The 72,089-nt window shown below is 33.8% G+C and overlaps 1 protein-coding gene across 1 annotated transcript; it reads right to left on the bottom strand.

Annotated features, from left to right (window-relative positions):
* Positions 1 to 38,264: 38,264 nt before the first annotated feature.
* On the bottom strand, positions 38,265 to 68,169 carry LOC129227711 (uncharacterized). The gene is made up of 2 exons (XM_054862312.1): positions 68,035 to 68,169; positions 38,265 to 40,585 (listed from the first exon to the last, which is right to left on the bottom strand). The coding sequence occupies exon 2, from the start codon at positions 40,415 to 40,417 to the stop codon at positions 38,474 to 38,476; it is 1,944 nt and encodes a 647-aa protein (XP_054718287.1). The 5' UTR covers positions 40,418 to 40,585; positions 68,035 to 68,169; the 3' UTR covers positions 38,265 to 38,473.
* Positions 68,170 to 72,089: the final 3,920 nt, after the last annotated feature.

The raw sequence follows: 72,089 nt of genomic DNA, 5'->3' as shown, positions 1-72,089 counted from the left end.
ATGATGATTTATGCACCATGATCAGATCGTTATTCTTATATATATTTTTTAATACATTTGCTTCGCCTTTTCTTTTATAACGTTTCTATTCAGGGCAACAGCTCTCTTCCTGGTCTCTTTATCCTTCACCCTCTGCGAGTTTCAACATTGTATGAAATTAAATTCCGAGCAGTTACAGATGTCTTTTTTCTTGGTTTCAAACTGTATACGTACGGAACATGGAAGTTTCTCATATACTTACTGTCCTGTTGCATTCAGCGCATTTTTTAGTTGCTCAAACAAGAAAATCTTAAGCTTTCCTATATTTGCGAGAAACCATCTTTTCTTTCCATCTTCAAAATTTTAGATGAAAATGCGTGAAAAGGTACCATTACATTTTATGAACTTTCATATTTAGAATTAAAAAAAAAGAAAAATGTTGAGTGGTTGTGTGATATAATAACAAAGCGCTGTGCAGACTAGCATGCTATGGGAAATTCCGCTGTCAAGGATGCTAAAGGGATGTCACTCCATTCACGAAATCAATATTTAGTAGCCAATAACGAAGCTAATTTTCGTGTTGTGCGTGAGGAATTTGCTCTAAAATTCGTTACTGGCGAAAAACTCGCGCTATAGCCATTTCGCATAAGTTGAACCGCGTTGTAACGAGAGTCGACTGTATTGTTTACATTCTCAGCTGAAGAGTTCCGTCAAAAATTTATTTAGGGTTTTTGTTTTGGTATTGTGCGAGCAAAGAACCATTGGCGAGATTTCGCATGTCAGTTAAACCACTTTTATTTTTTATCATGAGTGGAATAAAATGGTTGAAAGATTACAGAATTCGATAAGTTAAAAGAAATAATGGCAGATCAATTAAAAAGAAAACTGCCACCATATATCCGTGAGAATTGGGTTGATGATTTGCATAGCATGACAGAATTAAATCATAATTCAGAAATTAGAAACATACGAAACAGAAAAATTTAAAATTAACCGATTCGGCAATTTGAGAAGAATAACTCAGCTACAAATGCAAAACAATGAGCGCTAGCCAAGCAAGATAAAGAAGTAATATCTTCTTCTTTTGATAATAATTCGTAGTGTCATATAGTTAAAATATCTAGCATTAATTGTTATTCTTGTCAGTCTTATGTCCACAATGAAAATGTAGTTCCATCAAGAATTGATAAATATCTAATTCAACATCGTGGAAATGGCTGCTTAGAGCTATTAACTACGTAATTTGCATCAATTTCTGACGTTTAGCAATGCTTCTTGAATTCTCATTTATTTCTACGTGAGCCAGAATATCCACAAGACTTTAAAAATTAATTTAAAAGGAGAGCAATTCCACAAAAATGTCAATCTGAGCACCAAAATTTCAATATTAACAAAACTATAAGTATTGTATATCATTTAAAAGCTTGAAATTTATATTTTTAAAGTGTATCAAGTTAAATTTTAATATATATTTTTTCGTATTGAAAATAAGCTGTAACAGATGTCTATGTCCTTTCCGGATTTTCTGGGGGAAATTCGGTCTGTAGTAATCAACCTTTTTCCTAAAAAAAATTCTAACTAAAAGGAAAAAATGTTAGTGTATTTTGTTATACTCATAATATAGTTTTTATACTGGAAGTTTATACCAAAAAATATCTTAGTAGTGTTTCGTTCAGAAACAATCTTATAATCAGTTTATAAATGTCAGTCAGTTACCGTAAAATATCAACTTTTTCACCTCAACATGAAAATTATTGGTGGAAATATTCCAAAATTCTGCCTACATCATGAATATTTGAATGCTGAATAAGTAGAATTGAAAGTTTACAACCGGAACACCGAAAATTCCTCGGTAACTGACTGATATTCTGCTTAACTTTAAAATGGTTGCAATGTATAAATGTATTTATTTTAATACTTCTGAAAACAGAATTATTTTATTTTTAGCCTTTTTAGTGATATCAAACAACTCAACATTTTTAATTTTTAAGAACGATAACATATTTTATTGATTTTGTTCGTTATTCATTCTTACATAATTTAGTAATGCTTGGACCTAAATTTTGAAAATAATTGCGAAATATTCGAATAATACATCAATTCAAAAAAGAAGAAGAAAGCATTTTAGTCAGTACAGCCAAAAGACAAATTTACAATATTGCAACTTTCCCAGGGGGGGGGGAGAAGAAAATCAGAAATATGGGAAGTGACTGCTAGTAAAGAATGTTTCTATGGAGTTTCTTGTGATCTACAATATTTTGTAGTAAGAGTGATAGATGATAATAGGGGAAAGGCTAAGGTGAAATTCTTGAAAAAAAAAATTATTTGTTCAAACGCATGAGTGGCCTAGATGATTTAGAGGAAATAAAAATAGTTTACTTTTTAGAGATCAATAATGTTACAAGGATGTGATCCGTTTTAAAATACCGAAGGGAAAAAGAGATATTTTCAAATCCTGTAGCAATTTAAAAAAAAGAAAGAAAAAAAAAAAACAATGAGGGAAAAGAGGTTATTGATAGAAATTAATAAAATCTTCCTTTAACTGCTTTTCTCTTGCGTAGCGTTTTATTTACAAATTTTAAGCCTGTTAGACATTCGGTCAAACATATTTATCGATGATACCAAAAAATAAATAAATAAATAAATAAATAAAAAAAAAAAAGTGCTGCAGAGTTGCAAGTGCCTACAGTTTCTGTTATTTTATATATTACAGCCAGGGTACACTGAGAGTGTAGACTACTTGAACAAAATACTAGGTAGCACAAAATAGTTATTTTGATGTTAAAAATCAATCTTTGTATACGTTTTGTATCGCCCTTGCTTTTAAAGATCATAATTAGCATGTTAAAACTATATTTTGCAGTAATTTTCTATATGGTATAATTATTTTGGGGGTCCTCATAGGCTGAGGGACCCCTGGTCTAGCCCTAATGTCAAAGAAAGCTCTGCTTTTGTGTACACTTATTTGTTTGTTTAACTCCATAATTCTGAATTTTTTATATTAGGATATATAGAAAATTTAGAATTGTAAGTCGGTTAGCTCACCAGGTGTTCTAATTACTGTAATTTTGATGTTTAGTAATATTTTTGAAATCAAATGTCATATGCTAAAAGGTTATTCATCATTTCTTGACCCCAATTTAAATTTATGAATAATTCCTTTTGCTTTCAGAGGAGAATCCTTTATTCAATCTCTACTACTTTTCCCGCAGGTTGCATTTGTGTCAGTCAGTCACCATGATTTTAACATTTTTTTAAATGATCTAAAATGCATTTCTAAAATTTAACTATACCATCAAATTCAACTTGAAAAAAATCAATGAACTAGGAGAAAAAAAAATTTAATGGATATTTTGTGTTGCATGTTTGCAATGATCAATCAGTTGCCAATATGTCAGTCAGTTACCAACATGTCGTAAATAATGCAAATATTTATTTTAGCAATACAGTGGCCGCTGCTTATATGAATCACGTTCGTTCTAAAGAGTTTTGATTCCATAAAGCGGCTGATTCAATAAAGCGGCTAATTCAATAAAGCTGGAACTTGTTCTGTTTTTGACTCTTTGATTCATTAAGGCGGTTGATTCAATTAACCGCTGATTCAATTAACCGGCGTTCCCTGCATTAAATTTAACAAATATATTTTCATTGCTTAGCTTTTATGTAAACTTATTTATCAGTTTTGCCGCTTAATTTTGAACATTTGCCTAAGTATATTTAGAAAATTTCAGAAATGTCAGTCAGTTACCATGATGTCAGTCAGTTACCAAGCCGTTCTAATTACTGTAATTCTTTATTGTAGCTATATTTTCCAACTCAAATGCCATAGGCCGAAAGTTTATTCATTCTTCTTTGATCCTGATCTGAATTTAGTAAAAATTTCTTTTACTTTTAGAAAAATCTCTTATTGAATCATTCAGTATTACTTTTCACACAGGTTGCATTCATGTCCGTTACCATGCTTTTAAAAAAATTTCTAAAATCATCCTATGTATTTTGGAAATTCAACTATATCATGAAATTCAGCTTAAAAAATACAATAAGCGAGGTGAAAATATATTTTTTAAAATTAATATTTTATGGTTTATGTTTCAAAATACTTATCGTTTTGCTTTGTGAATGTCAGTCAGTTAGTTACCTGTGGAATTGCCAGGAATAAAGCAAAAAAATCATGAATACAAACAAAAATTACTAGGCTTATTAGCATTTTCTACGCTACGGTATGCGTTTGTTTTACCTTTTTCATCCGCCATTAGACGGTGGCTGCAGGGGCCCCTATAGTTTGTTGGAGTTTCGAATACACTTTTTTCCATAAAAAAATTCTTTAAACGCTTTCAAATACAAAAAAAATTAATAAGCTCATTAAAATAAATACATCATATCAAAAAAAGTTTGCTTTTCCCGTTGCCAAAAAAGTTTTTTTTTTTAATTAATTTATCCACTTTCAAAAATAAATAAAATGTCAACTTAAAGAAATAATTTGCATTCGCAACTCCAACGAACTATAGGGGGCACTGGAGTCACTGCCTAATGGCGGACGAAAAAGGTAAAACAAACGCTCGTGGTAACGAAGAAAATGCTAATAAGCCTAGTAAATTTTGTTCGTATGCATGATTTTTTCGCTTTATTCTTTTTAAATTATTTTTTAAAGTCTTGTGGATATTCTGGCCCACGTAGAATGAAATGAGAATTCAAGAAGCATTACTACACGTTAGAAATTAATGCAAATTACGTAGTTCGTAGCTCAAAGCAGCCAGTTCCACGAAGTTGAATTCGATATTTATCAATTCTTGATAAAACTAAATAATAATTGCGGCCTGACAAGAATAACAATTAATGCTAGAAAATTTAATGAAACATTACGAATTATTATCAAAAGAAGATGATACTTCTTTGCCTTGCTTGGCTAGCACTTATTGTTTTGCATTTGTAGCTGAGTTATTTTTCTCAAATTGCCGAATCGGTTAATTTAAAATTTTTCTATTTTGTATGTTTCTAATTTCTGAGTTATGATTTAATCATGTCATGCTATGCAAATCATCAACAAAATTCTCACGGATATATGGGGGTAGTTTTCTTTTCAATTTATCTACCATTATTTCTTTTTACTTATCGAAATCTGTAGTCTTTCTACCATTTTATTCCATTCATGATAAAAATTAAAAATGGTTTAACTAACATGCGAAATCTCGCCAAGGGTACTTTGGTCGCACTGTACTAAAACTATAACCCTAAACAAATTTGGCGAAACCTTTCAGCTGAGAATAAAAGCAATAAAGTAAATTCTTTCTCGGTTAAACATTTTTCATTTTGTTCTACAATAATATATTCAAGAAAATATTTGCGTACTGTCCATTTCAACTACATTCTGCTGTAAAATATAGTTAGTTAAATTAACTTAAGATTTAAAAAAGAACCATATTCTTACAAATTCACACAAAACAATAAAAAAATTTTACCTGGTATAACGTTATCCAAGTTTGTTAGTCCAGAGTTTTCTTGTGTTAACGCTTTCCCCATTTCTCAATCAACTCACTTTTTAGAAGGAAATAAGGAAAACTAACATTATTTTGAGAAGCTCGAGAATACTATTAAGGGACGGAACAATTTCTGCAGCTGAAAGCAATCTAAAACACATAGATTGCGTTAATAAATTCTCAGAACAAACTGCCTGTGTTTACGTCAACAGACACACGTGGAACGCAATGTGGCAATGTTTTAGTTTTTTCGGCAGTTTTGTAAATCACCGCAAGGTAGCATATTCGAGCGCTGGAGTAGTGAATTTAAAAAAAAAAAAAATCGTCTGTGCATATCTTTATGTAGAGACAAAAAGGACTCCGAATTTATCCGCCAAAAACAGAACACATAAATTAAAACTTTAGAGTAAAAATAAAAACAAACCATATTAGGAATAATTATTTCTCTGTAAAAACTATGACTGCGGAATCGGAGTCAATCTCATTTTGGACAAAAGAGTCAAATTCGGGTGCCGAAAGTTTTTAACTCAAAATTAGAATCGGTCATTTTCAACCTTAAAGTCCACAACTTTGTCAATGTTTGTGGAGTAGGAGTCGGACTTATTTTGAGACAAAGGAGTCGGAGTCGGAATCGAATTTTCAAGAGTCGAAGTCAGTCATTTTTCCTCTGTGTATAAATTTTCGCCTAACCTACGAAATCAGAATCGAAGCCAGGGAGTCGGAGTCCGGCTAATTTTTGGGCCCACGAGTCGGAGTCGGAGTCAGGTGCCCCAAAAACTCTCAGAGTCGGATTCTGAAGTTGTTCGTCAAGAGCTATTTCCAACAAGAGTTGTTTGAAGTAAATCCGCCTTTAATTTCGGAATCTGTATTGACTTCCAGTTTTCCCGTTGGCGCTAATGTTAAAGGATTAGAATTGTTTAAAATTGAACGGAAAATTATTCAAATCCGAAAGATATTTTCCATGCATGTTCTTCATCAAAAGCTTCTTATTACAAAGTGTTTTTAAGCAAATTCGCCTCTAAGTTCGGGATTGCCTTGAATTTCACCGTAGGCGCTAACGTTAAATTTTTTTGAACTGTTCAAAATTGAAAGAAAAATTGTTCAAATCAAAAACTAAAATAGTTATTAGGCGGGCGGGGGGGGGGGGAGGTGACAGACAGACAGACAGGCCGAAAGACAGACAGACCGACCGACAGACATTTTTCTCCATCTCAGTACCCTACTTTCCAATTTTTAATTTTTCGATATTTATTTAATTAGTTTATTTCTTTTTAACTTTTTTGGTTTTTCGTGATATATTTAAGATGCATTTAAGCCTTCTTTAATGCTTTTTTCTTACTTCTATGACTTTTACTGGGAAAGTAGGCTAAAAAAGGGTACATTCTGTGTAATAATCGTTTTGTCACTCTTTTTTTTTTTTTTTTTTTTACTGATGTGAAGTTAAATGCATCTTTACTTGCAGAAAATATCCTAGGGTCATGTTTTAGGTTAGCAAATAAAGAATATGTTGAAAATTTCTCTTTCTCTCTTTTTTTGCTGTATTGTACTTCAGCTGTATTGTACAAGCCTGCTTATTTGGTGTCCATCAAATATAAAACACAAAAGAAAAAAAAAAAAAAACACAAACCATCGAATTCCAACGTTTCCTATTGTTAGTATGGGACATGAAACGCGTTTCTCTCTCCCCCCTCCCCCCCCAAATATCTCACAATTTCATTTCTGCCTTTTTTCATTTCTGCCTTTTCCTAATCAAGACAGTATAGCACTTTCATTAAAAATTTCCATGGCTCTTTTCCACGTATTGAAATACATCTTAAAGCGATTGAAACTCAAACAGAATATGAAAAATAGTATAAAAACGAGCTGATGTGTGCATCATGTGACTCTTTTTTACTCCAATTTAATGTCATTTCCCCATTACTGGCAATTCTATTGTGATTCAATAGTTTACTCTCTAAATATCATCAATAGTGGTCAAATTGAAATCAAATTTTTAAAAAAAATCGTCAAATTTGTTGCCAAGTTGGCGACGAAACTTGGCGCCCAAAAGAGCGGCGATACATCGCCAAGTGTCCGCCAAATTATAACACCACTTGAATTTACATCGAAATTAACAATAATTCCCCCCCCCCTCCAAAAGGGACAAAAGACCCCTTTAGAAACACCCGAATACAACCAAAACTGGAGGTGCACAACTAGACCCCAGTAGGAGTATACGTACCAAATTTCAACATTCTAGGACATACCGTTTTTGAGTTATGCGACATACATTCGCACATACCCACATCCGTACATACGCACATACAGACGTACACACAGACGTCACGAGAAAACTCGTTGTAATTAACTCGGGAGTCTTCAAAATGGATATTTCGCGTGTTTATACGTTCTTAGGCGTGGAGTCGAGTTGAAAAAAAAAAAAACACTCAACATTCATTCGGGGGTGAATAAAATGGAAATTAAAGACCATTTTTGAATGAAATTTTTTTCGCGAATACAATACTTCCTTTTTTGTAAAAGGAAGTAAAAAAAGACTCTAGTATAGTTCCAAAGAGTAAAGAAAAATCTTGATTTCTTAAAACATGAGAAAACTGTTTCCTTTTATCTAAAGTAATTCAGAGAATATTAACCCCTTCTAGTACGTAAGGGAGAACATAACGGTAAAGCAAGTGGAGGGGTTCATAATCTACATTACACGATCCGACTGATTAACTAGCTTTTCAGTTGAAAAAAATATTCAGATAAAAAATATAAATAAAAAACTTTAGCAACATTTTTAATTAAAAGTGAGAAAATAGTTTAGTTAATCGAAAGAAAAATATGAGAGAGAGAGAGAGAGAGAGAGAGAGAGAGGAATGTGTAATTTTACTTATAAGTGCTCTAGTTTAACTCTTGATGGCCTTGTTTCTAACACTCGTAATATGTACAAACTTCAAATCAAACAAATGCATCTATTTCTTTAAGCTGTGATTATCTTGTCCGAAAGATTAAATAGGGCAATTTTATTTTGTTTTTATTGCGTCTTGTTATTGCATAAAATTATTTGCAATAGAAGAACATATCATTATTATTATTAATGAAAATTCCATTCTACCTTTACAAATGAATATTTTGATTTTTTTTAATGTGAGCAAAGAGTTATTTACGCATAAATAACATAATTGACGATACCTGTTGTCAAAGCAAGAGCAATTACAATGAAAATTGCTTAAGGGGAAAAGGTAAAACTTCATTTTAGCAATTTAAAAGTACAATGCTTAGTATGCTTTAAAAACTTTATATCTAAAGAATTTCTTTTTAAATTATTATTTTTATAAGTCACTTAGAAATCTGGATTTTTCAACAAATTTGATTTTCTAAAACGTTAGGTACATGGTAAATATTTCAACCATTGTGTTAAAATGTTCAATATTATGCAGCAAATACCTCATGAAAATTTTCAAGGTAGTATGTTGGACACATTCTGCATAGAAAGAACAAAGGAACAAGAATTAAAAAAAAAAAACCTTTAAAGAATTATCTATTTAAGCAGTAAGTAATCGCTCAAAAGCCAGGGCTGAGGTAGCACTATATGCGAAACATTGTCAGCCCGTTTATGATATCCAGAGACTCCAGTTTTGTTGTTGACTATTCTAGGCTGATGAGTCCATAACATGGACGAAACTACAATCTCTGGGAGTCATAACCGGGCTGCCGGTATAGTGCATGTAATTCTTTATTTCTTTGTTCTCAGTACGCGTTAGGGCTTTTTTTTTTTTTTTTGTTCAATAAAGCTGTTATTGAACTACAGGTCACTTTGATGCACATATTTAACAACGTGTTTAGGTATCTCTCTCAACGATCACGCTTATAAATCATAAAATATTTAAGTGAAAATTTTAAATTATATGCAATAAGCATCTTACGAAAAGCACAAAACGTTAACCTTCTATTGGGGAAAACAGTTTTAAAGATTAAGGATGTGTTAGGGGGGGGCCAAAAGGAAACATTTAAATTACACTGCTTTAATACACACGAACCCGGTACCTTCCGGTCACAAATCGCATGCCTTACCGATCCAGGCCACCACGACCCCTTTTTGCGTTACTATTGATATGCAGGGCCACAGAGAGCCAAGGCTGGCCCCTTGTCAGTTAACGTTTCAAATAGGCAACTTTAAATAAACTTCAATAAGGTTAAGCGAAAGAAAGCTCTCCACCAGAGTTTTTACTGAATTAAACTTTTGGAAACGCAATTGTAATCGATTCTCAAAATATTTTATGGATATGCATCGGAAACTTTTTGAACTTGAAATACCAAAAACTCAATTTTTCACTATTTAGATAATATTAGACAGGGCTTTGGGGAGATCTCCTGGAAATGGTGCGAAATTGAAGTTCAAAAATGGCAATTGTAAGACATTTTTGATGACACTACACTAGGGTATAAGAGAAAGGGTTTAATCCATTTCTCTGGAATTTTTTACAAATTAATGTTCTAAAAAAAGGAGTTTTAGACGATCTTGTATGATGTTAGAAGCAGAGGTTTGGGAATTTATATAAAGGCGAGAAATAGAAATCAATCGCCTCTCCCTGAACCTTTTTCTGGATCCGCTCTTGTGAGGCGACGATATTGAGTGCAATTTATTTGAACTTTGTTGTTGAAAAAGGGAAGGAATGGCTGCAACCCAATAATGCCAGAGAAAGTGAGGGGGAAAAAAAACTTCATTTAAAATGAATTAATGAAATTTGTGCAGAAAATTTCTTTTGTAATAAGTGAGCTTAAAAATATTGTTAATATTGTTGTTTAGGCACATTTGGGTTCTTATTAGAGTTAATCGTAGGTTTTTTCTATTATTTTTCAATATCCGCATTTTATTCCCAACTTTTCGTATAAGGACAAGAAAATTTTTCAGCACACAAATGATGAATGTACACTTTTCAAACAGTTGAAAACTTAGTCCTTTCCAAGAAGACATAAATATACAGATCTATGTGATTTTACTGGATAAAAATATCATTATTTAATCGGAGAGTTCTCCGAAAAGTATTGTTTAAAGATCATTCTTTAATAGAATTCTGATTTAATGTGAGATAAATGTACTATTGCGTCATAAAAAGAAATTTGAAACGTTATTCTCTTTTCGGACAACGTTTCTACGTAAAGGAGGATTTTAAACACATACAGAGACAAATGACAATTACAGAAGCAAATAAACTGATGAATCTAAAATGTATGACTAAAATGTCGGGTATTTGAACCAAACGTTCAGTATCTTTTTGTTTTCGGAAATGACTGAAGAAAATAAATTGATGAACCAAATAAATGACTAAAATGTCAAAAATTTGAGCCAAACTTTGAGTATGTTTGTGTTTTCAAAGTTGACTGAAGGTTCAACAAAGAATTTGTTTTTGCAGTCATTTTCTAGGTATCATTTTAGTTTTTAGCAATGTTTATGCTTTTTGTCTTGTTATGAACTATTGAGAAGAAAAAAAAATCTTCGAAATTTTATTGCATGCGTGTGTGCGTTTGGTGGATGTATGTTTGCTTGCTAACTTATTACATACTACACGAGGGGTTCGCCAACTTCTTAGGATTTTGGAAGGGGTTCGCAAGGGGAAAAAAGGTTGGGAACCGCTGCCCTATTCAAACACATCCTAAGGCATCAACAAGAAATTTAAAAAAAATTAATTTGAACTTTGACATCTTGAATTCAAATTATGTTTTTCGCAATCACGAGTGTGCGTGTGTATAGGCGTCGTGTGTGTTTGTGTGTGTGGGTAGTTGTGTGTATGTGTGGGGGTATGTGCATGTGTGGAGGGTATGTGTATGTGTAGGTGTGTATGTGTTTGCGTGTGTAGTTGTATGTATGTGTGTGTGGGTCGTTAAGTGTATGTGTGTATGTGTTTGTGTGTGTAGGTGTAGGTGTACGTGTAAGTGTAGGCAAGTAAGTGACGCAACCTGGAGACGGTTTTCGCTAGAGGAGCAGCATCGTGAGGCGGCCTGCCGACGGTGGTGCTGCAGAGGGAGGCGGGGGGAAACTAAAATCATCGGAATTCAAAACTGTCAAGTGAGAACAATAATCAATCATGATTGCTCAATAAAAATTTTAAATGAGGGAGGAATGCAAATTTGTCCACAAGTTTTCAAAATAATAATAATAATAGTAACAATAATGATGAAGAAAACAACACAGAAAATAGAATTAGTAGAATTATCAGATAAAGAACAATATTTTTTTTGTTTTTGTTTTAGTAGCTTGTATATTAAATTAAAAAGAAGTATTATTATTTACCTAACTCTTAAAAACAACAGTGGCGCCCATTACTTCATCGAGCGAAAATGTTGCTGATATTCAAAGCGATGGAATTGCTGTTGATTGTCTCCTGTAGTGACAAGAGGATTTCGATGTTCTTTGTAAAGGCTTTCTTCTTGTTCACCCTTCAATGCCTCAAATTAAAAGAACAACTAATTGCTGAACATCATAATTTAGAGTGTCCCCCCCTAACAATACCGTTCTTCACGAAACAGCGAACGAGCTAAAAGGAAGAGTAACGGATCTAACTTTATTTATAAAATTTCACTTATTTATAGAAGATGGAACAAGGCATCTTCGGATATAGTAGCTTGATTGTTCTTTGTTGTAGAACAAAGGTTAAATCGTCTCCACTCTTCTGGCGTAGGCGTACGATGGTCTTGCCGAAATTTTTCCATCGACCTTTGTCGAAGACTGAGCGTAGAATGGAATCATTGTTGTGTGAAAATCATTGTTCGATTCGATTTCGTCGCTGTTACGGTGAGTCGAGATGAGCTGAGATGATGCCGCTCTCTTATCAGAAAGGCATGCAGGAGGAAGTCCATAAAAAAGAGAGAGAGGTGATTAAAAATCAGTTTTGAAACAGGTTAAAAATATGAATTCTTCATTTCCATTTTTTTTAAACGTAGAACTAATTAATACTTAAATCAAATTCTTCATAAATTCATTGTTTTTCACTTAATTATGTTCATATTAGGAAATAAATCGATAAAAATGACGCATTAAAACACTGAAATTTGCGGAACTACTTTGATATACCCCCCCAAATCGGATATTTGGCGACTTTTTTTGTTTTTGTTGACACAAAACTTTGTTGCCACAAAAATTGTTGCCACAAAACTTTAAAAAAAACTCAAAAAATGGTATAAAATACATGAAAATACTAAATTTGGCAACAGCAAAAACCTAAAAGCTGAAAAAACCTAAATTGGCAACACCAAAATAAGGAACAGCAACCCTAAAAAGTTCGTAGGGAATGCCAGATTTGGCGCGTAATTTTTGGGAGTGTATATCAAGGTTATACCAAATTTGCTTTTGTTTGTATATTTCACTGGGATTTCTGCTGCTCGTGCGTATGTCCTGAGACCTTTTTACTTCCTTTTACAAAAAAAGGAAGTATTGTATTCGCAAAAAAAAATTTCACTCCAAAATCGGCCTTAATTTCCATTTTGCTCACCCCCGAATGAATGTTGAGTTCTTTTTCGACCCGACCACAGTTGGATATATGCCTAGGAACGTACAGCCACCCGAAATATCCATTTTGACGTTCCCCGAGTTAATTACAAAGAGTTTCTCGTGACGTCCGTATGTACGTATGTATGTGCTTATGTGTGTATGTAGGTATGTATCTCGCATAACTCAAAATGGTATATCCTAGAAAGGTGAAATTTGGTGCGTAGACTCCTAGTGGGGTCTAGTTGTGCACCTCGCCTTTTGGTTGCATTCGGATGTTCCTAAAGGGGTCTTTTACACCTCTTTGGGGAGGAAATCATTGTTAATTTCAATGCTAACTCAAGTGGTGTTATAATTTGTCAAACACTTGGCGATATATCGCCAAGCTTTTGGCTGCTTGATTAGTGTGCAGTTAGATTAATAGCAACAGACGAAAAGCTTTCTGTAAAAACGACGAAAAATAACTAAATTATGCGAAAAATAAGTGAAAAATGTAAAAATTAAAAGTAAGAGCGAAATATTAAAAACATTGTTCATTTTCAAATGTTACGCATCTATAGATAAAATTAATCTTCAAACTGTTTTGTCCCATTTTGCCAAATTATATAGAAAAATAACAGTGTGCCGATTTGTTTTCTATGAAGAGCCAGAAGAAAACAAGAAAACCAAAGACATACATGTAGTTTTACTTACTTCTCTCTGTTCCTTCCCCATGAAGAGATTGTCTTCTTCATGAATTAATCATTCTTATTGTCTCATAAAACATTACAAAACTTACATTTCGAGGTGGAACAAAACTAAGTCCGATGACAATATATCTTCATTTGCAAACAATATGACAATAAAATGAAAGATGAATGCAAGCAAGAATGAAAAGCTGAAATGACGGTTATCATTGTTCAATGAATGTGAAAAGAAAAATTGTAATGTGGAGAATTAATATCGTTAATTATGCTTTTGATGGACAGGCGTAAATTCTATACGTAACCGTTAAAAGTTTGGAATCCGTTTGAAAATGAAATAGATAGGATAGGCTTTTCATGAAATTACTAATTCGTTATTTCTTAAAGTAACAGAATTATGCGCGTTTTAAAAACAATGCAAGGTGAGTGGAAATGGTGGAGCAGATTTTAAAAAATCGTATTTTTGAAACTACTACTATACATATTACCATAAATTTGCGATTCTCAACCTGTGGTCCAGTGGGCTGGCCCGGTCCGCAAGAAAATTTGACTGGTCCTCACATATTTTTGCGCAACCACTTAAAAAAAAAAAAAAAAAAAAAAAATCCGCACTAAAATTAAATGAATAAATAAACATAATAAAATCCCATACAACATTTTTGCACGAATTTTGTGATTAATTTTCGTAATTTTCTGTGATATGTCACTGATGTTATTAATTATAACATTAAGTAATACTTACACCTTTATATTTGAATAAATGTTTTGTGGTTGCATTTTAATGCCAAGTAAAGTTTTATTTATTTATTTATTTATCTTATTTTACTTATTTATTTATTTATTTATTTATTTATTTATTTTTGCCGGTTTGCAAGTCAAAAAAGGTTGAGAAACGCTGCCATAAACCATAATAAATGTAAAGAAAAATATACGAAGTTCTTTTTTTTTAATTACGCAAATTTTCGATGTGTATGCCCTTTTTTGTAATAGACAAACATCGAATCTGCAAAACAGTTCGATCCACAAGCCATGTGTTTTCTTTTACTAAGGTTATGTCAAGGATTTTGAACTCCCGATATCGAAAACACTACAAAAACTTCAAGAACGCATTTTTGCAACATTTAGAACGATTTACAGTGTGATACTCCAAAATGTGGGGAGCAAATTGGATTTAGATGTTGCTGTGTAACAAATGACTCTAGCATTGAACACCTATAATTGAACATTTGGCACAATGTGCTCTCACATAGCACATTTATGCAACTGAACTTTATTAGAAAAAGACTTGGTACACTTCTGAAATTCATGTTATCACTTATTGTAATTTGTGCAGTAGTTTCGAGAATATGATTTTTTGAAGTCGGGACTATCATTCGTGCTCAACCTGTATCTAAACAGTGTCTGACAAAGCCTTCGTTTCAGCCAGGTCTGAGCAGGCTGAAACGAAGGAAAGTAAACGAAACAAAGCTTTCAACGGGAAAAACAGCACCACATAAATGTAGCAGTCGAGTTTATGTGGAGTAAAATAAGTACTGGAGAAATAATCTAAGATTAATGCACAAGTTATTAAGTTTTAAAAATATTAGAACTAATTTCAAAAAAAAAAAAAAAGAAGAAAGAAAAACAAAATAGTGTAAGGCAAATTTTCATAATCTTTCGTTGCGAATATTATGAAACTGTAGAGCATCCGACCCAAAAGCTATTTCGCAACTATCAGTTCCAAAGCTCCCTTGCGGTGGTTTTAGAAATTAGACATATAAAGTAAAAATTTTCATTTTTGCTCGTACAAGGCAGATGCCTCATTGGGCAGAAAAGTCCGCACTGAAAGATTTTATCTCTATCTCTCACCATTAGATAGGCACTGCAGCCCTCCTACAGTTTATTTAGAGCGCGAATATCATGATCATTCTACGTATACAGATAAATTATTTTAAATAAAAGCTGACTACCACTTTTTAGTCTATGATAGATATTAATGAAAATTAGTTATAAAAAAAAAAAAAAGATTCATGAGAAAGAAGCTGTTTTCCAAAAATCAGCACTAAATTCGAACTAAAAAAGAAAAAAAATTTGAATTCTGAAATTTTGAATTTAAATTATGTGTTTCGTCATCACGAGTTGCGACAGGACCCTACTTCTTGGTTACTATTCTAGACACTTGTTTCTAGAAACGGCTCTTGTCTCTCCTCTTGAGCGGTTACGTGTGTACAGTTGTGTATGTGCATGTGTAGGGTTGTGTGTGTGCGTAGACCTGTGTGTATGCACTATGGCGTGTGTGTATGTGTGTAAAGGTGCGTGCGCGTGTCTGTGTGTGTGAGTGTGTATGTGCGTGCGTGTTTGTTGGACATAGACACCACCGACCAGGAGAAGCGGCTACCGGGAGGAGTCGCGCCTGCAGAGGACGATGGGGTTGAAAAAGGAACCATAACGCCAAGGACGGTCAAGTGAAAGCAATTAGCAATCGTGATTACTCAAAAAAAAAAAAAAAAAGATCTGTGACCTACTTCCCCCAATTAATTCTAATTTGAATTCCGAAACTTTGAATTCAAATTATGTTTTTCGCAATCACAAGTTGCGACAAGACCCTTCTGATTAGAGTTATTGTTTCTAGAAATGGCTCCCCCCCCCAAGCATGTCCCTCCTCCTGGGTGGTTACGTTTGTATAGTTGTGTGTGTAGGCTTACATGTGTGCACGTAGGCGTGTGTATGTGTGTAAAGGCGTGCGCACGTAGGGGAGTGTATATGACCTTTGTACTCTTAAAAATGTACTCAAGTTGATGAAAGCAAGCACAACTTTTAAACACTACCTCACTTAAAATGAAGCAATTAAAACACAACATAGAACTAAAAAAAAATGCAATGGACATAAGTGAAAAGTTAAGAATTAATAACTAATCAAAACTTAGTGTAAACGGAAATGATTATGTAAAAGAGAAACTTGAATTATACCGCCATTATTTTCTCATTGTAAGATTTAGTTATAGCTCAAGCTTGGATTATTTTTACAGAAAAAAATATTTTTAAAAGCATAATTAAAAATTAAATCATTTTAATGAAGATACTACCGGGTTTTACACAATGTTGTTTCTGGATTAACAAGCGCTAAATTAAAATTTTTGCTTCATGTAAATCGAAAGCACTCACATCTCTTTTTTGCGGACAAATACATTAAATAGAATGCTCGGTGTTAGCTATTCTTTCGATTTGTAATAAAAGAAATATTCTTTAATTATTTTTGAAACGAAAAGAAAAAGAGGTTTTTTGAACATGGAATCCGTTATGAGTTCCGGTATGTGTGCAAGTTTTCAGAGAAAGTCTCTCTAACATTTAGCTTATGCTTGGCTCCAATTTCACCATTTTAACTTACCGGTTAAAGAGCTTCTGAGATACTGTTTGCCTGAAGGAAAGAAATGATTCTGAATATGTATGTGGTAATACTTTAAGAACTCACATAGACTTTTTAATTCAAGAGAAGGCAAAAACGTGCTCACAAAAAGAGCTAAAAATGAAGTTTTTTTCCAAGCATATTTTTTTTTTTACAGTCCTTAATATTTTGTAAAATTTGAAGGGAAAAGAAAAAAAAAGAATGAAAGATAAAAATGAGCTTCAAAAACCCCGATTGAACTCGAGTTTGCCAGACAGTCGAAATTGCAAAGAGCTTCAAATTTTGGTTTCAAATTTCGAGTTAAAAGCCTGAAAACCTAATAAAAGTAATCCTAATCCTAATGGTATCATTATTACAATTTTCATTCATTTTTTTGCATAATTCCTAAGTTTTAAGTCAAGTAATGTTTCTTGGTAGTTTTACTTCTGTATTATTTTGAAACATATCCATTTTTCGGTAGTATTTTTAGTAAACAATTTAACAGCAACATTACAAGTATAAGCCTTTTTTTTCAACCTGATATAGAACAAGATCTTCTTCATTTTTATTTACCAACAGCCAATTTAAAATACCTACAATTACCACTAAATATAAGATTCAGTGCCAAGCTCCATTATGTTGTTCACAGCAACTGCAACTACTCGGTCGGGGTTCCGTAAAATGCCCTCTCATTTGGCTCCATCAAATTTCACTCTCTATAGTTATTCGAAAATGACCTTGAGAGTTCAGGCAAAGGTCATGCGAATGCATCATTCTTGTATGTGTTTGTCATTCATTATACGGGGGCGCAGTCGGGGTAAGGGATTTTTTCTGTGTACTTGACCTACTTTCTTCAGTCCTTACCACACATAGAGCGTCCGGGAGCATTGATAAAAGATAGTAATTGCCGTGTTCAAATATTTTCGCTGGTGCAAATTCCTCTGAACTTTCTCTCAAAAGGAATAATGATGTTTCGCAGGTTTTAAGAGTGAGAAAAAAATATTTGTAACGGATGTAACTCGAAATGCATGGAACACGCATCGCTTCCAAAAATCTTTTACGATAGGAAACTATGCATAGAGTTATAAGAGTGTGGAAATATTTTTCAGACTTTCATATCTTTTACGAGCAAAAGAAGAGAGAGAAGAGGAATAATTCAACAGTATAGCATCTTAATTTGTGGGCTGCGCTGAGTCGCTCTTAGATACAGCAGTCAAATACCGACCGATGCTACTCGACCGAGTACCGAGAACCGAGTAAAAATCGAGTTTAAAACTGTGGTCCATTCAAAAAATTTAAGCCAAAAGTTATGTAACAGTGAATCTATTTTTAATATATAGCGTCGATAATGTTATGAATCGAGATGAAATTAAAATCGTTTATCATTTTATAATATTGAAGAAATTTCTTTCTAATATTGGAAAAATTTTCCAGTTATGTGATTTTTTTTTTTTTTTTGTAAAATAAACATATAAATATATTTTATAAGAAGTTCCGACTAGAACTAATCGAGCCTATTTTTCCGTATAGCCATACTACTTTCTAACTATCTGATCAATATTCTCAAAAATAGCTAAAATCGCAAATTGTTTCAAACATATATTTTTCAATATCTTAAGCTGATTTCTAGGAATAAAATATTCCTCACTCATCTATAAAAAATAAATAAATAAATAAATAAAAAAATTTGAATTTTGACATCTTGAATTCAAATTATGTTTTTCGCAATCTCGAGTGTGTGTGTGTGTATGTAGGCGTGTGTGAGGGGTATGTGTGTTTGTGTGTAGGGGGTATGCGTATGTGTGTGTAGGGGTGTGTGCTCGTGTCTTTGTGAAGGCATAAGTGTGTGGGTAGTTGTGTGTATTGCGTGTTTGTTTATGTGTATGTGTAGGAGATTGTGTGTATGCGTGTGTGTATGCGTGTTTGTTTATGTGTATGTGTAGGAGATTGTGTATGCGTGTGTGTATGTATGTGTTTGTGTATGTGTGTGTAGGTGTATGTGTGTGTATGTGTGTGTATGCGTGGTGTGTGTGGTTTTAGTTGTGTATGTATGCGTGTGTGCGTGTAGGATATGGACGCAACCTGGAGACGGCTTTCGCTAGAAGAGCAGCATCGTGTGGAGCCGGTCGACGGTGGTGCTGCAGAGGGTGCTGGTGGGAAAATAAAATGATAGCACATCAAAACAGTCAAATAAAAGCAATAAGCAATCGTGATTTCTCAAAAATAAAAAAAAAACCGAACAAATGAAATAGCAGCACCTTTTAAACAAAGCAGCTAATACACTTTTTTCCATTAAAAAAAATTCTTTAACAGTTTTCAAACACGAAAAAATAATAATTAAATATTAATAAGTTCATTAAAATAAATACATCATATCAACAAAAAAAAAAATGTTTCTTTTTCCCCTGTTGCCAAAAATAATTTTTTAAAAGAATTAATGCACTTACCAGAATAAATAAAAACAATTCGCAACTCCAGCGCTCGAACACGCTACCTTGCGGTGATTTACAAAACTGCCGGAAAAACCAAAACTTTGCCACGTTGCGTTCCATGTGTGTCTGTTGACGTAAACACAGGCAGTTTGTTCTGAGTATTTATTAACGCAATCGATGTATCTTAGTTCGATTTCTGTAGCTTTCAGGTACAGGAATTGTATCGTCCCTTAGTAGTATTCTCGAACTTCTCAGCATGGCCCGTGTCCAGATTTTTCATAAAGGGAGGGGTTTTAAAGCTACCAAATTTTTACTCGAGGGGGGGGGGGTGTTCACGTCTCCCAATCCCTCACAAACTTTAGTTTCACGTAAAATTACTTAATCTCAGTATGGCATTTCTATTCCTGCAAGGACTGCTGTGCCCCCCTCCCTACTCCCCCCCCCCCAAAGGATAATTCTGGCAGCACAAGTGACCGCAATATACCTTCATTTTACTGCTTCTTTTTAATCAAACATTTTCTCTTTCGAAAAAAAACATGCTTCTTTTTAATAACTGGTTACTCTGTGGTATATTGCAATTAGTATTACAAAATGTCCACAGATTCTTTTATAATTCAGCATGGCGGCATCATAATGTATATAAGTTTTTATATTCTGAAAGAATGCTAAATAAACGTTAAACGAAACAAGAAATAACTTATTGCAGCTGCAAGTTACATTACCAAACACAATCATAAGGCATCTTCATAGCTGCAACATAAGCTAAATCCTTCATAACCTCTTGGAGTTATATTAACTTTGGCAAGCAATTATGGCTTTATACTGACAAATCATTGAACGCTTCTTCCACCACAGTTTTTCCGAAATATTGCTCCAATTGGTAAAGCTCTAACGGTCGTATATTGCAGATCTTTTTTTCTTTATTTTTCCTTTTTTTAAAGAAACGCTGCACACAAAACTTTTACTTTAAAAACTAGTCAAATTTACATTTTCTTACTTTTGCTTATTATTTTAACCCTAATGGGAGGAGTTTAACCCCTAAAACCCTCCCCTTGGACACGGCCCCTGCTTCTCAGAATAATGTTAGTTTGCCTTATTTCCTTCTAAAATGTGAGTTGATTGAGAAATGGTTAAAGCGAAAACTCTGGATTAACAAACTTGGATAACGTTATACACGGTAAAAATTTTTATTGTTTTGAATGAACTTGTAAGAATATGGGTTTTTTTTTAAATTTTAAATTAATTTAACTAACCATATTTTACAGCAGCATTCAGTTGGAATGGACAGTATGCAAAATATTTTCTTGAATATATTATTGTAGAACAAAATGAAAAATGTCCGTGAAAGAATTTACTTTATTCCTTTTATTCTCAGCTGAAAGGTTTCGCCAAATTTATTTAGGGTGCGAGCAAAGTAACCTTGGTGAGATTTCGCATTTTTAGTTAAACCATTTTTAATTTTTATCATGAGTGGAATAAAATGGTAGTAAGATTACAGAATTCGATAAGTGAAAAGAAATAATGGTCATTCAACTGAAAAGAAAACTACTACCATATTTCCGTGATAATTTTGTTGATGATTTGCATAACATGACATAATTAAATCGTAACTCAGAAATTAGAAACATCGAAACAGAAAAATTTTAAATTAACCGATTCGGGAATTTGAGAGAAATAACTCAGCTACAAATGCAAAACAATAAGCGCTAGCCAAGCAAGGCAAAGAAGTAACATCTTCTTTTGATAATAATTTGTAATGTCATATTAAATTTTCTAGCATTAATTGTTATTCTTGTCAGGCCACAATTATTATTTAGTTTTATCAAGAATTGATAAATATCGAATTCAACATCGTGGAAATGGCTGCTTAGAACTACGAACTACGTTTTTTGCATTAATGTTTGACGTTTAGTAATGCTTCTTAAATTCTCATTTCTTTCTACGTGGGCCAGAATATCCACAAGACTTTGAAAATTAATTTAAAAAGAATAAAGCGAAAAAATCATGCATACGAACACAATTTACTAGACTTATTAGCATTTTTTTCGTTACCACGTGCGTTTGTTTTAGTTTTTTTGTCCGCCATTGGACAGTGACTGCAGTGCCCCCTATAGTTCGTTGGAGTTGCGAATAAAATGTCAACTTAAAGAAATAATTTTCATTGTCAATAATAATAATAATAATAATAATAATAATAATAATCGTCTGCGCATATCTTTATGTAGAAACATAAATGACTTCGAGTTTATTCGCCGAAAACTGAATACCTAAATTAAAACTTTAGCGTGAAAATAAAAACAAATCATATCAACAATAAGTATTTCACAGTTAAAACCGTAACTGCGGAGTCGGAGTTGGAGTCAATCTCATTTTGAGATAAAGGAGTCGGAGTCGAATATCCAAGAATCGGAGTCAGTCATTTCTCCTCCGTGTATAAATTTTTGCCAAATCTATGAAGTCAGAGTCGAAGTCGGGGAGTCTGATTCCGATTAATTGTCTGGCGCAGGAGTCGGAGTCAGGTGTCCCTAAATTCTCGGAATCGGAGTCTGGAGTTTGGCGTCAAGATCTATTTCCAACAAAATTTGTTTGAAGTAAATCCACGTTCAAGTACGGAATCTACATTGACTTTCAGTTTCCTCGTAGGCGCTAATGTTAAGGGATTTGAACTGTTCAAAATTGAATAAAAAATAGTTCAAATCAAAAAGTGAAATATGGGAAGGAGGTGCCCTCGCCGAGATCTTTCGAACAAAAAAAAAAGTTTGTTCGAATCGGACTATTCATTCAAAAGTTATTAGGGGGGGGGGGACAGACAGACAGACCGACAGACATTTCCCCCATCTCAATACCCTACTTTCCAATTTTTAATTTTTCGATGTTTATTTAATTATTTTATTTATTTTTGACTTTTTTTGTTTTTTGCGATATTTTTAAGATGCAGTAAGCCTTCTTTCATGCTTTTTTCTTTTTTTTTCTGACTTTTACTGGGAAAGTAGGTTAAAAAACGTGTTCCGCGAAATTCATTTTTTATTAAAATTTTTAATTATTGCCAAAAATGAATAATTGCAATTTCGTTCTTTATTGTAAAGAAAAAAGGTTTTTTACTCATTAATGAAAATTTTTATTAAAGATAAAATCATTTGTAGTTTTGTTGCGTTTTGAGCTCAAGTCACACTGATTGAGTCACACTCAATCAATCAAGCAATCTCTAACCTTAGTCAATGTTAAGTCTACGAAAAACTACAATTCATTTTCTATTGATTAATAACTTATTCCTGTTTCTTGAAAAAGAAGACTTTTTGCAATTCAGAATCTCTGCAGTTTTCTCTAACATTGCATAAAAAGATTATTTTTAGCGTTGTTTGTTTCTCAGGCAAAAAAACTTTGAATTTCTTCCGCAAGCGTTAAAACGTTTTGCTCCTTCTAAAAAGGAGGAAAAAAAAAAATCCCTTATGTTCTTCGTCAAGGGCTCTTTTTAATAAAGTTTCATCAAAACGTAAACCACCTTTTAGTGAGTAAATTAAGAAATATCAACGTTAAACGCTTTTGTGGGACGCCTTTTCATCCATAAGCTCATTTCCTTTGCATTAAAAATGGCGTTCCTTGTAACGCCGAAACACGTGTCAGCATCAGCAGTAAATTTCCAATTTGTGCAATAATTCTGCATTTTTGACCGTTTTGTTTGTTTTGGTTTTGTCTTCAGTATGGTTTCTTTCTTTCTTTTCTTTTTTTTTTTTTTTGAGTCTTTGTTATAACTTCTTTCTTTTTTTTTTTTCTTTTTGGCTTTTAAGAGAAAAAGTAGGTTAAAAACTGAAATCTAAATAATTACCACCCCTCAATTTTAAAATTAGCTTAAAAAAACCATTTTACTATACGAGGAAAGCAATTTTATTCTCCTAGTTCGAAATTTTATTTTTGAATAACTTCCATTGTGATAAAATAAAATAAAAAAGCGGAATAGGAACACATTAAAAGTTTGTGACAAATCTCGTAACAATCGCCGCCACTTTTTCCTCCGAATCACACTCTCAAAAAGCAATCATTGAAATTTATACTGGAAACAGTTTTGAGGTCAACTTTCTACCTTTTTCACCTCACACTTTTTTGTTTTGCAAACGGAAACAAAGACGTAGAAGGAGGACATAAAGTGTGAAGTGGGACACGTTTCTTCAGCTGACCAAAACATTTTTTTTTCGTTCCAGAATCAACTTTTCGAATCTTTTCTCTGGTATGTAGGATACCTCAAAAACTACGACTGGCGATCATCAGGCTTTGAAGGTCAAGCTAAATATGAATATTTTTTTTCTGTACTTGCCTATTTTTGTCTTGCTGTCGATTCCTGGCAGCAACCATGTTTTACTTTCTTGACATTTAACATCAATTTACTACACCATATTTCACTCAATTGAAACAAGTTATGTGTCATGATTGCTGAAGAAAACATGTATTTTTGAAGGTTAATTGTAAAATTAAGGTTTATTTCTTTAACCTCGTTGAAAACAGAATTAGTGTCCACTCAAACTTGTTTGTATGTCTCTAGATAAGTGATCGAAGAACTTAGTCACAGAATAACCTCTTAAACACTTAGTGCCGAATCTACTATTTTGCCGAGCAAGGGCAAATCTTGAAACTGACGCCCTTACCCATCTTCCGCCAAGTTTTTACTTCGAGTTTCAACAAAACACACACACACACACAGGGGCGAATCTAGAGGGTTGTCATGGCCCCTCCCAAAACCTTGTGAGGAATTATTTCAAGAAGAAAATGAAAAGAAAGAAAATATTATGAGAAAATAAAATTTAACACATAAGTTTTACTGTAAAATAAATTAAGGTTTTAATTGGGAGAGAAATTACATCGCTCTCTCTTAGAGACAAAAATATTTTATTTCAAAAATGTTGCTCCATCGTTTAGATCATCGTTTCCCAACCGGTGGTTCGCGAATCCTTGGGGTTTCGCGAGACGTACAAAAGGGGTTCGCGAAAATAATATGGTAATGGCTGAAATTTAACATGTTTGTTTGAGATTAAATCTCAAGTTCAAGCATTTCTTGTTCATCATTTATTCATTTAAAAAAAAAAAAAACTACACATTTATTCCGCATTTTGGCACAAGGAAAAGAAAATTCTTCACTATTCAAACAATTAATATACACAGTGTATCCTTATCAAGCGACTATATTTTACTGGAAGAAAAATGATCATTCAGTTAATCTGAGATTTTCTCTAAAAGTTATTCTTAAGATCATTTTTTAATTGACTAATTAAGCGTTACGAATAATGTATTGTTGTGACAGAAAAAGACATTTTAAATCATATTATCCCCATTTGGACAAAGTTTCCACGGGAAAAATGAATTTCAGCAGATACGTATTGGAGTGAAATTAAATGCTGAACCTAATGTAAGACGGAGACCCTCAGACAAGGCATTTGCCAAACTTTGAAATTCTTTGTGAATTTTTTTAAAGTGGACTGACCCTAATAGAATTATCACTGGTTTTGTTCTGTTTGAATTTGTTTTCTAATAATTTTATAACTATCATTTTAGCTTGTAACATGTTTGAACTTCTACATTTTGCAATTATTGTTTTTTTTTTCTCACAAAAAAAAAAAAAAAAAATATTGTGAGGAGGGGAGAGGTGTGCTTGCACTTTGTACTTAGTGCACAAGGGGCTCGCTAAACTCGTACAGTTTATGGATGGGGATTGCAAGGCAATAAAAGTTGGGAACCGCTGGTTTAGATGATTCCATTTATGATTTTAGACATTTGGACTATCTATAAAAGATTTTGTCCTATGAGTACACCTATGTTGTTCACGAGACCAAAAAGAGCCTAAATTTACGTTTTATGGCTTTAATTACGAAACTTTTCTGGAGGGAAGTTCCTTACTCCCATACTGATCCACAAATGCCATGAAAGAAGGTAAAAACTGATATATTTTTCTTCAAAGCAATAAATTACGCATAAAGATTTTTTCGGGAGATTAACTTTATCTTAAATTTCATAAATTCATCCTACTTCTGTCGTTATTTTTAAATTCGAACTTGGTATAAAAAGTTGCAGGGCACAGATGGTGGTTTTTCTGAAAAATCAGCGATCCAGCACTGTTTGAGATATAACCATTGGGACAAACATCCAAAGAAAGTTTGCCAAGAAACTTCGAATGACTCCTCCCAAAATGATCGGCTGGATCCGCCACTGCACACACACACAGAAATAGTTAGCAATTGCCACCCTTTAGAAGTTGCTGCCCGTGGCAAGGGCCCTGGTTTGTTCCCTCCTAGATCCAGTGTTGCTTACCCTGTGGGACACATGGTAACGAACTGACTAATTTGCCTGCCAAAAAAGTAAGGCAAATCTTTTTTAATTTAAGACTCACTGTCAACTAGTATCAATGCGGTGGTTCTTCATTTCGGTGTCGAATGACATTACAAGATTTTTCTTCTATTTTAGAATAATCAGATTTGTGACACTAATTCCACATAGTTTAAGAAACCCACCGAAAATTTTCAACAGCTTTGAGTTTCTTTAAACAACAAGGTGAAACTTCTTATTTTCTCTTAAGAGCTCTACAGAGCTGGAGCTCTCATTAATATGCATTCTGTAAAATATTAAAAGGGTTTGGAACCTGAAACACTTGTACGCAGTCTTAACTGAATACAAATGTTTTTCATGAGCGTATTTTTCTCCATTCATGATGAAAATAATTTCAGTAATATAACATACTATAATACACTGTAAAAAAATTCCGAAACGTTACTGGTTATTTCCGTGGAACGTTTCGGGATTTCAGAGGTTTTCGCCTATTTCCCTGCAAAATCAAGTATCTTTGCAAAAAAGTTTCCTGAATTGCTAAAAGATGTACAAAAGCAGACTTTGTACTGGTGCGAAAAATATTTTTTTTGCTACCAGTTTAAAGATTGACTGAGCGTGTTTATTTAGTATACCGGCGTTAGTTTGTCTGCGGTCCGTCCGGATTGACTAAGCTCCCAATGGGAGCAAATAAGTCATTGGACAGCTGAAGCTTTGCGAGGCGGGAATTGCTGGCAAGGAATATGCTGGGATCCTGCTTGCCATTTTCGCGTAGCTTTGGCCGTGGTTGCGCTAATGCTTTTGGAGCTTTCTTGGTAAACCAGGAAGATTCTAATCAAATACATTAAACCTATTCAATTTTTGTAGAAGGTTCACGACTGGCTTTAACAGGGGATAATTCTCAGTATTTCAGGAAAGGTACTCACTTTTATCAGAAAACGTTCCTGGTTTTTGTAAGATATGTTACTGGTTGAAATTGAGCACATCAGCTGCCTATTATTTTCCAGGAACGTTTCTGAATCGTTTTTACAGTGTATGATTGCAGTTGCATATGGATATAAAGCAATTATGTGGCTCTAGGTATACACTGTGAAAACGATTCAGAAACGTTCCTGGAAAATAATAGGCAGCTGACGTGCCCAATTTCTTCCAGTAACATATCTTGGAAAAACCAGGAATGTTTTCCGCTAAAAGTCAGTAACCTTTCTGAAATTAACCATGAAATTTTCTGAAGAAGTGCGAAATATCCCCTGTTAAAGCCAGTCATGTTTCTAGAACCTTCTAGAAAAATTAAGCAAGTTTAGTGTAATTGATTAGAACCTTCCTGATTTACCACGAAGGCTCCATAAAAATCGGAGCGACCATGGCTATGCAAGAAGGAAGCAAGCATATCTCTTGCCTGCAATTCCTACCTTGCAAAGCTGTAGCTATCCATTGACTTTTTCGCTCTCACTGGAAGCTTAGTCAATCAGGACAGGCCGTAAGCAATCTTAGGCCGATACACTTAATAAACACGCTCATTCAATCTTTAAACTGGTTGCTAAAAATATTTTCCACAACTGTGAAAAGTCTGCACGCATGCAACTTGTAGCGATTCAGGAAATGTTTTTGTGAAGATACTTGTTTTTACGGGGAAATAGGTGAAAACGTCTGAAATCCCGAGACGTTCCACGGAAATAACCAGTAACGTTTCGGAATTTTTTTACAGTGTAGGATTAAGTAACTTCATGCAAAATTATATTCTTCTGAAGAATCCAGTGCTGCATTGAGGAGCATAATACGGCGATATGTTCAATATACCTGTTGCTTTGTTTCGTAAAATAGAGTATGTATACTTTCTTCTTTGAAATGAATTTGATATTTTATATGTTCTTTCAAAAAAATGATAACGTATAAAAATATCGCTCAGTGACGGAAAATTTTTAATTAGACGTTTCCCTCCCCCTCAATTAAATTCTCATAATGTTTTTTTTTTTTTTTCACTATGCCTTGCAAATTTATTACAGTTTAAAAACGAATATGCACTGCAATATAGAATGTCTTTTCAGAAAAGCAAAAAATTCTTTAATTACTTATTTTCTACATATTTATCATCTTCCGTCTAAAGCTTCGGCGCGTATTTATACACACACAGTATACCTTCTTAACTAAAGAATTTATGGCAAAAAGTGGCATGAAGTGGCGAAAAGTACATTTCTTTGTGAAAATTATATTATTCATAGCAAAAAATCATTATTTTTTAAGTTTTTATTATGGCGCAATATTTTGAGAAATGGAAAAGTTTTACATTAATTTTCATTTGGATATTTTCTTGTCAGTTAAATAACTTTATAAATTAATCCAAAAAGTTAAAAGAAAAAATTACTGTAATCGTTTCTTAAACAGATTGTTTCCTTAAAAAATGGTACAGTCGAACTCGCTTGTAATGAGCGCGATGAGACCGCGAATTTGCTCGTTGTAACTTAGTTTTGGTTTAAAAAAAAAAACGGGCACGAGAAAAAATCATAAAAATTCAAACACGCTTGCTTTGTGTGTGTGTGTGTGTGCGTTTTGTTCTTTTTTTGTGTGCAGTACCAAAGAAGTTTGTTAATATGCTTTGAACTGTGTCTTATTGACTCTTTCTTGCTTTAAGCCAATAGAAATTTCATGACTCACAAAATATTGCTTGCTTTAAGTGGAATTCGCGCGTTAAAAGCGAGTTATGCTCCCGTTGACTTTACATTGCACCAACCAAATCTTTATGATTTGCTCACAAAATCCGGGTTCTCGTTAAATCAGGGTTCATTATACGCGAATTCGACTGTACCTTCAGGTTGGAAAGAAACCTTAAAAAATGCAACGTGAAAAAGAAACTTCACACAGGAATCTGGCAGTAACAAATGTTTCTCGTACCCCACCTACTGACGGTCATGAAAGTGAATGAGAATGTATAATATTGAGTTTATAGAAAATGAATAAAGAATGTTTATTTGGACTTGATGACGATTATATTTTATTCAAATGCAAGTTTTATTGCATTTGTTGAAGGAAGCCATTATCTATTTACCCCGAGAAGCATTGTTGACAGCTTGAAAGCTGGTTATTCATTGCCCTCCTTTCAGTTTTCTTCAACTTTTCCACCGTAATATTTTTGTAATGCCGTCTTGGCACAGTGACCCAGTCGGTGGAAAACCACTCAAATGACCTTGCGCGTGACACCAGACTAGCCTTTTACACGGTCAACGACATTGATTTTTCTTTCACCGTTTCATCCACTCAAAGTTCACAGAGTTCAGCCTATCCAACAGGCTCTTGCAATTACGGACTTTAATTTCTGTTGTCTTATTTGGCAACACTCGAACATAAAGCTGAGAGAATAAAGCGGATAAAAAATTTATCGAGGTTACTCAACTTTGAACTTTTCCCTCTTGTCTTCAGCCGTCTTCTCTCACTTGTTTTCATTGCACTTTTCACTTCCCAGAGAAAAAAGGATTTGTTGATGGTCGTTATTTGTAGCTCTTTTGTCATACTTTGCGTTGGGCAAAATGCTTAGTATGTTTTATTGCAAGTGTGCATAAGAAGAGATCACTTTTGAAACGAGGAAACTGAAATGAAGTGTTACATGCTGAGCTTTCTACTCGTTAAAAGGAGAAGTCGTGGGCTTTCGGAGGAAATTAAGACACGTATGATTTTAGTTCTAACGCAGATTTCGATCATAGTAACAATTGAAAGCAAAGAACTAATGTCAGAGCCAATAATGATAGCTAAGCTAAGCAGTGTTTGTTTCACCATGTCTAAGATGACCATACGTGGGTTCTCTTTAAATAGGCCAAATAAGAGATTTTTTTTTTCTAACAACTTTGTAAAAACACATGATGTTTTTATGAGTTAATCTGAGCTCCTCTATATCAGGAAAATTATTGGCCAAGATTAATCTTTTTTCTTGCAAAAGTGATTTTTTCGTTTTTTTTCACATATAAGTGAGGGAATGGTGCTTATCATGACCTTTACCTGAGTCAGGCTTCATACTCTATTTGGATGAAAAAATTCCATGACTTTTCATAACTTCATAAAACTTTTCATGACCTTTTACATGATCATGAAAAGAATAGTACTATTTAATATCAAACTTGCAAATTTTTGAAAATGAGCATTAGCAAAACTTCTACGTTAATTCCACTACGTCATGGAAGTACTTACTTGTGATTGAAAAAAAAGCAATGCATTCCTAAAAAAGGTCCTAAACTTAAGATCTGAATTTTCTAAATCCTTTGACAAATTAAGATAAACTCGGATCAATTTAACAATAAAGTTTTTACGGATGATGCAATCGATTTGCGTTTTTTGAGTGGGCGTGGAAAAATCAAGACTGCAAGATCACTATTACAGAGTATAAAATATATGAAGTGTTGAAAATAGTGGTAAATCCAAAATGAGTGATGTCCAAGCAGTGAAATCACATTGCGAAAAAGACGTGCGGTTGCTACAATAGTGGGATGCACTATTTCAAAATTCAGATTTCTTTTTGGGAACGTTTAATTTTCCAGCTTTAACAGATTTTTTCTGCAATACTGTTGAATCACTCAAGAATTCTAATGCTGTTTCAGTTAGTATTACTTTAACTTTGCCCAGGACATTTTTTCATGACTTTAAATAAAAATTTCAATTTTCCATGACTTTTTCAGGTCTGAAATGTGCTTATTTTTTCACATGACTTTCCAGGATTTCCATGACTGTATGAACCCTGTGAGTGAAAATGGCTGCAAGAGTTGGCCTGTTGATGAAAAACATCTATTTCATAAAAGCAACAATTTAACTTTCCTCCATAACATAAAGCCTAAATTCATCACTCCCACACTCATGAGGGAGAGTGATGAATTTTAACAAAACGACCATTTCCTTTTTTTTACAATTATCTGAATTAAAGTTACACTGTAAAAACGACTCAGAAACGTTCCTGGAAAATAATGGGCAGCTGATGTGCCCTATTTCCGTCAGTAACATATCTTGCATAATCCAGGAATGTTTTCTGCTAAAATTCAGTAACCTTCATGAAGTTATCCTGGAAGCCTTCTCAATAATTCAGAAATCTTCCCGTAAAAAGCCAGTTGTGTCTTTGGAAAATTAGAGTTAACTTAGGAAAGTATAATATAATAGCTTGTCATCTTCTTGATTTATCAAGGAAGTTCCAAGAGCATTATTACAAACATGGTCGAAACTAAGCCAGAATCGCAAGAAAATAACGAGAATTTTACTCATCTGCTATTCTTGCAAAGTAACGTAGTCCATACTTATTCTGCCGTGTGCAGGTAAAGGGCAGTAACTGCAGATTTTTCATTTTTCATTTTTTTGCATTTTTGTCATCTATTGTACGTTATCTTTATTGTACAAGCTCGCTTATTTGGTTTCCGCTGAAAAAAAAGGCGCGAAAAAGACGTCTAATTCCAACATTTCCCTATTGTTTGCATTGAATCCGAAACGCGTTTCTTCAAATATCTCAAAAACTCATTTCTGCAGATACTGCCGTTTACCTGCACACGGCAGTATTCGCTCCCTTTGGGAGCGTAAATAGCATGGACAGGCCATGATTGAACTGAAATCGATATACTTTATAAATACACTCAGATAATCTTTAAACTAGGAGCTAAAAATATTTTTCACAACAGTGAAAAGCCTGCATTCGTGCAACTTGAAGTAGTTCAGGAAACTTTTTGACAGTGATACTTGATTTTTCCAGGAAGTGGATAAAAACCATTAAAGTCCCGAAACATAACACGGAAATACCCAGTTAACTTTTCGGATTTTTTTACAGTGTAGGTATAGTAGGCTTTTACTATACTTAAATACATACTTATAAATCAAAGGTAATGAGAAATTTTTAACTTTTACCGATATTCAGTAGGAGCTGATGAGGGGGTGATGAGGTAATAAAACATTCAGTCCACTCTCAGTCAAAGTTTCCCCCTAAAATCAAAATAACTAAAAATCAAGTTTTTTTTTTTTTTTTGATGCAAGGTGCTGTGAAGGCTACTAAAGCATTCGAAATCCATCAGAAAGCTTTATGTGCCGTCTAGTAGCAGTTAGAGGTACTTTGACAGATCAGTGAGGGAGTGACGTAAGATGTTGGGTACATTATTCAATAATCATGTTAAGGTTAATATTTTTAATAATAAATTGTGAGAATGTTATTTAATCTTCCTCTTCATCAGCACAACAGCCTGGTGCAGGCCCAGGCTTTCTCCGTCTGCTTCCTCCAGGCGGTACGACACGTTGCCAGGTTTCTCCACCTGTTCACTCCCAAAATTTTTAGGTCCTTCTCAACACTATCCAGCCACTTTGTTGCTGGTCTTCCCCTCCTTGTACCCTCAATATTCGAAAAAGTTAGCTTTTTAACCGGGTCCAGATCTGCACACCTAAATACGTGCCCCAGCCATCTGATTCTATTGGCTTTAATTACTCTTAAGATGTTGGGTTGTCTGTATTTATGGTATACTTCAAAGTTATATAAACTTCTCCAAGCATCATTTTCTTTTACTGCTCCGAAAATTGACCAAAGGATCTTTCTTTCAAAAATGAGAAATCTGTTTTCCTCTGTTTTATTAATTGCCCATGTCTCACTACCGTATAAAAATGTTATTTAATAGTCAATATAAAATAAAAAACTAAGTTTTTTTTAAAAATAAATAATACATTCATTCGAAAAATATTGCGAAAAATAATTTAAAGAGTTTAAATCTTGTGTGGATAGAATGAGGGAGTGCTTAACGTGAATTACAGTAAGGATTAGTTTATAAATACCTAAATTATAAAGACTACCAAAATAATTTCTAAACATCTAACTGAAATTTATTTAAAAAACAACAATAAAGAATAAACCAATGAGTTATAGGTTGTTTGAGATATTAATTCAGCCTATTTGGAGAGAATCGCCCACGTTCAGTTTCGAACAGGAACGGGTTTGCCTTTGTTGTCGACACTGATGCAATGTAATAAAAATATTGTACAGTTTTACACCAGCAACTACATCTTTCGGAAGCTATTTCAAATTATAGCGCGTTAATCTGACGTCCAATCGGCTTGCTGGTCTGTTAGGGAGCAGGAAAATAATGTTTTTTCAAACAAAATTTTTGACATTTTTTAAAATTGTTTTTATCTATGATAAAATTTCCCTCGTAATCAACAACGCTTCGCCATCGATTGAAAAAATTTTTAATCCTAGATCAAGAAAAAATCCATTGGTTATGGATAAAAATATCTGGAACCATCATATTGGATGTCAGCCAAATTTTCATTTTTTTTTTTAAATTACTTAGTGACGGGCGTATTTATTCCAGCTGTTGTCAATGGAAATGCGTTGTTCTGAAATATGATGTGCCAGACCGTACCGCTCAAAATGAAATCTGGCAAAAAAAAAAAAAAAAAAAAAAAAAACCAGAAACGGTGGGTCACCTCTCCTATCATAATCACCCGACATTGCCCCACCTGATTTCTCTTTATTTCAATTGTTCTATGAAAAAAAAATTGAAAAGTAGTAGTTTTCTATGATTTTTCAGCAATGCTTAGTACCACGAAAATTATTTACCTTTTCCTTTGCATGAAAAACCCCTCAGTCGTTAGCAAAAAAATGTCTCAAGCATTTTACGGTCTCCAAGACATAAGTTTCTTCCCTCTCAAAAGAGGGGGAGAGGAGGAACCTCACCGGTTCGTAAAAATCACATGTTTTGAACAGTTCGAAAATGAAAGCTTTTTTTTTATTTTTGTGAGAAAACAAAAGAAGGAAAAAGAACCATCACTGATCTACGAGTTTTTTTTTTTTTTGAAACTCTTACCAGTCCGCACAGTCAAAGAGGTTGAGAAACACTTCGTTAGATAATTGCTCCCCAGTGAAACCAATTTCATTCATTTATAACTCATCCAAAAAATCAGAATCCCGATTGTCTCCTATTTTTTCAATTTCTAAAAACACTCCAGAAATACGGAACGCGAAAAAAAATCTGCTCACTCATTTTTTTCATAGCGCCATCTAGGGCACAGAAAAGGAAAAAAAGAGCAATTATTCTCATCGTGCATCCCTTGTCGCATTTAACAATCATTATTATATCCTGCCGATGCGCTCTCGAACGTCTTCTGTGCACCATCTTTTCTTTTTTCTTTTTTTTGCTCCCTCAAACCCCGGTGCGACTTCGCTATTTTCCCCCTTTCTGCCCCCCCCCCTCTTGTGTTTGGGGGGATGTCTGAAAAAAACCCTTTGTATAATCTGAGGCGACAGCAAATATGATGGTAAAAAAAAAGTTGATTTTGATTTTCATTCAAACTTAGTAACTGAATTAAAAACATGAAGAAATAATAACTTTTAATCTTTTATCAGTATTAACTAAAAAAAAAAAATTTCTTCTTGAAATCGTGATTACAGTACGCTATTTACTTCAAGACAATGAGTAAAGGCATTAATGACGGCTTCCTCTTTGCCTGTAAGAGTGTTCATTTTCCGTAGCATGGAACGAGTGAAAGGAAAATTCAAGCTCAAGCTCCGTAAAATAAACAACTTAACAGACATGGAAGCAATCTTGGGAAATTCTTCCTGTGGTTAATAAGAAAATAAGATAAAATTTAATATTTTGACGTTGAGGAAAAAAGATGCACAAACAAAAGATGCAGGATATAGTCGCACCTCAATAATTTTACAATTTTTTAAACAGATAATTGGGGGAAATGCGTAGGGAATTCGTGTAAATTTTGCAAAGCAAAAAAAAAAAAAAAATCCATCATGTAATGAATTTTCCCTGACTTTTTGTTATTTTTTCGAAGTACCCTGATATTTCCCTGATTTACCCGATTAATAAAGTATCCTGACTTTTCCCTGAATTAACTGATCTGTCGCCACCCTGTAAGTAATAATAAATGAACAAATGGAATAAAAAATACATTGAATCCTAGATATTTATAATTGAAGATGAAACTAAAATCTTTAAGAATTGTGTCGGAACAATCAAAATTCTGCATTATAATTTACCTAAATAAGACCACCAAAATATACGTTACAAAACTTTTTTTTTTTTGGCGAAAAAGAAGCATTTAGTGCAGATAACAAAGCCATGACAAACTTCAGTTTAATAATTGAAGGGGAAAAGTTAATACATGAATAATCATGATAGCTTCATAAGATCGGACAACGTATTAGCATTTGTTTTTTTTTTTTTTGGTATAAAATATCGCTGTGAAAACCACAGTTGAGAAAAATGCATGGGCCCCTAAAATATGTTTAATGGAACAAAAAAGATAAAATAGAATGGACGAGTTTTAAAATATTGTAACGAATAACAACACCATTACACTGTAAAAAAATTCCGAAACGTTACTGGTTATTTCCTTGAAACGTCTCGGGATTTCAGACGTTTTCACCTATTTCCTTGTAAAAACAAGTATCTTCACAAAAACATTTCCTGAATCGCTACAATTTGCATGCGTGCAGACTTTTCACAGTTGTGGAAAATATTTTTAGTAACCAGTTTAAAGATTGAATGAGCGTGTTTATTAAGTGTATGGGCCTAAGATTGCTTACGGCCTGTCCTGATTGACTAAGCTTCCAGTGAGAGCGAAAAAGTCAATGGATAGCTACAGCTTTGCAAGGTAGGAATTGCAGGCAAGAGATATGCTTGCTTCCTTCTTGCATAGCCATGGTCGCTCCGATTTTTATGGAGCCTTCGTGGTAAATCAGGAAGGTTCTAATCAATTACACTAAACTTGCTTAATTTTTCTAGAAGGTTCTAGAAACATGACTGGCTTTAACAAGGGATATTTCGCACTTCTTCAGAAAATTTCATGATTAATTTCAGAAAGGTGCGGAAAACATTCCTGGTTTTTCAAAGATATGTTACTGGAAGAAATTGGGCACGTCAGCTGCCCAGAGCCGTGTCCAAGGGGAGGGTTTTAGGGGTTAAACCCCTCCCATTGAAAAAAAAAATCAATGAGTCATTAAACGATTTTCCAAAACGTATTTTAAGTTTTTATTAATTTTAGAGTTAAACTCTGATACAGTATTCACCCTCTTTAATATTTCCCCATCTTTAACAATTAACATTTTCCTCAATTGTAGGATTCCCAAGCACCTTCGCTTCTAAGTGCTTGAAAAAATTAACGATGGATGAATGGTTGAAGAGTCTGGCAATGCTCTAAGCATGCAGGGGAAAATTATTTAAAAGAATATTAGACCAATGACGTAGCCCCCCCCCCAAAAAAAAAAACTTAGGGGCAGGGAAAATGGTTACTTTGCTTTTTGTTTTTTTTTTATGGTACGCCTTTAGTGTTGAATGAATTAGTCGTTTCACACAGTAGAAAAATGTTTGTATGCGAAATAGCAATATTTTTTTTAAATAAAATTTTTATTTTCATTCAATTCCTGTTCAATGTTATTTGATGGAGAAACAAAAGAAAAAAAAAAGAAGGAAAATGAGGTGGCATAAAAGAAATATGTGTGCTTTTACAAAATGTTCAACTGTACAAATAAGATTTCATTAAAAAAAAAAAACGCAAAACGTATATAAAAAAAAAAGCCTAGTTATCGAGCTAAAATGAACTATTCAACACGTGTAGTTAGTTTTCCTTTGACAACGGAAGTTACAAAGGGAAAAGGTTTCAACCCCTCCCTTTATGAAATCCTGGACACGGGCCTGCAGCTGCCTATTATTTTCCAGGAACGTTTCTGAATCGTTTTCATAGTGTAGTTTTATGTGTTTGAATGTAAAAAATAATAGCAGAACAAAAGTTTATCAAGAGATTCAGGAGGCATAATACTTAAAATAAAATGAAGTGAAATAAAATCCAAAGTATGACTGACAAGTACCATATCAGTCCAAAATCTTAAAAGTTTTTTTTTACTGGGTTGCACACGCTTGTATTTAAAACAAATAAAGGTATCAAGCAGGAAATTGTAAATTTCAAAAAAGAAAACCCAAAGTATTCAAATGGTAAAAAACTGTCGGTGAGTTTTCCACGCCATTTTAAACGTTGTCATTAAACTGATTAAAAGCCTATACTATCTTCAAAGGATGAAATGTTTTGATTACTGTTTTTTGAGACCATATATCGTCGCCTTAGAGCAACAGTAAAATATCTAATCCCAGAAATAACACAAAGATTACTGTTGCTCTGAGGCGACGATACATGCATTTTCATAGTCTCCATATCGGTGAAAATGTTTATGTGCCGAATCTGTTTCTTTTGTTTTGCCCCTTCCTCTCCCTTGTATAATGAGGTTGTTTCCTTCAGTCAAAAGTACTACTTTTAGACACTGAAATTGATAGAATAAGCAAAAAACAAAAACAAAAAAAAAAAAAAAACATGGACCCAGAAAATTCTTTCATTTTCCCAACAGTTATTTTTAAATTATTTTTTTTAAATGTCCGATTTTGCAAATAAGGCGTGGTCTTGATGACGTCACAAATGATGCTCTGGCGCATTTTGTACCGCGTTTCCACGTTATGATTATCAAGAGGCGAATTAAAATTGCGCTCTACGCTTGCTATCAACCATATCGTTGCCAATACACATGACTAAAGATGTGAATTAAATATTCTGCTCTGTGAATGGCAACACAGAATGGCATTTCATCATTTGTGATGTCATCGGCAAGAAATGTAAAAAATAAAAGCGCAATGATTTAAGTAATTTTTTAAAAATATTAAACTTAAACAAATTATTTAAAAAATGTTTAGATCCTATGTTTTTAAGCATGTTCTTTCAGAAAAAGTACTTTCAAAATTTTGGTTAAAAAACTCCCTTAAGGTTATTTATTTCTTGCTCTGGATGTTTTTTTTTTTTTTTTAATGGCTACCAAAAGTCAAAAGTGGCAATGGCCAGAGGCGGATTTACACTCTATTCAAGGGGAGGAGGTTAAAAACCGTAAAAGCCATTCCTCCTCCCCCCCCAACCCGTCATGTAAATAGCAGGGAGTCAATTGCACCCCCCCCCCACCCTTTATCCTGTCTTTTAAGTACTAATCGCCCTCTATCGTCCCTCACGAACTTATCGCTTCCTTGAAGTGTCAAATGTCCCCTTTGGGGGCTATATCCCCCCACTGTTCTAAGTCATAGCAATGTATTATCATACCATTATAGCGTAGTCCGTGGAAGAAAAAGGTTTAATGACACATATAGAAATATAAAAATTATTAAATTTCAAAAAATAGGGGAGGCGCGAGCTTAGGTTCAAATTAAAAAGTGGGTAACGCTGTCCATATTCGACTACACTAACTGTCTAAACTTAATTTAAAGCAAATTTGTGGAATGTACTTGATTGAAATTAGTAGCAATTGCTAGTAATTCCTTCAATTCTATATTACTGGTTTTAGAAAATGACGGTCACGTAGGGGATGGACGCCCCCACCACCCCTCTAGTAACTCTGCCACTGGTAATGGCTACCATTTTTGGGGACTCTGGTAGCCAATGGCTCTATTCAGAATTCCTAGTCTAGAGTTTTACCCAAGTAGGGAGTAAAACCTCACTAAGTTATTTTTTGTTTCTCTGAAAGGGAGAACATGAAACATCTATAGAAACAAGAACAGATGGTTTTACTGTAAATTTGATTTGTTAAAAGGAAATAAATACAAGTTTCACAGATGCGTTTTCTTCCTGTTCCATTGAATATGAAAAACCTTGTATACATATCCGCGCACAGTGATATACATAGGATGTCCCATTCGGTAATTCCAAATGAAACCATATGATCAGAAACAGTTTATCGTTACAGAAATAATGTCGGCCGATTAATACTTTTCCTTTTGTTAAGAACAGTAACAGTATTTGTGCAATTCTGAATCGTTCACACAGTCACCTTGATTTCCGTACTTATTTATCCGACTCACATCCAACGCTTCGAAACGGTCTCTGAAAGAGCGAATTGTGCTTTCAAACTCAGCACCTCCCGGATTTGCTTTCACCGTTACCAGCAACTCGACATACAGATTGGCTTTCTCTCCATAAACTACGGAATTCTCACCAGAATGCTTAAGTTCGTCAAGTTTAAGCATAGCGGTGATTGGTAGACTTGCTCTAACGTCTAATACTTTGTCAATTTTCAAAAAGGCGCACACATTTCGATATGGATGAGTCAGATTGTTAACTTTTTCTAAAAGTGAGTCGGCAGCCCTGATTGACAACGTGTCAATAGAAAACATCTTGCGATACTCATGACAAACACACCAATGGGGCAAGATGTAGGCAGTTTTGCAGTTTCTCTTCAAGGGAATTTCTCTGAAGAGACTTTTCCCATACGGTGTAGAGCTGTAATCTAATTTTCCAGAAATAATTTGATACACATCCACTAAAGTTTCGTGCACATCGAAAGGTGTTGTCAAACGTTTTTGATTAATTTCCAAATACTTGGCTACTTTTGGGTAAGTTTTTAGGAACCAACGGGGAAACGAAAGGAACAAGAACGGCATTCTTTCTTCAATCTTGCCGATGTATGTTTTTCGTATGCCACCAAATCTAATTCCATGGTCGCTCATGAAAATGAGCATACTTGTATTTAGAAGCCCCATTTCATTGATATCTCTCAGTAGTTCGAATGATGGTTTGTCAGCTAATCCAGCTTTGTTCAAATCGCCATGGGTTAATCTAGCTGCCCAAGTAAAAGCAAAGAATGGTCTATTTTTCATTGTGGATAGGAAACTTCTCAAATAATCAAAGAGCGCACGAATTTCAGGCTTTGCCTGGAAACAATCCCTTTTGCTCCTTTTCCACCACGGACCATCTTCTACTGCGAGGGTAAATGGCCTGAAGAAATAATCTGTTGGAGGATACTGGAAACCCTTTTTTACGTAGTTATATGTTGCCATAACTGGTGCATCTTCAGCAAAGAGTGTTCTGTAGCCAAGAGATGAAAAATTCTTCCATATGAAGTCTAAATCATCGAAATATCTATCCTGGTTGGAAGCTGTGTAATAGTGCTCTATGAAATGTCCCGTCAACAACGGCGTCACATTCGGAAATGTATTGTCCGCCACTTTCATGTATCCATGAAACTCAAATGTAGAAAGATTCTTGCGCAAATATTCTGCTGTTAGCTTAAAATGTCTTTCAAAGTTTAACTTAGAAATAGAATCAATACCTATCACGATGATGTTTAATTTATTGCTGATGTTCTGTTTTGACCATTTTTCTTCACATCTTTTTTCCACACCTGCTTTTAAAGGAGTTGCCGCCAAAAAATCTTCGTATACGACTTTATCGTGAACTTTACAGACAACGTTCACGAATTCTGAAGGTAAGAGTTCTCCAATTTTTAATTCACCTTCATCACCATATTCAACTTTATTATCAGCTCTTGAAGTTGAGTTTTTGGGGTTTCTTATGATTGGCTTATAAACACATGCTATGGTTTCGTTCTCAAAATCTTTTTTAAATTCATCACTTAACAAAATAACATGATTGTCGTCGACATCTAAGTATTTTTTGCCTTTGCAGGGAATGTCACCGCTTCTTTCTGAATAATATTTGATTACTGTTGGATCAAACGGATCGTACCTAGGCACTTTACAACCTTCGGTTAGCAAAAGATAATTTCTTTCAATTACTTCTTTACGTGATTCCTCCAAGTTTTGTACAAAGAATTTAGGAAAATCGCTAGATGCATAATATAAGATTGAATACATAGTTAATATGACGAATGTTAAAAAAAATGATAGTCTCACTATTTTCATTGTACTTTTGAAAGTTCGTTTCATTGTACTTGAAAGTTTTTATATGAAAATGATGCATATAAAGTCATATAAATACTTTTGTCTTATGTATTTTAATCACAATTATCGCTTTCATGAAAGATGCGTTTCACTGAACAGGACATTTGCTTCATGCATGTTTTCGAAACCTGTTTTTTCACGGATGGCCTCAACCTGGAAATAAATTTAAAAAAAATGTATTAGCATTAAACATTTTTATATTTTATGTATAGTTGATACTTTATCATTATTTTTTAAATTTAAGAAATGTTCTAAGATAGGATTGATTTTTCTTTTAAATTTCATTTACTTTATCGACTTATGCTATTCGAACATCTGAACACTCTATACATTAAATTATATCAGTAATGCAAGTTCTTGAGGAAAAAAAAACAAAAACATGGACAATATCAGGGTCTAAGTAAGGATGGGAGAAAAGGGGAAACTGCATGGGATCTCAGCGCTTCAGTACGCCCAGATTAATTTTATAGCAGAAGAGAGTTGATGAAATTTGGTCAAAATACATTGGAAATAGATTTTTGATTGTTTTTATAGATTACATATACATTTAAGGCATTTAAAACATTCTAATTGCTGTATAAACCAGAGCACGGAGTCAGAGGGGAAATGAACGACTCCGACTTCGGCATCGGAAATTTTAGAGTCTTCAACTCAGACTTAGACTCCGATTCCTTAATGCCAAAATTAGTCCGACTCCGACTCTGACTCCGACCCCGCAAGCACTGGCAGAGTTGCGGATTTTGATGGAAAATAACCGATTCTGACTCCGACTCTTTTGCCTAAAAATCAGTCCAACTCTCTGACCCTTCGATTCCGACTCCGCAGCCCTGGTACAAACTGCCTTTTTTTTTTTTTTTTTTGCCATAGTCACAACTCGTAAATATTAAGTTTCAGAAAAGGGTTCAGCAATATAGGGGAATAGGGACCTGGAATTTCTATGGAATTATATAAGTGGTTATTATACACAGCGGCTTCGCGAACTTAAATACCTGGAGGAAGGAAAATTCTCAATTTACCGAGTAAAATTCCGAATTTCCTGAAATTGATACATAAAATACGAACAGACACAGAGACTACACAACAGACACGCACTATCTAAAGCAAAATATCTTTAAAAAAAAAACACTTTTTAAAGAAAAGAGACTTTAAGGCATTATTTTTTAAATAAGGTAGGTGTGGGTAATAAGGAAAACCAAAGCGATATTTGAAAGAAAATAAAAACTACGTATCCGAATCAATGAATTGTAATATTAGCTAAGCATACAGATCAATTACTATAAGAAACTAATAAAAAAACTGCCATTTTTGCCAAAAACAAGCATAAAATTAGGCATTTTAAAAAATCTTGTCGTTAGGCAGAAACAATGGTAGAATAATAAGGCCTAAGATTTTAACACTAATCTATATATATAAAAATGGATGTATGTTTGTGGGTGTGTGGGTGTGTATATGTTCCTTATACAAATCCAAAGTTTTCGTCGGATTTCTTCCAAATTTGGCACAAAGGTAAATTGTTACTCAGGAATTCATATAGGCGGGTTTTTGGAATTTTAAAAACACCCAAAGAGGTCTAATTTCATATTTTGAGTCATAAAATTGCTCTTTTCTGCACGATCAAATTTTTGTATAGTTATGAATTACGTCTACATGAAAAGCCCGTAAAAAACTGCCCTAGATGAAGTTTCTTCAAAGTTTAACTGTAATCGTTAAATTTGTGAACCTTGGTTCAAAGCAAATGAAAATGGTTAACAACATATAACCACCAGGAGATATTTTAAATGCAATCAACACAAAAAGTATCCTCAACCATGGCCGTTAATGTCGATTAGCGACATGCGTAAAACATGTTTGGAAAGAAATCCGAATGAAAAAGAAATGCTGTTTTTCAGTAGTTCTTAAATTGCACCCGGAAAAGACATAGGGATGCATTGAAACACCGTCGGTTCTTCATCATTTTGCTAATAAGTTTTCAAGTAATAATACCGTAACAATAAACGAAATTTTGATCTGTATTTTCTGCATAACCAGCACAGAAAATACCAAAATGAGATAGGTATTAAAAATGCATTCAATTATCGAAGTACAATCTTCAACAGTTTTAGCGTTAGAATACTAAATTCATATTAAAACGACATCCTTGCAAAGGAAATTTAATTTAATATTGTATTATCCTTAAACAAATCAATATGTAAATGTTATTTATACTATTCCATGATTTACCTAATTCGGTTCACCTAAGTTTCACCGAAATCGCTCCAGGTTATCAAAGAAAAAGGGGTAAAAGTACTAATAGGGCTAATGGATTGCAAAATAATCATTTTTGTGCATAGTAGTAAAGATTGAATTTATCTTTCAAGGGGGAGGGGGATAGTCATGGGGTTCATTACAAAAAAAAATTGTATTAAAGTTTGAAAAAATGCAAAGAAATATTAATTTAAATTTAAACTTTTAAAATGCATAAACTGTCTCCATTTTTATGTAAACAAATTTCTTAATCGTTTAAAATTTTATGTTACTTTAACGCTCGAAGCAATAGTACACCTGATGGAGCATCTCCGCTGACTAGCAATAATTTTAAACCAGTTAGCGGGTATGATGCAACTTTTGACACTAAGAGATTGCTCCTGAAATGGGCATGATGAAATATTACACCACATTATAAAGTTTTTTCTTTTTAGTCTTCATCGTGAAATTAGTTGAGCAAAGCTCCATTTCCAATTCCAAGACTCTCAGTTCGATAACTTTTATTGTAAACAATCGAAAAATATTAGTGTTTGTAACTACTACTAAGTAATTCAACCGTCATTGAAAAATGGTGTAAGATAAAAATGGATACGCATCAGTATTATAGAAGCAACTCTGTTCACAGTGGAGGGATAAGGTGAAACAATTAGTATCTCATGTATAACCACTAATCGCAATACATCATTCTTTAAACTTCAAGAAATTAAGATCTCCAGTAAGACTTAAGTTCTGTATCACGATCAATAAGTCAGAAGAGCAGGCGATCAAGTACTTTAAATGCATGTGAAAATTACCTATTTCCCATATAGATAGCTTTATGTTGCATGCTTAAGGTTGGGTTCACTCAAAAATGTATTTCATTTTGCTGCTGGAACGGGGACTAAAAATTGTATTTAGGAGCAAGATTTGAGTTAAATTTACAAATTAAAAAATTTTGAATAATTTAACTTTTTAGTGGTTGAATTACGTTTCTAAACGTGGAAATACATTTCCTTCGTTTTGAAGCTGCGGATATGGGGAACAGAATGTGCAACAAGCTTTTGTAAAACATAAACAAAAAATTGTCTAATATACAGTTGTAAGTAGAAACAAGACGGTTTTTTTCTTTCTTTTAATTTCATGACCTGCAAATAATTTTTTAAAAAATACGCAGATAGTGACCAAAATGTGTACGTCTATTTCTTTATAAGGCAGTTCAACTGACGGGTTTTATATAGTTCGTTTCATAAGTTCGTGTTCACGCACTCCATTTTTAATGCTTAATGTAACTTAAAATGATAACTATAACTATATCTATAGTAACTATTATTCAGTGAAACCATTCCTACCCCTCATTACGACTGTGCCTATGTAAATTAAAATTTCGATATTCTCAAAGGAATACTTTAGAGCAGCAAACTTAAATAAGTGCTCTTACTACCTGCATCAGATTGAGTTATCATGTACAACATTTACGGCAAAAGTGTGAGGTTTTAAAAATTGGAAATAAAATTTTAATCAAGACAAATTTTGAATCGTTGCAAGACACCAATATTAATGTCTAACTGTCATTTTCGCTTACGAAAATAGAAATTTGACATAAATATAAGAAAATAAAATGTAGTTGACGTACGTCTTTTTATGCAACTTATACTTATCCAATTTTACTACATGGCATGCTACTAAATCTACACGAAAAAGGCAAACAGACACATTTTGTGAAATAATTTATACTAAGTGACAGTTTTCTACGGAATGTGCTTGCATACCTGAACACTTACAAAAACTTATAAAATGAGTCTACCTAACACGTGAAACCGTGAAAGTAAAAACACCGCCAGAAAATCCGTGAAACGGAACGTTAACTTTTATATCTGAAAATATTGTAACGGTGTCATATTTTGCATATATTTATAACTGATAAAAGCCATTGAATTTTACTCACGACTCTTTCTAGGAAGACATTCCATGATTTTTTTTTTCCAGAATAAAATGTATGTGAAGAGTACTACAACATGCTTTAATGTCTTGAGGTATACAAAACCTTCAAACACAGAACAACGGTTTTCGTATTCGAAGCACCACGTAAAAGGTTGTCCCACAAGATATGCAAGACAATCATTTGTCTCTGCATTAAGGCAATGGATGTACCGCCCATCTGTTTCAACCGCTGACAACGTGCCAGTGGACACGACAGAACCAAAGAACATTGTTGACATAACCCCGATAACATGCCTCATGCTTTTTCGTTTTTACTTGATGCTATTTTTTCTGCAAATGCTCAACTTTCTGTGCTATTTGCAGTCTTGAAAATTTGACTCTAGAGTGGTGTGAATGCAGGTTTTTACTGTCATTTAGATAGAATTCCTCCATTTAATTATCTGAAAGATATGTTGCATTGAGAAGCACCCGGGCAACGCCGGGTATTAAGCTAGTAAATAATAAAAATGGGCTTTTAGCATTGGTGATTGAGATCAAATATATTATGCATTAATCATGCTTAAAGTATTCAAAGTGACAAAAAATTTCTCTGCTTAATAAACATCTGGGTGCTCAATGTTTTTTTTTTTTTTTTTTGTCATAGAATAGACTGCCAAACCGACGCATTCCTGTCACTTTTAAAAACGATTCAGAAACGTTCCTGGAAAATAATGGGCAGCTGATGTCTCCAATTTCTGCCAGTAACACACCTTGCAAAAACCAGGAACGTTTTCCACTAATATTCAGTAACTTTCCTAAAATTGTCCCGGAAGCTTCCTGAAAAATTCAGAAATTTTCCCGTTCGAACCCATTCATGTCTCTGAAACATAAGAGTAAACTTAAGTAGGTACAATATAATAGCTTGGCATCTTCCTGAGTTATTAAGAAAGTTCCATAAGCAGTATTGCAAACATGGCCAAAGCTAAGCAAGAATTGCAAGTAAGAAACGAGAATTTTACTCGCCTGCAATTCTTGCAAAGCAACGTAGTTCATCCTTATTCGCTTCTTTTGGGAGCTTAATCAGCATGGACGGGCCGTAACTAAACTGATGCCGATACACTTTATAAATACGCTCAGATAATCTTTAAACTGGGAGCTAACAATATTTTTCATAACGGTAAGAAATCTTCATTTGTGCAACTTGTAGCGATTCAGGAAACTTTCTGACAGTGATACTTCATTTTTCCAAGAAGTGGATTAAAACCATTGAAATCCTGAAACGTTACTCGGAAATATTCAGTAACGTTTCGGAATTTTTTTACAGTGCATGATACCACTTGTCGCATTTTAGACACGGTCTCATGTCATTCATCCGAAATTTTAAAAGTATTTTTTTTTCTGTTGGAGCATGCTTAAAAACATAAGATTTAACCATTAGTTTGACAAAGTTTACTATGTTTAAAAAAAATATTTAAATCGGTGCGCAGACCCAATTTTATTTTTTACGCTTCTGAGCATGACATTGCAAATGATGAACTGTCATTCACTGTTGCCATTTACGCAGAGCGCAATATTTAATTCGCTTCTTTACTCATATGCGTAGTAAGATACAAATATAAAGGATCTGCGCGTATAGCTCAAAACTACCTGCAGGAATGAAAATCAACTTGCAGTGGGTGGTAAAATGTTTAGTAAGAAAATGCCTTTTGCTTTCAATCTTGAATTCGTGAAAGCAATAGTGAATATTTTTCACTAACTTATCTTCAAATTTTGAAGATAATCAGTGTTTCATATGGATATTATTAACAATTTTCAGCCGATGCATATCTACGGCAAATGCATCTGCTCAGCGTTAAATGTATCCGCGCACGACGTGCGTCTATGCTATCTACTATGCTCATATGTAATGGCAACGATATGGTTGATAGCAAGCGTAGTGAGCAATATTAAATTCGCTTCTGAATTATCATAACCTGGAAACGCGGTAGACAGCGAGCGTAAACATTCAGCGCGCCAGTGGAGTAGCGCCAAAGTACATCATTTGTGACGTTATAAAGACCACACCTTGTTTGAAAAATCGGACATTTAAAAGAAATAACTGTTGGAAAAATAAAAGTATTTTCTAAGTCCATGCTTTTTTTTTTTTTCGCTCATTCTATCAACTTCAGTGACTAAAAGTAGTACTCTTGACTGAAGGAAACAACTCCATTGGTGTTTCTTCATACTTTTCGCTGGTGTAACATAAGCTTCTGAAATGTTGTACTTTTTAATTCAGCGAGCGGCACATTGTCTTCATCATCGTTCGAACTAGAACCGTAAACCTTGTGGTAAAAACTCCCAGAAGGTTTGCTTGAGGTACTACTATAACAATGATCAAATTAGTAAACAGTTGTAATTACTTATAAATATCCACAACATTTTGAGAAAGATTTAAAATAAGACGTAAAACTGAAAAACATTGCTATAACAAGACTAGACCCGACTAGCCGACTTGGCCAGTCCGCCCCTGTATATATATATATATATATATATATATATATATATATATATATATATATATATATATATATATATATATATATATATATATATATATATATATATATATATATATATATATATATATATATATATGTATATCATACTTTTTGCGGAATGGGTTTAGAAATAATTAAACCTGAAACAAAGCTAAAAATAAATTTTTTTTCAAAATTTCATTATAAAACTCTAAAAAAAAAGCTATCGTGTATTTTTGAAAAAAAAAATTTCTGAAGAGGGAGAAATGCTTTTAATACTACATACTAAGTTTTCAGAAAAGAAATCTCTGATACTTTTGGCGGGATGAGTTTAGAAAAAAGTTTAACCCGAGGAAAAACGCAAAATAAAGGTTTTTTTCAAAAATTCATAAAAAATTCAAAACTCAGTCAATCTGCAAAATTGTTTTTGTCATCATATTTAAAATTAAATTCTCTACACTATAGTACAAAAAAAAAAAAAAAAAAAAAAAAAAAACATTTTTCTGGCGCGATTGGTTGGGGATCTGTAACGAATTAAACACAAAAAAGAGCTAAAAATCACATAAAACATTTAATAAAGAAAAAGCTCGTTAGAAATTTAGAATTTCGGCTTCGAGGTGCATGCCCCCGTGGTACGTTTGATTTTTGTGCCAAGTTTCAGAGCTATAGGTACTATGGGGTCTTCTAGCCATCAGGTACAAAGAAACAAAGAAAGGAAGAAGCACCGTCACCTTTATAATATTCTAGCGGCCCTTCCTGATCTTGTTCGGGTTAAAAAGCGATCTATCTTTAAAAAATATTATGCAGGTACTTTTAATTTAAAATTTAACTGGAAGCAACTTTTTTTTTTTTTCCGTTTTTATGAGGTTTGAAACGAATTGATTTACCTCATTTCCTGATCAAGAGAGACCAACACATAATTCCCACTGGCAATATAATCTTCCCATATACAACGTTCATAAGAACTTTTCATTGGAAGCTGTAATCATTAAACTGGAAAAGGAAATATGCAAGGACCATAAGGTTGCAAGGAATATGAGCCAACCAATCTTCTGCAGGATTTTGTAAGAACAACACAAAGTCAAAATCATATTATTCCGTAGTGATTTTAATTGGGGTTAAACTCCATAGCATAGGTTAGGCAAATTAAAGTAGCGCAATAAAATTATTGGGATATTGCCTTTAATTTTAAAAGCGGGAAGATAAGTCCCGGGGAGCTGAGGTAATTAAGGAATTTTTTAGAGATGCACACCGTTAGCGGCAAAAACTATTGCATATCCAATGTAGTTTTTTTTTTCTTTTTTTTTTTTGACAGTCTTGGTTTCAGGATAAACATTGAGGATCAAATCATTCAGAGATAATTTCCCACCTCATTTATTTTGATAAGGCACCCTTTTCCAGGTATTTTTACTTCTCATAAAGTACTCCACTATTGCACTGCAAATAAACCTGCACAATTTGAAACACTTTGTTTCAGAAAAAGTGATCCTAATATGTGAATGTTCGCAGGGGTGCCCATCCCCCCCAAGCTCAATGGCGCAAATTCCCCCCCCCCCAAAAAAAATTTTCTCGCTTTCGAATTGGGTTAAACATAAGTTTTTAGAGTGTTTAATTTCCAGTCAAATTCAGGGGGGGGGAGGCTGGGGGTAGTGCTAACAAATACCATTTGAACTGAAATGTTGTTGAATTTTTGACTCGCCTCGCCTTTCCTAATTTTAAAACGTGGACCTTGAGTAAACAAGTTTTGGGCATCCATGAATTTTGCTACACTTTATTTATTTTTTTTTCAAACGTATGAATAATTACAGGGACAACTTTCTGGGCTTGAGATGGAGTCATTACTAGATGTATACAATATGAACCGTGAAACGGAAATTTATCGTCACTTAGATAGGGGGCTTGGGGGTTTTCTCCCCGGAAAATTTTCGAAATTCTAATTTTAAATCCACAGTTTTACACGATCTCTGGTGATGTTAGGGGTGTAAAAGGTTTGGTGCTTGCTCCCTTCCCGGTAATTTTTCAACACTGAAACTTTAAAATTGCAGTTGTAAATAGTCTACCGTTGTGTTAACGAGGGCTTTCCTTTGTTTTCAAAACTGTAGTTCAAAAACTGCGGTTTTCGACTGTCGCTGGTAATGTTAAGGAAAGAAGAGATCCTAGACCTCGTCCCAGGAAAATTTTAAAAATTAAAGTCTAAAAACCGCTATTTATGATTGGGGGACAAGCAGTTTTCTGAAATTGAAGTTCTAAAATCGCAATTGTAGCCGATCTTTGTGACGTTAAGAAAAAAAGAGTTTTCGGAAACTCTCTCGGAATTTTCTCGATATTGAAGCCCTAAAAACCAAATCTAAGACGACTTTTTAATGTTGACGAGAGTGGGAAGGAGGGAGAGGGGCGCTCCACTTAAATTTCCGAACTTGTAGCTTTAGAAACGTAGTTTTGATATATCTTGATAATATTAGTGGAAGGTGAATTTCGGTGCTATTCCCTCGGCAATTTTTTGAAATTGATACTCCAAAAACACAATTCTAGGCTTGTCTTTGATAGTGTTAAGGAAAAAGGGGGGAGGGGAATCAGGGGCTCTCTCCTATAAATTTTTCGAAATTGCATTACTAGAAACGTAGTTTTAGATGACTCTTGATGATAAAGAGGGTGTCATTCTGGCGTTACATTGCGGGCGATCTCCTGGAAGTTTTCCAAAATTGAAGTCGCATAGCCAAAAAAGATGGATCACACACATCATGACAGATATTTTTCGGAAATCCTCAAAAATGGATTCAGCTATTCTGCACACATCGAAAATCAGAACTCGAGAATTTTAACGAATCAAATATCCTTCTACACATATCAGATATGGAAGAAAGTAAATATGATTTATGAAAAATAATTTAAACACCTTAAGAACAGACTGTTCTACTTCTATCAGCGAAAACCAACATCACTAAAAGTTTTAATAAAAATCATCTAATGATAAATTGAAACAATCAGTTTAAAAATAGTAGAAAAGATGGGAGTAAAGTGAAATGAGAAACATTCTTCATAAGCTTAAGCTGGTTAGTGAAAAAAGTACATTAATTGTCGATTGGAGAAACTTCAAAACTAGATTGCCTAGGTGCAAATGAATCAATGAAAGACTAGAGCATACTGGTCAGAATTTTTAAAAACAATAAAACATTTTTGACTTCCCTCCCTCTCATCACTGTCACATGCATGCATCATGCAGAATTGTGGTACTTCCAAAAAATTTATCAGACATAGAAAAGAAATCAAATCGTCTGATCCAGCTTTGAAACGGACACCAACTCCATGCCGTCTGTGATACTCCTTTCATTGAAAAAGAGACACGGTCGTTAAATTTTGGAGAGAGTACCAGGGCCGTCGCTATTTCAAAAAACTGGGGGGGGGGGTTAATGGGCCGCTTTTGGCGGCCCATTAATTTTTTCAAACGCATGTTCGAATATGCAGAGAGAGAGAGAGAAGATTTGGCTTCTGGTTTAGCAGGGATAGTCATATTACTAGACCTTAGTACTAGTAATATAAATAATCGTAAGGATAATATTCAATCAGAATTAGGGGGTGTCGGAGGGCTATCTTCTTGCATTATTTCGAAATTTGAAGACATAAAAACACAGCTTTAAACTATATTTTAAGTTTGGAAGGAAGGGGAGAGTAGTTCCAGGACAGTCTCTCCCGATAATTTTTCCAAATTTAAGTTCCCTTCACAATCGTACGTTATATTTAATTATGTACAAAAGAGGGGGTCCGGCGGCTCTCCCTCAGGAATTTTCCAGACTGTTATTTGAAAAACACAGTTTTAGACGATCTATAGTGATGTTAAGGGAGGAAGAGACTCAGGGTCATCGTTCTATAATTTTTCAAAATGCAAACTTCAAGCACGCATTCCCAATTGTGAATTATTTCTGATCGTAACACGTAAAGGGGGGTTCGGGGGCTCTCCCGCGGAAAAAATTTGAAAATTGTAGTTCGAAAAATGCAGTTTTAGACGATCTATGGTGATTATTAAGGAGAAGAGAGCTGCGCCCCACCCCCGAAATTTTTTGAAACTTTGATGTCTTAAAAACGCAATTGTAGACTTTTTTTCTTAAAAATTAGTGCACCGTCATTTTCTTGAAATCAAAGCTCCGAAAACGTAATTTCAGCCAACCTTCGATGACGGGGGGGGGGGGAGTGTTGAAGAGGCTCACGACCAGAAATGTTTCGTAATTGAAGCACTAAAAGCGAGATTTAAGAAATTGTTCGATGATGTTGGCGAGAGAGAGGCATTCTCTCGAAAAAAAATTCGATCCGTAGAAACCGCAATTTTAGAAGATTTTTGTTAATGTTAATGGATGGTGGAGAGATTCGGAGTCCTCTCCTGGCTAATTTTCAAAATTGAAATTCAATTAAAGCAAGCGTAGATGATTTATTAATACTGTTAGAGGGGGTAGAAGGTTTTGGGGATCTCTTCCCCGAAAAAATTTCTAAATTGAAGCCTTAACAATGAAATTTTTGAGGATCTTCGATAATATTTGGAGGACGACAGTTTCGGGTCAACTTAGGAAGTTTTTTTTTTAATTCGAGTCCAAAAGACGAAATTTATTCGACCTTGAATGAGGATGAATGATTAATTGAGAGGGCGTTTCTCGGAGGTTACGTTGGGAGCACTCTCATGGTTTCTCGAAATTGCAGTTCTGAATATTCAGGTGTAGGCCATCTTTAATGACGTTAGGCTAAAAGATGGGGTTTGAGAACATTTTTCCGGGCTTTTTTTCAAAACCTAAATTTTAAAACCTCACTTCCAGGCAAGCTTTGGGGACGTAAAAAGAAGGGTTTGGAGTTCCCCACTCTTCCTTTCAGTTTGGCTACGTCCCTCCTATCTTCATTGTCAATTTTAATTGCTGATAAACATATTGTGGTTATATTTTCTTCCGATTTTATTTTGGCGAACACGATTATTTGCTTGGATTTTCCATTATAAAACTTTCAATTTCCCCCCCTCCTAATATTTTTGCTTTCTTGCAATACAAACCTTTGCGGCCTTGGAAAAAGGTTTTTTAACATTTTGAACAGATGTTGTAATTTTCTGCAATTCCTTAGGTCTCTATTCCACTTCATTTTAAATATGCCACCTGCATCTCTTGATCAAGCTATGATTTACTTACGATTTTTACATTAAAAAATTTAGAACTTTTGGTGTGAGTATTCATTTCAATACTTTGAATCTCTCTTTGCATTTAACTCTTATTATCATTTTTTTCCCCTATTTCAATTTATTTCGACGACCCATACATTTTTCTCCACTATCAATGGATTTTCAGGACAATATTTTTGATCAAAAAAAAAAAAAAATACATATGGGAATGTTTCGGCGAACCCTATCCTATGGGCTGTTTTTATGAAACTGTCCTATTTATTTATTTATTTAACCGAAGAACCATGAAGCATAGTTTTGTATAACCAGGGCCGCCGAGAGACAAGGCGTGCACCATGTTAGTTTTGTCGCCTTTCCTCCCTCCCATTATGCTAATTTTACTCTATGCACAATACTTTAATTTGAGCCGAGCCCATAGTTTCCGATTAGGCAAGCATACTCACTCTGCGGCCTAGTGAAGCGGGTACTGTACTGAATACTTGTTTTTTCGTTAATAAATATGTTTGAAGCGTACATTAGCCGCGGCCCTTACTTAGATACTCTTAATAAAAGAGAAATATGGATGTCCCTAAATTGTATTTTAAAAGATTACATTTTCTATTCAAATTTTACAGAAAAAATATTTTTGTCACTATTATTTCAATTGTTCATTTATAATTACTATTTTAATTTTTTAAAACAACGAAGAGTTTCCCTTTCTCTTCGTTCGTTTTCATCGCTAAAATGAAATTGGCGGTCCTACTTCTGAAAAACTTGGGGGTTTAGCACCCCCCTTCTTGGCGACGTCCCTGAAGAGTATTAATGCATCTATTTCTTGTTGAATAAGTTTAGATACTTTTCTTTCCAAAATTCAAAAATTTCATGTTCTAAAGGAAAAAAAAAGTTCTGGAAAAAAAATCCCCCCCAAAAATTTTGATGGCGCAACTTGCGCCATAATCCCCCTCTGTGGGCACCCCTGAATGTGCGCTATGAAGTGTTCTGAATAAGCTCCGTCAGAAGGAAAGTGTTCCGAATGTGTCCTGGATACTGAACCTCGAGTGCCAACTCACGAGTCCAGGCAGCAGATGGTTCGTCAACACATTTGAAAACATGTTTGGTCACATTTGAGCGCACTTGTAAAATCATTGCTTTATTTGCTGCAATGAGAATGGCTAGATGAAGATTGGTATGTTGTACTATATACTGTATGTGTGTGTATACACTATTAAATTAAATGACGTTATTTTTACTGCAAATTTTGTTACATTTTTTTCAATACCCTCACTCATAAACTTAATTGAAAGAACTTTGTGCTACGAAATTGTGACGTATTTCATCACGTGTGCCAAATTCTGTGAAGCTACGCAGAAAGTATTAGTAAACATTGATGTCGATTTCAGAATTTTCATCTGTAACTGTTTTGGTCTGATTTGGAATAATTTAATGCAAGTTTCTTATTTCTATTACTATTCATTACATTATGCTTAAACATTTGAAAATTGACTTAGCACTTGCAGGTCGTTGAGTTCTATATTTTGTGTACATGATGCGTTAGTATTTGTACATTAAGCACTTGTACATCTCTGAGCATTCACATTTTGTTTGAAATAAACTTTTATTCATCATACTGTTTAAGTTGTAGAAGAATCTAAACAACTGAATTTAAAAATTATACAATTGTAATCCAGATGTTTGACCATCGATTATGCTTGGAACAAGGATCCCTAACTTTTATTGTTATTTGTTACACTTTATAAATTTATGAAATTTGAGTCTCACAATTTAAATTTAACACAAATGCATAGTTAAGCAAAAAAAAAAAAAAATGATGTTTGAATTTCTTAGCTCGAAATATATGCAAAAAGTTATATCAGCTATCTTGATCTGATTTCTGAAACTACTAAAGCTTATATAGGCTTGTATAAATGTATGTGTGTCTCAGTACATATATCGGGCCTGGAATTGTTCAAAAATAGGACTGGGAAACAAAATGTTTAAAACCACTGGTTTAGAAGATAATTCTGAGAAATCTACCTTTTTTGCCTCATTTAAATCAGTTTTTCAATTTGCTGTTCGACACGTTAGTAAAAATTTTTATATTTTGAAAAATGACCATGTCCTATTTAAGAAAAATGTACAACTTGATGAACTAAGATTAAATAACATATGATGAAAATTTTGACGAAAAACATGTAATTATTGGATAAGTAAAAAGTTCATTCTGTTGCAGATATTAAAGAAATATTTCAATATTATACATATATTTCATGCAAACTATTTAACACTATAAAAGAGAGGCTCAGGGGGGCCACAGACTGGAATACTCGGAATTTTCAAGGCTTTTAATTTTAAAAAAATCTAATTTTAGCTTTAATAACGCAATTTTAGGCCATATTTTTAATGTTCGGGCAAAGGTGTAGGGATACCTTCCCGCGATATTTGTTGAAGCTGATGGTTTGAAAATAACGTTTAAGCTGTTTTTGGGTGATGTAAAGGTGAGAAAACGAAGGGGGGGGGGGTATCTTGAATTAAACTGGAGTTTTAAAATTGCAATTTCAGATTGGTCTTTAGTAACCTATAAAGGTAAGATTTTCCATGAATGATCCCCTCCAAAAACGATTCAGAGGTGAAGAATTAAGAACATTTTTAGGGGACTTAAGGGGATATCCAAACTTAATGTTTCAAAATTTAATTTTAAAAGTATAGTTTTAAGCTGAACTTGAAGTCGTTAGAGGAAGGAGACTCGAAAAATCTCGCCGTAAACTAAAAAAAAAAATCTGATATCTTAAAAACATTTCAGCTATATTTGATGATAAAAGGGGAGGGAGGAGGTGGGTGGTCTAATTCTAGAAAAATATTATCCAAGATAATTTAGTGTTAAAGGGGACACATATTATTTGTGTTCAACTTATAAAGTTTATAAATGTAAAAAATAGCTTTTATAAATTAAATTTTTATGGAGTTTTACAATAGAATCGACTTGCAAGTAAAAACGAGAACTGTCCAGCAATGTGATGTAAATTTTAAAATCTGTAAATGTGCCAAATAAGTTAATTTAAAAAATATTGAGTTAAATAACTGTTCAGTAGTATTACTGTAATCGATTTCTGCAGATGCGTTTCAAGATTTCCTTTTATTGAAAAGCAATGAACATACTTCTGCTCAAGCTCGATTTATGTAAGACTTTTTTCTTGACGTCGTTTGTATTTAAATTTCCAGACATTTGAAACTGAAATTAATTTTTTTCGTATTTTGAAAAGCTTTGAAACAATGAACCTACCACACTAAATTTAATTGAACGTTCGACTGAAACAAAATAAGTCAAAGTTGACAAACACTCAATTAATTAAACTTTGCCCAAAGACGATGAGGATTCCGCAATACTACTTTCAGCAATGTGATGCAAATTTTAAAAGGTGTATTTATGTTAATTATCTAAATTTCAAAAATATTTTGTTTTACGACAAGGTGTGTTTAGTAAACTGCAAAATAGGAGTTCAGAGGTTCTATGTGCATCAGTTTAAAATGTAAATTAAATACGTGTTCTAATTTTTAGCTGCATTAGGGAACTTATTTCTTCCTTGAGACAATTTAACTTTTAAAACAGCACTCTGTATTTCAAAGTATAATTAAGCGAGTTTGACCAGGAATTTCTGTGAACTCGTGTTTTTATTTAAAGAAAATAGCACTATTGAAAAAATTCAAGTACTACTGAAACTTTTTAAGTTGAAGTGGCCCATTCAACTCAAAGTAATTCGATCCAATCGAATAAGATTGTATCTAGCAATAGCACAGCCAAAAATTTGCATTGCCTCATTCAGTTCAAATTTCTCACTACGCTACTGGTAGATAACATTCCATCGAATTGAACACAAACGAGTTGAATGTGCCATTAAAAAAAAGCAAGTTACGTTTAATAACTTTTGATCAACCTAATAATCAGATTTTCACAAAGATTTTTTCCAGAAGTAATTAAAAAAAATCATACTGAAATAACAATTTAGAAACAGTACCTAGTGAAATATTTGTCGGTCAATTTTTCACCAATTGGGCGTCCATTCATAACATCATTTCAGAGGCACATTCAACCTAACATATTTGATGATTCGATTCGAACGAAATCAATTCTATCATCAAAAGTGAAGCCAGAAATTTCCTTTACTCCACCCAGAAGAAAATGTCTCGCTACGTGACTAGTAGATAGAATTCGATCGAATCGAACATAATCGAGAAAAATATGCTTCTTATCGTCATTGAAAACGACACCGATTTGGCTCAAAAAAAGGAAAAGTGTAAACGTTTCTTTTGAAACCTCTGTGCACACCAAAAACGGAGATGCACAACCAGACTCCACTCAGTCTACGTACAAAATTTTAACTTATTACGGCATACAGTTTTTCAGTTATGCGAGATACATTAAAACCAGGGGTGAATTCGAGCTTGGTCTTACTGGAACGCCGTTACTTTTCAAGAAAAATAATTCCACTTCCACACAAAACTGGCTAAAATCTTTATTCAATCATTCTTCATTAGCGTTTCTGGTACTGGAACATTTACGAATTCACCTCTGATACATACGTACTTACTGACGTCACGAGAAAACTCGTGATAATGAATTTAGTACTTATCAAAAATGGGCATTTTGATTGCCCCTACATTCATCAACACTTGCAGACGGGTCGAAAACACTAAACATACATCTTGGGAATGAGTTAAATGGAATTTCTTGGCCTAATTCAAATGAAATTGGTTTTTTTAATTTAATGCATTTACTCCTGTACTTTGCACAAGGAAGAAAAACTAAATACTAACTAATTGGTAATTCCATCATTGCAATGAAGTTTCACAGAAATAATTACTTATTAAAGAATTTCATTGCATTTTAATGGTATAAAAGAACACTACTTTCTTTAATGGTCATTGATCATAAACCGAGCAGTAGACTACTGAGAAGCTAAGTAGTAGGAACGTAAACAAATTAGATTTATAGACAGGCAATAAAAACTTTTTTGTTCTTGAGGAATTTTTTTTTTTAAATTAATTTATTAACTATTTGTTTTTGACACATTTTTGTTTACTTTTTACATTATTGATTGGCTTTGAAAACTTACTTTTGAAAATTTATATTTCAAATTTAGTTGTCATTTCTGTGGTAAATATGATTTTGTACTACAATTTCCTGCTATTTTTTTGCTCGTTTGTCATTTTGCTGTAAATTATTCAATTGGTTTTGAGATGCCATTAGATTTTAAATTTTAATAGCAATAATGCAGAATAATAATCATATTCAGTCAAAGCCTAAACTCATCACCAAGCCTGCAGTCTCAACAAAAATGAATTTAGTGAGTATTGTTTCTTTTTCTAAGCTTCTTTAATACTTGGGTAGCACACATTCCGGGAGGATATTAGTGATCGATAATTGTTCCGAAACATATCCTAAAAACTGTTCTAAAACGTGTGCCACAAAATGTTTAGCGCAAGTGCTCAAAAACCATTCTTTTACACTATCCATGAAATGTCTAAAAAGTGCACTAAAAAGGATAGACATGTTCCGAACAGTGTTTCTAGAAGTGTTTTCAAAACTGACCCGAAAAAGTGTTCTAAACAAGAAGTTCCGTCTAGAACTAGACGAGCCTACTTTCCCGTATACCCATACTACTTTCTAGTACCTGATCAATATTCTCAAAAATAGCTAAAATCGCAAATTTTTTCAAACATATTTTTTTTAATATTTTAGGCTGATTTCTAGGAATAAAATATTCCTTACTTTTCTTCAAAAAAACGAACAAATAAAATAGCAGCACCTTTTAAACAAAGCAGCTAATACACTTCTTTCCATTAAAAATTTTTTTTAACAGCTTTCAAAACGAAAAAATAATAATAATAAGTTCATTAAAATAAATACATCATATAAAAAAAATCGTTTCTTTTTCCCCTGTTGCCAAAAATATTTTTTTAAACGAATTAATGCACTTACCAAAATAAAAAAAAAAACAATACAATGTCAACTTAAAGAAATAATTTTCATTGTCAAAAAAAAAAAAAAAAAAAAAAAAAAATCGTCTGCGCATATTTTTCGAGTTTATTCACCGAAAACTAAATACCTAAATTAAAACTTTAGCGTGAAAATAGAAACAAATCATATCAACAATAATTATTTCACAGTTAAAACCACAGCAGCGGAGTCGGAGTCGGAGTCAATCTCATTTTGGGATAAAAGAGTGGGAGTCGAATATCCAAGAATCGGAGTCAGTCATTTGTCCTCTGTGTATAAATTTTTGCCAAAGCTACGAAGTCAGAGTCGAAGTCGGGGAGTCGGAGTCCGATTAATTGTCGGGAACAGGAGTCAGAGTCGGTGTCAGGTGCCCCTAAATTCTCGGAGTCGGAGTCGGGAGTAGGTCGTCAAGAGCTATTTCCAACAAAGTTTGTTTGAAGTAAATCCGACTTTAAGTTCGGAATCTACACTGCTCAAAACAATTAGGGGAGCACATGGTTTTAACAGAATTGCGCAAAGATGTCTACCAATAAGTAACATAAAATGAATCCTCCATAAATTACAGCCTGCCAATAAACGGAAGAAGAAAACTTTATATGCAAATCAAAGTTCATGACGTCACAAACCAGAAAAAGAAGATAAGGCCCGAAATCGGGATGTTGCAGACACGTCTGTTTTATTGCCGTAACTGTGAGATTTGATTGCGCAGTCTTTCTGTTTTTGAGACAAGCTTAAGAGAATGTCTGAACAACGTGATTTACCTGAATCCATGGCATGGCGTGTCATAGGCCGACTGGAATCAGGCCAAACACAACGGAGTGTCGCGGACGCTGTTGGAGTCGCCAGAAGTGTTGTTGCAAGACTGTGGAATCGATTCCAAGAAACAGGAAATGTCAGACGTCGACCAGGGCAAGGTCGGCCACGCGCCACTACAGCAACTGATGACCGGTATATACGGTTAACAGCCCGTCGAAACAGAACAGAGAATGCTACTCAGCTGCAAAGACAGTTGTTCTTGGCAACAGGACGAAGGGTGTCCAGCCAAACAGTACGTAATAGGCTTCATGGGGGAGGGCTCTATGCACGTAGGCCAATGGTCTGCATTCCGTTGACCCCACGCCACCGTGCGGCCCGAAGAAGATGGGCTGCTGAACATCGATATTGGCAGCAACATGATTGGAGCCAAGTGCTGTTTACAGACGAGTCCCGATTCAGTCTGGAGTGTGACACTCGACGCGTTCTGGTATGGCGGGAGAGGGGCACCCGAAATAACCCCGCATTCGCTCGTGAAAGGTCACAATACAGACGAGCTGGTTGGATGGTATGGGGTGGAATCAGCATAGGCGGACGTACGGACCTGCATATCATTCGGAATGGCACTTTGACGGGCCGCAGGTATGCAGACGAGATACTGCGATCTCATGTCATCCCTTACGCTGGAGCCATTGGCGATTCCTTTATTTTCCAGGATGATAATGCCAGACCACATAGAGCTCGTCTGGTGGAGAACATGCTTGAAGCTGAAACAATACAACGTATGGAATGGCCAGCGTGCTCTCCTGGCCTGAATCCAATTGAGCATGTTTGGGACATGCTCGGACGACGCATTGCTGTGCGGCCAAGGCCGCCTGTGACTGTCCCAGACTTGGAGATTGCACTTCTTGAGGAATGGAACAATATTCCCCAAAGTCTGATCGATAACCTCATCGCATCCATGGCAAACAGGTGTGCAGCAGTCTTAGCTGTTCGAGGAGACCACACGGCCTATTAAAACTCATGCATCATGTCAATTCAGAGCCTTTTTTTTATCGTTTACATGCAACCAAATTGTTGCCCTAAATCATCTTTTCATGTTTTTCCCATATTTTCAAATAATTAAAGCTTAATTTCACATTGTTTTATTTTTTTTCTCTGTATTACACATGGATACGCGTGTACTACCCATTTTATGCCAATACGCGGCTGTATCGCACGGTTTTCTTGATTTTTTTGCTTGCTCCCCTAATTGTTTTGAGCAGTGTATATTGACTTTCAGTTTCCCCTTAGGCGCTAATGTTAAGAGATTTGAACTGTTCAAATTTGAACGAAAACTTGTTCAAATCAAAAAAGATATTTTCGATACATGTTTTTTATCAAAAGTTTTTCCCTACAAAGTTTGTTTGAAGCCACTTCGCTTCTAAGTTCAAGATTTATTTTTGATTTGAATTTCCCCGTAGGCGCTAATGTTAAGTTTTTTTGAACTGTTCAAAATTGAACGAAAAATTGTTCAAATCAAAAAATGAATTATGGGAATGAGATGTCCTTGCCGAGATCTTTCAAACAAAAAAAAATTTGTTCGAATCGGACTATTCATTCAAAAGTTATTAGGGGGGGACAGACAGACAGACCGACAGACAGACAGACCGACAGACATTTTTCCCCATCTCAATACCCTACTTTCCAATTTTTAATTTTTCAATATTTATCTAACTATTTTATTTATTTTTGACTTTTTTTTGTTTTTCGGGATATTTTTAAGATGTATTAAGCCTTCTTTCATGCTTTTTTCTTCTTTCTCTGATTTTTACTGGGAAAGTAGGCTAAAAAGGGGACAAGTGTACGTGTTCAAAAAGTATTATGACATGTGTTCACAAAACGGTTCTAATAACTATTACAAAAATAGTGTTCTCAAAAAGGGGACAAGTGTACGTGTGCAAATAGTGTTCAAAAAGTGTTTGATTATTTGCAGTGTGCTTACCACCATCTCCTAAACGAGCTTTTATAATCGAGATACAGAGACTGTAAAGGGGACGACTTTAATCAGACTTGAAGTATATCTGCACGCGTTCCTCTAGAGTACCACACGAAGATAATGGTGTAAGTCACCGTCAAATACGACGGTGACATGTCTAATAATTTTGTCTGAAAATTTGTGACCTTTTAGAGTTCTATCTGCGTATTCTATAGTCGAACAGTGGCCCATCGAACATTCGTCCTACATGATGAGATCCCCCTCATGAAGAAATTCTCCCAGTTGCCCGTTTTTTTCTTGTAGAACATACAGATCTTATTGAAGGAGATTTTTTAAGTAATTAAATGTGGAATGGTAAGTTTTCCCACCAAAATAAAGTCCTGGCAGATCCATGAAAAACCATTGCAAAAGCTTAAAAATTGATCGAGCTTTAGATAGGGTTGAATTAATTCGTTTCCCATTTCTACCTGGAACCAATAAACATTATAATTTGTGTTTCTGATTTCTTTTTTTCCTTTTTCTTTCTTTTTTTTTGAGCAATCACGATTGCTTATTGTTCTCATTTGACCGTTTTTGGTGTCCGTGCCTTTTTCAACTTGGACCAGGGACACCAGCACCACCGCCCACCGTTCCCTGCTGACGGCGCGGCGCGGCTGCTCCGGTTTTGAGCTATCCGATCTCCTGGTAGGAGGCGTCCATGTCCTACACACACGCACATTCACACACATACACACACACCACTTCACACACATACACTCACACACGCCTACGTGCATACACACAGGTCTACGCGCACACACAACTATGCACACGTAGGAGGAGAGGCAGGCTCGGGGGGACAGGAGCCGTTTCTAGAAACAATAACTCCAATGAGTAGGGTCCTGTCTCAGTTCGTGATTGCGAAAAACATAATTTGGATTCAAAATTTCAGAATTCAAATTAATTTATTAATTTTTTTATTTGTTTACTTTTTTTTTCGAACTGTTTTCGTTGATTCCACTTCCGCCTATTGAGTTTCTGCTTCATTGACAAATTTTGCTCTTTATTTAAATTAGGCTATGGTTTATATCGTTTAACATTAAACGACAAACATAATATTTCTGCTGACGCTCTCCTTGCAATCTTTTGTCTCAGAGATATTTTCAAATGTTTGCCATAAATCAATAGAATCTAAAAAATGACATAAAAGTTTAAATAGTTATAAACAATTATCTGTGTTTAGGAGAAGAGTCAGAAAGTTACATGTATCAGATAAGGTTAGTTTCCAACGTTTGTCGTCCTCTATAAATCCGAGTGCTATACATGCTGCTTGATAAGTTGGCAGGACCTTTAAATGTCAAAAGTTTTTGGAAATATGTTAGACCAGGAAAATGTTTTAAATAAATTCTTAACTGACAAAATTCCAATTGGCTAATATGAAGTATAGTGTATATTCTACTGAGAGGTCAACCTTTTTCAATCCCGGGATGCCTTGCAACCTTCTATATTATTTTTTTTCGGTCTCCACTTCACGTACCTTTATTTTTTTTTCTTGTCAATTGCTTTCTAAGAGGATGTTTCTGACCTGTACTGTTTAACTATGTCGTTTTAAATGCTTAAATGCGGTCAGCATGAAGAATTTTTCTCCAAACAATTTTTATAGTCTATGTTTTCCTCTTCTTGTTCAATTTCTTTCCTTTTGAATGTTCTTTGTTTGTTATTCTTTGAACTCATAACTTTGAATGTACGGTAGTAATGTGGAATAACTCTTTGAATTGATAATTTTCTAAACTAAATGTACTAAAGTGAATTCGTTAGCAGATGTTTCTCATTTCAATTTTAGGGTGAATAAAAACCTTAAAGAATAGCCCGAAATGCATGCAAAATTACAACTTTTAGAAGCAGATTATTATCGTCTATCTGTACTACTTGAATTCAAAAACTAATTTCTCCGCAGTGAATCTCAATTATTATTTGTTTCAATAAATTTATAAGTATAAACATTCTTTGACCAAGGCTTCACTTGATACGCGTCTTAGCAGGCTCAGTCATTATTCAAAAGATCAAAGGCGCCGACTTGCCCGTAAGAGAGTGCTGTAGTACAACCGAGGAAAACTATGTTTACATTAGTTAACGTATTATTTCGGCTGTAAAAAAGTGACGCTTTTTCAATTTTTAACGTAAAATTTAATTGATAAGGTTGACCGATGTGTAGTACAGGGTGAACTGATGCAGAACCGCGTACCAGATCTGTTTTTCAGGGAAAATAAATTCCCTTTTCAGGTTCAGCTGGTCCCAATTCAGGATTTAACTATTTCTCATTGGCGTTCACTTTTGGCAAAATGTACGAATTCATCCCTGAAGCACATTATGCCTTATTAAATAAAAGTGAACAAATACTATTTGCATTTTTAGGGATTACGCAGGGCCTGATTAACGCACACTCCAACTAGTTTTATTTGGAGAATTATTTTATTTTGTTTTGATTAAAAATCTACGAAAAAGATAAAATAACATATTGTTTCGACAAATAAATAAATTAGATCATCGAAAAGCATTCAAAGTTTTATTACATATAGTTTTATTACATATATATATTTATTAAAAGTTATGAATCAACCCACGAAACGGTATTAAAAGTTTCAGTAAAATGTAAAAAAATCAGCTAACCAAACTATGTTTGACAACAATAAAAGCTTTATTTTATTGAAACCAAAAAACCAAACACGGGAAATGACACAAAAATGAACTAGTATGTTGTGGCCATCACGAAACTTTCTTCTATATTTTTCTTTTTTTTTTTCTGATCCCTCCCCATGCTTGACGAGGAAGCAATATTCCCAATGAAAACAAAATTACACATGCAAAAACTTGACGACCATCCCAATGTCTGAATTATTTCAAAAGCAAAGCAAAGAGCGAAAATTGAAAGTTATTTTAAAAGCCTTGCTTGAATTAATTACAAATATTTTATTTGTTAACAAACATAAGATGGCAACAGTTAAAAATTTTAAATCATTGAGATAATATTTCCGATCATTTCCATACAATTAAAATCACGAGAAATACGCAGACGACAATCTATTACGATTTATCTTTCTTATTGTTGCATTAATAAAGCTATTTTTATACAAAAAAAAATCAACACCTCTTGGAGCGATTGGCGTCAAAATTGAACCAAAGCCTGTTTACATATGGATTCACATATATTCCAAATTTCAACCAGAACGTAGCATTACTTCTTGAGATAGGGCACTCACAATGGAAAAAAAGAACGGGCGATTGCGCTACCCCCTTTTTAGCTGTTAACACCAAAATAAAATCAGCTCTTATACCCACTAAGGGCTACTTGTCAAAAAAATTTTGTTTGATTCCGTTCGTTATTTCTTGAGATACAGCAGTCACAATTCACGACAAAAAACGTTCTATAACTCAACCCTCGTTTGAGCTATTGACACCAAAATTGAATCAGCACCTGCTCCAGTTAGAGGCAACATATGGACCAAATTTTGTTTGATTCCGCCAGTTACTTCCTGAGGAATAGCAATCACGCATAACTCAAAAAACGTCCCATTGCTCCACCCCCCTTGGAGGAATTCGCGCCAAAAACCAATGGGCACAAGTTCACATAGGGTCACATATGTGTACCAAATTTCGTTCAATTTCATGCGATAGTTTTTGCTGTAGAGCGGCCACAAAAAACTGGTCACACACAGACGTGACACACACACACACATACATACACACACACATACATACACACACACATACATACATACACACACAGACAGACATTTTCCAAAAATAGTCGAAATGGACTCAGCACACGTCAAAACGTTCGAATCCGTCAAAATTCGAAATTCGAAAATTTGCACGAATCCAATACTTTCTTCTATATATTAGATATAGAAGAAAGTAAACTAGTATGTTGTGGCCATCACGAAACTTTCTTCTATATTTTTCTTTTTTTTTTTTTTTCTGATCCCTCCCCATGCTTGACGAGGAAGCAATATTCCCAACAAAAACAAAATTACACATGCAAAAACTTGACCCAATGTCTGAATTATTGCAAAAGCAAAGCAAAGAGCGAAAATTGAAAGTTATTTTAAAAGCCTTGCTTGAATTAATTACAAATATTTTATTTGTTAACAAACATAAGATGGCAACAGTTAAAAATTTTAAATCATTGAGATAATATTTCCTATCATTTCCATACAATTAAAATCACGAGAAATACGCAGACGACAATCTATTACGATTTATCTTTCTTATTGTTGCATTAATAAAAATATTTTTATTCGCAAAAAAAAAAAAAAAATCAACACCTCTTGGAGCGATCGGCGTCAAAATAGAACCAAAGCCTGTTTACATATGGATTCACATATATTCCAAATTTCAACCAGAACGTAGCATTACTTCTTGAGATAGAGCACTCAAAATGGAAAAAAAGAACGGGTGATTGCGCTACCCCCTTTTTAGCTGTTGACACAAAAATAAAATCAGTTCTTTACCCACTAAGGGCTACTTGCCGATAAATTTTTCTTTCATTCCGTTCATTATTTCTTGAGATACAGCAGTCACAATTGACGACAAAAAACGTTCTATAGCTCAACCCCCGTTTGAGTTATTGACACCAAAATTGAATCAGCACCTGTTCCTGTTAATACCAACATATGGACCAAATTTTGTTTGATTCCGCCAGTAACTTCCTGAGGAATAGCAAGCACGCGTAACTCGAAAAACGTCCCATTGCTCCACCCCCTTTGGAGGAATTCGCGCCAAAAACTAATGGGCACAAGTTCACATAGGGGCACATATGTGTACTAAATTTCGTTCGATTTCATGCGGTAGTTTTTGTTGTAGAGCGGCCACAAAAAACTGGTCACACACAGACGTGACACACATACATACACACACACACATACATACACACACACACACAGACAGACAGACATTTTCCAAAAATGGTCGAAATGGACTCAGCACACCTCAAAACGTTCGAATCCGTCAAAATTCGAAATTCGAAAATTTGCACGAATCCAATACTTTCTTCTATATATTAGATATAGAAGAAAGTAAAAATGAAAAATAATCGCCAAGATTTGAAATGCATCGTGACGCACATACATGTAATCTTTTGGCGCACAAAACTTGACAACAATTTGGCAGCATTATTTTTCTAGCCATTTAATATGCACATTAAAATCATGGGGGAATTATCTCGGCGCCTAACATGCGAAATTGGCGAAAACTTTTTCTATTGTTAAAATTGCTGCCGTCAACGTTTGTTCTTCTAATATTTTGATGGAACTTTTATTGCTTTTTAATTAATTGATACATTTATTTGGCGAATTGTTTTACACTTTAATTGATCTTTGGCTGGATTACACATTGCAGTAACGTGGGTGCTTCCTAATGCTGTTTAATTTCGATTTGACGGATTACTTAGCTCTTCAATAGCTTAATTTAATTTTCCAACAAGTTTTTATTTTTCATTTTAATGTCACATTTTATGTTACTGAATGGCTTTTTTTTTTTAGCAAATAATTAAAAATTCTTTTCATGTTTTTTTAGTGGCCTAATTTATTTTTATGGTGAAATTTTCCCCCATTAAATTTTCTCATAATGTGTAAGCGATTGAATACCGTTTACATTTTTAACAGGTTTGTTTTTATGTCTTTTATTTGTTATTATTGTTTTTGTTTATTTATTTTTTAAACAAAGAAAAGTTTTGTTCAAAAAAAAAAAAAAAGGGAAGGAATTTTTATTATAATATTTTTAAATGCTGGAAAGTAAGTTTATAAAAATCTTTATATGAAAAGCTGCCATCTTTTCATTTTTTGAAATTTTTATTGGCATGTTTTTCCTGGTGAATTCGTTATTGTTTCAATGTGCTTTTAAATGATTTAAATTGTTGTCCTTTAACATATAACGTACTTTTTAATGATATAAATTGTAATGCATATTGATCGATACTAACGATCAGTTTCATGACTAAAATTTCATTTGATATCTTTTCTACTTATTTTTCTTTCAAATAATTGTATCTAATCATATTTTGAGCTTTTTATTAGTTCATATTGTGAAAAAAATAAAGACATTAAACTGAGTTATTCACCATTTTCGGAATATGTCTTTTAAAAAATAACTAGTTTTGAGTTCAACTTCAAAATAAGAAAAAAAAAATGCTAAAAGCTTTTAAAAGTATTTATAAAGTGCGACTTTATAAAAATCGGCTTCAGGCCGATTATGGCCCGTCCGGACTGAGTAAGCTCCTAAAGGGAGCGAATACGTTCATGGACTTCGTTGGTTTGCGAGAATTGCAGGCGAGTAAAGCTCTTGATACTGACTTGCAGTTCTGCCTTAGCTTGGCCAGGTTTGCAATACTGCTTTTGGAACTTCCGTGATAAATCAGGAAGGTACCAAGCTATTATATTATACTTACCTAAGCTTACTCTTAAGTTCTTCCAGAAACACGACTGGCTTTAAACGGGAATATCTCTGAATTTTTCAGGAGGTTTTCAAGATAATTTCAGGAGGGTTACTGAATTTTAGCGGAAAACGTTCTTAGTTTTTTCAAGATATGTTACCTGCGGAAAATGGGCACATCAGCTGCCCATTATTTTCCATGAACGTTTCTGAATCACTTTTACAGTGTTGTTCTGAGGCTTTTCCTGTAATCGGAGAGTTAAAAAAAATTTCCTTTTTGATTGTTTTTGCGCAATCTGTCGGGATATTTTAGACCTTTTTTTGCTCAAGTCTGATAGTTGAACACGCGTCACTAGACAAAGTTTTTATTTTCAAGGAAGTCCGTGCAAAGCTGAACAATGCAGATAGTTAGAAATAAAAAAGATTAATAAAAAAATAATTCATACCATACCATTGGGAGTACTCCTAAGCCGCTTCTGGATATTCTTCCTTGTAAAAGAAAACTCTAAACAACCTCTTTCATATCTTACATAAAATAGTTCTTCGCGGTTAACTCATAAAAAGTAAATCTGCGGAATTTATGGCATTGCACTATGTTGTGACTAAATTATGGACAAAAAAGGAAAAAGAAAAACCTGGAGACACCATTTTTTTTCTCGGAATGAAAATTAAACTCACCTTACAGAATCTTGTTTGATCCCTCAAGCGCTGCTCACCAAAAGCGGCAAAGCTTATCGCAACGTTTGGTTCCTGCAAAGATTTTACTAAACACATCTCTATAAAAATAAGATCTTCTTTTCGCACAAGGTGCCACAGATGGCTTTAAAAAAAATGAAAAGAAAAAACGGTAACTGCGCATCTATGCGATTCAACAAATTTTCATGATGTGTCAAAAATAAATAAAGATCTAAATAAAACAATTCAGGATTTGCCGTGCTCATCAGCATTGTTATTTAAATGAAAAAGAACACTGTCCCAAGAACAATATCTGGTCCATTATGAAAACATTTTGTAATAACTCAAAAATGTACCTGCAGAGGAGAGGGAAACATTTTCACGTTCCAGGCGTTATGGCTCCGCCCCCTAAAACGTCATAACCGTGAATTTTTCTAATCAGTATTCTGTTTTTCTTCTGAACGAAAGACAAACGGGCGAGTAAATTTTTAAGGTGGTAGTGGCAACTCGTGGGTCATTTAAATTCATATTCACAAGAACAATGTCGAAAATGAAACATGCAAATACGATTTTTTTAAAACATTTTTTAGCCTACTTTCCCAGTAAAAGTCAGAAAAAGAAGAAAAAAGCATGAAAGAAGGCTTAATGCATCTTAAAAATGTCGCGGAAAAAAAAATCAAAAATAAATTAAATAATTAAATAAATATCAAAAAATTAAAAATTGGAAAGTAGGGTATTGAGATGGGGAAAAATGTCTGTCGGTCTGTCTGTCCCCCCCCGATAACTTTTGAATGAATAGTCCGATTCGAACAAACTTTTTTTTGTTCGAAAGATCTCGGCGAGGACACCTTATTCCTATATTTCACTTTTTGATTTGAACTATTTTTTGTTCAATTTTGAACAGTTCAAAAAAACTTAACATTAGCTCCTACGGGGAAACTGAAAGTCAATGTATAGATTCCGTAGTTGAAGGCGGATTTATTTCAAACAAATTTTGTTGGAAATAGTTCTTGACGCCAAACTCCAGACTCCGACTCCAAGAATTTAGAGGCACCTGACTCCGACTCCGACTCCTGTGCCCGACAATTAATCGGACTCCGACTCCCCGACTTCGTGGCTTTGGCAAAAATTTATACACGGAGGACAAATGACTGACTCCGATTCTTGGATATTCGTCTCCGACTCCTTTATCCCGAAATGAGATTGACTCCGACTCCGACTCCGCAGCTATGATTTTCACTGTGAAATAATTATTGTTGATATGATTTGTTTTTATTTTCACACTAAAGTTTTAATTTAGGTATTCAGTTTTCGGCGAATAAACTCGAAGTACTTTATGTTTCTACATAACGATATGCGCAGACGATTTTTTTTTTCTGACAATGAAAAGTATTCGGAACTCCAGCGCTCGAATACGCTACCTTGCGGTGATTTACAAAACTGCCGAATGAACTAAAACATTGCCACGTTTTAGTTCCATGTGTGTCTGTTGACGTAAACACAGGCAGTTTGTTCTGAGTATTTATTAACGCAATCGATGTGTCTTAGTTTGCTTTCAGCTACAGAAATTAATTCGTCCCCTAAGAGTATTCTCGAGCTTCTCAAAATAATGTTAGTTTTCCTTATTTCTTTCAAAAAAGTATTAAATGGTGGACGCGTAAACAAGAAAACTCTGGATTAACAAAATTGGATAACGTTATACCAGGTAAAATTTTTTATTGTATGAATTTGTAAGAATATGAGCTTTTTTTAATCTTAAATTAATTTAACTAATCATATTTTACAGCAGCATTTAGTTGGAATGGACAGTATGCAAAATATTTTCTTGGATTTATTATCGTAGAACAAAATGAAAAATGTTTAACCTAGAAAGAATTTACTTTATTCCTTTTATTCTCAGCTGAAAGGTTTCGCCAAATTTGTTTAGGGTTATAATTTTTTTATTGTGCGAGCAAAGTAGCCTTGGCGAGATTTCGCGTTTTTAGTTAAACCATTTTTAATTTTTATCATGAGTGGAATAAAATGGTAGTAAGATTACAGAATTCGATAAGTGAAAAGAAATAATGGTCAATCAACTGAAAAGAAAACTACCACCATATATCCGTGAGAATTTTGTTGATGATTTGCATAACATGACACAATTAAATCGTAACTCAGAAATTAGAAAAATCGAAACAGAAAATTTTTAAATGAACCGATTAGGGAATTCGAGAGAAATAACTCAGCTACAAATGGAAAAAAAATAAGTGCTAGCCAAGCAAGGCAAAGAAGTATCATCTTCTTTCGATAATAATTTGTAATGTCATATTGAATTTTCTAGCATTAATTGTTGTTCTTGTCAGGCCACAATTATTATTTAGTTTTATCAAGAATTGATAAATATCGAATTCAACATCATGGAAATAGCTGCTTAGAACTACGAACTACGTAGTTTGCATTAATCTTTGACGTTTAGTAATGCTTCTTGAATTCTCATTTCTTTCTACGTGGGCCAGAATATCCACAAGACTTTGAAAATTAATTTAAAAAGAATAAAGCGAAAAAAATCATACGTACGAACAAAAATCACAACACTTTTAGCATTTTCTTCGTTACCATGTGCGTTTGTTTTAGTTTTCAATTCCGCCATTAGACAGTGACTTCAGTGCCCCCTATAGTTCGTTGGAGTTGCGAATTTCTTTAAGTTGACATTTTATTGTTTTTATTTATTTTGGTAAGTGCATTAATTCATTTAAAAATTATTTTTGGCAACAGGGGAAAAAGAAACGATTTTTTTTGATATGATGTATTTATTTTAATAAGCTTATTAATTTTAATTATTATTTTTTCGTTTTGAAAGCTCTTAAAGAATTTTTTTTATAAAGGGAGAAAAGTATATTAGCTGCTTTGTTTAAAAGGTTCTGCTTTTTTTTTTTACTTATCTAATTTTTTTAGATGTGTAAGGAATACTTTATTCCTAGAAATTAGCAAAAATATGTTTGAAACAATTTGCGATTTTAGCTATTTTTGAGAATATCGATTAGGTACTAGAAAGTAGTATGGGTATACGGGAAAGTAGGCTCATATAGTTCTAGACGGAACTTCTTGTTTTTTCTTTTTGGCATACCTTAAGTAAAACCACTAGTAATTGACAAAAGTTGTTGAGATTTTAAAAAAAAAAAATAATTAAAAGAAACAGACGTCAAAAGATCAATTAAGACTAAGCTGAAACGTGAACATTGAAAATTTTAACTCCATTTTATAATTTTGAATTTATATACATAACTGCTTTTGTGTTCAGAAAACGTAACTTTTGAACGCAAATATTTTTCAATTTCGAAAACTTTAGTTTTTTTTCCGTTCTTACATGAAAGTGTTACCTGCTAAAAGTAACCATGAACAATGGCCCAGCTAAGTTTCAATTGTTTTACTCATAAATAAATAAAAAAAAAATAATGCCTGGTTCATAGAAATTAAAAAAAAATTAATATTTAAAAATCGAGATTAATTTAATATCAAAGTAGTAATTTTGTTAATTGTGCAAACAATCAGCTATTTTAATGATTAGTGGGAATATAATATTATGCTCTCTTATTAAAGTACGGCTTAATTAGTAGTTTCAAATGTATGTTAAAAATAGTACATAAAGAATTTGAGGAAAAACTTGCAATTTATAATTTTGGTAGAATGCCTATTATTGATGTATTTCTCCTCCATCATTTATTTTCACATCAGAAATAATGACATTGATAAGTCTGTCACGGATGTGAGATTCACGGAGGTGAGGATCTTTCCATAGTTATAATAGCCTAATAGTTTCTTTTTTCAGGGAATTTTTTTTTCTTCGTTGCTGCAATCCGCACATGTTAAGCATATGAAAACATGTTCACTTCTTTTTTTTACATTAATTTACATCACTGAAATACAAGTTCACGGAGGTAAGAAGTCAGAATAACCATACTAAGTTTTTGAAGCAAAATCTATCTTTTTGTTTTTCGATAAAAAAAATTCACAACTTTAACTCAAGCTTCAATTACGGCTGAAAATAAACAAGGAGGCTCCCTTTTATCATGGGCAAA

This window comes from Uloborus diversus, chromosome 8, assembly GCF_026930045.1.
Source record: "Uloborus diversus isolate 005 chromosome 8, Udiv.v.3.1, whole genome shotgun sequence".
Taxonomy (NCBI): domain Eukaryota; kingdom Metazoa; phylum Arthropoda; class Arachnida; order Araneae; family Uloboridae; genus Uloborus; species Uloborus diversus.
Note: the sequence above shows the minus strand (reverse complement) of the source record. Positions and strands in the feature narration are given on the sequence as shown.

Coding starts and splice junctions, on each gene's coding strand:
- LOC129227711 (XM_054862312.1), bottom strand. CDS start 40,417: ATGAAACGAACTTTCAAAAGTACAATGAAAATAGTGAGACTATCATTT.